We start from the raw sequence: 72,089 nt of genomic DNA on the forward strand, positions 1-72,089 counted from the left end.
ACTCGTAACGGTGTCCTATATGCCAGGTAATAAAATTCCTGCTGATGTATTATCCAAGATTGTATCAAGGGATCAACACTGTACCTATGTGCAGAAGTTGGGTTTGTACTGATATTGTACGAACACGCTGCCCAGTGATGTTCACAGAAAGGGGGAGGATGTTGGTTTCTGTTTTCCTTCACTGTGCAGCGAAAGGGCTTGTCACGAGACAGGTGTTTACATTCCACAGTCTGTACTGTACTGTTGGAGTTTCTCACGGGAAAGGGAGACTGGATGTGACGTACACTGGTTTCCTGTTTTTCACTGTGTTGTTTCTCTCCAAGCTGTCGAGGAGAGAGGATGCTTTTCTGCTCCGGCAGAGGCAAGATGTCTTTCTGTAATATAACTGCTTTGAACTGTAAATAAAGCAACCAAGAGTATGCAGCACGTACTCCTCATCCTTCCGCTAGGCACGGAACTCTGCTTTAACCAACACATATATCATTTCCCATAATGCTTTTGTCATCTTGCACGTTCACCACATATGACAGAATGTGCCTTCCTTCTCCTTACATTTCCAACATACATTTGAAGCATCTCTATACATCTTTGCTAGTTTTATCCGTGTTAAGTACCACCGGTACATTATTTTCATATAATTCTCCTTCAGCACACAGCATGCTGTAAATTTTAGGTTCTCCTTCCACAACTTTTCCCAAGATGAAAATTGAATATTATGCCCAATATCTTGTGTCTATTGTATCATTACTGATTTAACTTCTTCATCCTTAGTGTGCCACTCTAGCAACAACTTATACATTTTAGAAACAACTTCACATTATTTTCCAATAAACCTTTTTCAAACCTTGAAATTTCCTTACTAAATCTATTTTTCTTATCAATTTTAAACACATCATTTAATTGGTGCTATTGCAACCATTTTGTTACTAAATGTCTTATATCCTCAAATCTTTTCAACTTTAATTGCTGTTCTACTTCCAATAATAACTCTTTATAGGTTGCCCATTCACTTTTTACATTCGTCTTTTTCAAGGATATCGCTTCCAATGGGGAAAGCCACCATAGTGACTTCTGTTCTAACAGGTTTTTATATTTTCCCCATACACCATAAATTGATTTTCTCACCAAATGATTTAAAAACCATTTGTGCACTTTGGTCGTCTCATACCAAAAATATGCATGACATCCAAATCTGTTATCGTGACCCTCAAGGTCTAGAATATCTGTATTTTTAAAAAGTTATCCATCCCCGCAGCCAGCAGAGGCAGGATGCTTCATAATATACAGTCATACCTTGGATCCCAAACTCCTTGCAAGTTGAACGTTTTGGCTCCTGAATGTTGCAAACCTGAAAGTGAGTGTTCTGGTTTGCAAACCTTCTTTGGAACCTGAATGTCTGACGCGGCTTCCACGGCTTTTGGTTGGCTTCCGATTGGCCTTGGTTTCTGAATGTTTTGGAATTTGAACAGACTTCCAGAACCAATTCCGTTCAACTTCCGAGGTAGCACTGTAATTTCAAACACGGCAGTGAAAATCCACCACTTTCTTTAACACCTGTTAATAGTTTATACTTATTCCTTGGGTTTCCCCCCTGCCAGATAAATCTAGAAACATCTTTTTGCCATTGTTTGACATGTCCCGCTCCGCTGGCTATGGGTATTGTTTGAAATAAAAATAGCATTCTTGGCAATACATTCATTTTCATTATTAGAATTCTTCCCCATAGTGATAAATTCATCCTTCCCCAAACACCCATATTTTTCTTTATTTGTTTCCAGGTTCTTACATAATTATCCTTAAAGATACAGTCATACCTCGGGTTGAAGTATCTTCAGGATAAGTATTTTCGGGTTGTGCGCTGCAGTGACCCAGAAGTGGATGAATCTGCATGCCAAATTTTTGTCCAGAAATTCCCTTAACGTGGCTAACCAGTGCATGTAGATAAATAGGTACTGCTCCGGTGGGAAGGTAAACAGTGTTTCTCTGCGCTCTGGAATCCGTCACAGTGTTCCGTTGCACCAAAAGCAGTTTTGTCATGCTGGCCACAGGACCCAGAAAGCTGTCTGTAGACAAACACACTCATCCCTCGGCCCGAAGTGAGATGAGTGCCGCAACCCCATAGTCACCTTTGACTGGACTTAACCATCCAGGGGTCCTTTACCTTTTCTCTTTTTTTAACCTTTTATTATTGTAACATATTTATATGTTACTGAGCATTTCTGTAATGTTTTTGTTTTAGTTCTCCATTGTTGCTTCCGTTTTCTATACACCACTTAGAGATACTTTAAATATGTTAAATATTCAAATCACTGTTCTGCAAGCACTATTTGGGAAGCCTTTGCTTCTTGGTATATAAAAGGGCAGAGCTACAATGGCATTAGCCTTTGTCGGGGGGCAGAGCCGGACTTGGGGAGGTTACCTCCCCCCCCCCCTAATGTTTAGCTGGAATCTTCTTTCCTGTAGTTTGGATCCATTGCTCCGTGTCCGCTTCTCTGGAGCAGCAGAAAACAACCTTTCTCCCTCCTCTATGTGACATCCTTTTATATATTTGAACATGGCTATCATATCACCCCTTAACCTCCTCTTCTCCAGGCTAAACATGCCCAGCTCCCTTAGCCGTTCCTCATAAGGCATCGTTTCCAGGCCTTTGACCATTTTGGTTGCCCTCCTCTGGACACGTTCCAGTTTGTCAGTGTACTTCTTGAACTGTGGTGCCCAGAACTGGACACAGTACTCCAGGTGAGGTCTGACCAGAGCAGAATACAGTGGCACTATTACTTCCCTTGATCCAGATGCTATACTCCTATTGATGCAGCCCAGAATTGCCTTGGCTTTTTTAGCTGCTGCGTCACACTGTTGGCTCATGTCAAGTTTGTGGTCAACCAAGACTCCTAGATCCTTTTCACATGTACTGCTCTCAAGCCAGGTGTCACCCATCTTGTATTTGTGCCTCTCATTCCCCCCCCCCCCCAAGTGCAATACTTTACATTTCTCCCTGTTAAAATTCATCTTGTTTGTTTTGGCCCAGTTCTCTAATCTGTCATGGAGGGAGAGAAATAGGATCACTGACTTGCTCATAACATCCACATGCCACTTGGTTCTTCTGCTAAAGTTTAGGCATGTATGAGCTGAATGTGCAATCTGCCCCCTGCAGAAACACACACACACACAGCAGCCAATCGTTGCAGAATCACTTTTGCACCTGCACTTTGCATATTTCTATGCTTTGTGCGTGGGACGCGGGTGGCGCTGTGGGTTAAAGCCTCAGTGCCTAGGGCTTGCCGATCGAAAGGTCGGCAGTTCGAATCCCCGCGGCGGGGTGCGCTCCCGCTGTTCGGTCCCAGCGCCTGCCAACCTAGCAGTTCGAAAGCACGTCAAAGTGCAAGTAGATAAATAGGGACCGCTTACTAGCGGGAAGGTAAACGGCGTTTCCGTGTGCGGCTCTGGCTCGCCAGAGCAGCGATGTCACGCTGGCCACGTGACCCGGAATTGTCTTCGGACAGCGCTGGCCCTTGGCCTCTTTGAGTGAGATGGGCGCACAACCCTAGAGTCTGTCAAGACTGGCCCGTATGGGCAGGGGTACCTTTACCTTTACCTTTGGTGGAAAGGGGATGTGGGTGGCGCTGTGGGTTAAACCACTGAGCCTCTTGGGCTTGCCGATCAGAAGGTCGGCAGTTCAAATCCCTGCGATGGGGTGAGCTCCCGTTGCTCGGTCCCTGCTCCTGCCAACCTAGCAGTTCGAAAGCACACCAGTGCAAGTAGATAAATAGGTACCGCTCTGGCGGGAAGGTAAACGGCGTTTCCGTGTGCGGCTCTGGCTCGCCAGAGCAGCGATGTCACGCTGGCCACGTGACCCGGAAGTGTCTTCGGACAGCGCTGGCCCTTGGCCTCTTTGAGTGAGATGGGCACACAACCCTAGAGTCTGTCAAGACTGGCCCGTACGGGCAGGGGTACCTTTACCTTTATGCTTTGTGCAGAAATGCCAACCAATGTGTGGAGGTTGCATGCAGGGGGGGGGGGCTGCAGTCCTGCACTGATTATCCTCTGATTCATAATCAACACAGAGTCTGTATATCTTGGAGCTGCTGGAGCCCTGTATACTCCGGTTGCCGGTGCCTGAACATGATGGGCAGGGCAGCCTCTTCCCTGAAGAATCTTTAGAGCAACAACCGCAATCCTTTATCCATGAACACAACAGCTTGAGGCTCATTCCACAGCCGTGTTATCAGCATTCTTCAATTTCCTCCTGTGTCTGACTGTGGTATTGGCACAGATCCTGGTATTATCCATCTTTATTGTAATTCTCTCACTACATTTGATTGAAAATCTGCGTTAAGCCTTTGAGGCCCTGAAGGCCTCTTCTAATATTACTTTAAACGCCTAAACAAATGCTTGTGCCAAGTTTCATTCTTCGGTCTTGTCATTGAGAATATTTAAACCCTTATTCTAGCTGTAGTAATAAAAAAAGAGGCTAGCTACCAAAATGGCTTTGACTCCTTGTATCTAAGAGACCGCTGTATCCTTTATGTCCTCTTCAAAGCGGAGACCTGGGCAGCTTCCTCACTACCTCACCTGAGGACAAGAACAGAGCAGTCAGAATATGATAGGTGGATAAACATTTCCCTCTTTAGAAAGTGGCTTTTATTGCCACTGTCACAGATCCGCATGAAAACTGCTTCCAGGGCGTCATGGTGCCACTAGGCTTTCAGCAAACAGAATTTTGAGTGTCTTTTGAAACAATTCATGGAGACGAGGGAGGGCTGTGTGAATTCATTCATAATGTGGCAGTCTTCATCCCTGGCCAACAGAATTCTTTACCCCTGGAGCCAGCATCATACCAAAGCATTGTCCAAAAATGAAATAAATGTACCGCTTTAAAAAGCTAGCATGGAATTAAGCTGTGTGTGTTGCGGGGTGAGGACTCCTAGAGTTTTGCACAACTTTATTATTTATTATTATTATTCTGCTTGTTTGTTTGTTTGTTTGCTTGTGTGTGCATGTGTGAAGAATAGAATAGACACACTGTTCACTCTTTTCTATATTCTGTGCCAGAGTTACAGCTTCCTTCTACATCTAAAATTGCAATAATTGAATTAATTTTTCAATGTGCAATTTTACAGCGCGCAGGAAAATTCAACACATGTATTTTTAAACCATAAGTAAAGTTTGAATTTTCTGCAAATATCAAAGCTTTCCTCTTTACGGGGTGGGGGTGGGGGGTGAGACTTCAGTAATAGAAGAAGTTTGATGACTAGAAACCATAAACAGTGGTATTGGAGTACGAGAGCCCGGATTTCCCAGTGGTTGGTTTGGTTTTCTTTTCTTTTAATTGGAAGGTATCTACAGAAGAAAACGGAAAGATAAATAGAACCTTTCAGGCAAAGATATAAGTCAAAGTATGAAAGATTTAATCAAGTCCCAGAAGCATAAATAAATTGCTTATAAAGAAAGGATTTAATTTAGACGAACCTGGAAGCCTCTAAATAGGTGGCCTTGACTCCTTGTGGGCATCATGCGAATCTTTCTGTGTGGTGGCCAAAGTGTTGATAGGTTGTCACTCGGACACCTCCCCTGCAATTGGTGATCAGTAGCAGCTCTGTGACAACTGCAGCAGTTGCTCATGTGGAAAATTAATACCAGGACAGTGATGAATCTATTTCCATCGTTGTGATTTAGCAGCTTGATGAAAGGAAGGCAAGAAACAGGAACAGCATGTAATCATGGGTTGCCTACAGATTTTGTTGGCAGGTAAACTAATTCTGGGACGTGGGTGGCGCTGTGGGTAAAAGCCTCAGTGCCTAGGGCTTGCCAATTGAAAGGTCGGCGGTTCAAATCCCCATGGCGGGGTGCGCTCCCGTTGCTCGGTCCCAGCGCCTGCCAACCTAGCAGTTCGAAAGCACCCCCAGGGGCAAGTAGATAAATAGGGACCGCTTACTGGCGGGAAGGTAAACGGCGTTTCCGTGTGCTGCGCTGGTTCGCCAGATGCGGCTTTGTCACGCTGGCCACGTGACTCGGAAGTGTCTCCGGACAGCGCTGGCCCCCGGCCTCTTGAGTGAGATGGGCGCACAACCCTAGAGTCTATCAAGACTGGCCCGTACGGGCAGGGGTACCTTTACCTTTACCTTTAAACTAATTCTAATACAGGCATTGTTTCCAAGCCCTGGCCTGGGATACACATGTGAATTGACCCTCTTGCATGTGAGTTACCTGGGTCATGGCACTAAGCATAAGAGACAAAAGTGTGCAAGGAAAGTTCAGAGACTTAGGCTAAAATGTTATTTATGCCTTAACCAGGTACTGCATTTGAGACAGAATAACTGTTGATCTCTTAATTTCGTGGCTGCTGAAATTAAGAGACGCCTGCTTCTTGGGAGGAAAGCAATGGCAAACCTAGACAGCATTTTAAAAAGTAGAGACATCACCTTGCCAACAAAGGTCCGTATAGTAAAAACTATAGTCTTCCCAGTAGTGATGTATGGAAGTGAGAGCTGGACCATAAAGAAGGCTGCTCGCCGAAGAATTGACGCTTTTGAATTATGGTGCTGGAGGAGACTCTTGAGAGTCCCATGGACTGCAAGAAGATCAAACGCATCCATTCTTAAGGAAATCAGCCCTGAGTGCTCACTGGAAGGACAGATCGTGAAGCTGAGGCTCCAATACTTTGGCCACCTCATGAGAAGAGAAGACTCCCTGGAAAAGACCCTGATGTTGGGAAAGATGGAGGGCACAAGGAGAAGGGGACGGCAGAGGACGAGATGGTTGGATAGTGTTCTTGAAGCTACCAGCATGAATCTGGCCAAACTGCGGGTGGCAGTGGAAGACAGGAGTGCCTGGCGTGCTCTGGTCCATGGGGTCACGAAGAGTCGGACATGACTAAACGACTAAACAACAACAAACTGTTGATCTGTGGCTGAACCAGTCAGGTAACATGTGTTTCCAGAGTAGGGGATTCATCATTGATGTGTGACAAAACCAGGGAGGAATCCCAAGTCACTGTGGAAGCGCATACTTTCTCCAAGTTCAAACTGAGGACTTTGCATCTCCAGTTAGCAAAGCTGGGAAAGACCTCAGCAGAAAGCAGCTTCCATGTACTCAACAAAAGTTCCTAAAAAGCAGTAATTCTTCCTCCCATGAATGGTGAGTGTGACATATCTCCCCTTCCCCCATATCAGAAGTGATATCACAGGCACTTATTGGATGATCTATTGACATCAATATAAGGCATCGTATTTCTCTCCCTTGCCATTTTGAATGACTCGCCAATACATAAAAGCATATTTTTTAAAATTTGAAGTTATTTATTCTTTCGTTCCTGCACGCATTGCTTCCTTTGAGGCATCCCAAAGCAATGCAAGATATAAAGCAGTTTACATACACAGTGGTTATTTACAGTATATGAAAACAGCTAAAACAATTGCATATATAAAAGCAAAATTACACACACACCTAAAAACACTTTAAAACAACAGCAGCACATATATAAAATCAATTCCACTCCAAGAGAGATACCAACTAAGATAAAGATTTTAGAAGGCTTGTTAAACGAGGAACATCTTTAGCCTGCACTGAAAAGAAGGTCCCTGTCTGGTGAGCAACGGGAGGGACTTCCTAAGGGTAGGTTCCTCCATCCTAAAGGCCTGATTCCAACACGCAGAAATCCCATTCCTGCAGAAGGAACCTGCTGATAGAGCAGTATCTGCAAGACGTTCACTCCTGCAGAACACCGTGGTCATCAGTTGGGCATGTAGGGGAGGAGATGATATTTTAGGTATCCTGGTCTCAAGCTGTGTATACCAAATCCAGCTGGCAGCCAGTGGAATATACACCAAATATACACTGGCAGCCAATGCAGTTGTTTCAGTAGCAGGAAAATATGATGGTGATCTTCTGCCCCACTGAGCAGTCCAGCTCCCACATTCTGCACCAGCTGCCACATCTAGGGCAGCCTCAAGGGCGCATACAGGTATGCAAGCTGTACCAGCTCATGGGTGAAAGTGACCAGCCTATCCTGACTGTAACTCTATAAGCAGCCAAAGCTGTTACAAAGGCCTTCTGGCCACCAGAGGTCACTTCAGATGATGGGCCCAGGAGTAACCGCAGACTATTAACCTGATTCTTTAGGGGAAGTATCACCCTACCCCAAAAGGCAACGGACCCATCTGGACTTGGGAACCACTTAGGCACAGTGCCTCCATCTTGTCAGGATTCAGAGGCAGTTTACTGGAGTTCATCCAGCCCACCGCCAAGCCCAGGCCTCTCCTGATTCTGATGTTACAGGGAAATAGAGCCCTACCCTCCAAGTGACCCGATTTTCCAGGCACAGCCCTGGAATTACGAAAGCCATCCAGGTTTCCAATTTGATCCCAGAATGCCCCAATTGCCCATGTCAGTGCCACTGCCACCACGCTCAGGGAAGAGGATGAGCAAGTACTTGTCCCAAGTGACGGTGGCTTCAACTGTGAGGGAACACCCTGTTGCCTCTCCGGGGCCACCGCTGCCAGCCTCCTCCCTTGGGCAGCTTGTAGCAACTACTGGAGACTACTGGAGAGAGGGGAAGGGGGAGAAGAGGCTGAGGCCACCGGGGCCTGGCCCCACTTGACCCTGGGTGGGAAGAAAGGCATAGCAGAGTGGAGCGTGTTTTTTAAAAAAATTATGCTATGTGTGTCCGCGCCTAATTTGACCTTTCTCAAATTTAGTTATTCATAGAATCATAGAATCATAGAGTTGGAAGAGACCACAAGGGCCATCGAGTCCAACCCCCTGCCAAGCAGGAAACACCATCAGAGCACTCCTGACATATGGTTGTCAAGCCTCTGCTTAAAGGCCTCCAAAGAAGAAGACTCCACCACACTCCTTGGCAGCAAATTCCACTGTCGAACAGCTCTTACTGTCAGGAAGTTCTTCCTAATGTTTAGGTGGAATCTTCTTTCTTGTAGTTTGGATCCATTGCTCCGTGTCCGCTTCTCTGGAGCAGCAGAAAACAATCTTTCTCCCTCCTCTATATGACATCCTTTTATATCATATATATTGGTGTGGGGTTTTTTGGTTTTGTAAAATAAGATCCGGATTAAGAGGTTTTCTCAGGATGCTGTGTCCCACTTGCTCTTCTTCTGATAGGGGAGGGGACAACAAAATGGGGGTCGAGGAGGGTCAGTTGCAGGGGAGTGAGAAATGTTCCTAATTTCATCTAAGGAATGTTAGAGGGTATGGCAGTGGTTGAATTCATTCTCATAATATAAAAATGAGTGTATTACAACAATGCCTGTAGCACAATAGAGGAAAGCAGACTCGCCACAGCAGACAGGGCCTTTCATCTGGAATCAGCCTTATAGAAATGCAAATCAAAGACATAAAAATGAAAGTCGTCTATAATGGAGTTAAACAGGTGTGCAAATTGACCCTGTGCACTTATTCTCAGGTAAACGTGCATAGAATTGCAGCTTTAGGGCATGCCCAGAATATGCTGTGGGGGGTGTGCTGAGAGTTTACAAGCTGATCTTCAAGTTTTGAATGCAATAAAAGCGTTATTTCCCATCCCAAGGGGCGCCGTGATTTGTGACAAAGAGCTGCTAGCTCAGCTGAATGCACCCTTTGGGGAGAGAAAATGGATGGCCACGTCTAGTTCTTCCCCACACTGTGTAAATATCACTTTTGCAAAAGGAGAAAGCCTGCTGTAAGTATACATGTTTATGATAGCTAGATGGGATGGAGGTCATAGAATCATAGAATCATAGAGTTGGAAGAGACCACAAGGGCCATTGAGTCCAACCCCCTGCCAAGCAGGAAACAAGTCCTTTCCCTTGCCTCCAATATGCATATGGAAATAATCAGTGGGTTAGAGAAAAGGAATAAGCCAGCCTGGCCAATCTGGTGCTTCCAGGTGTTTTAGATGACAACTCCGCCAGATCCAGCCAAGTTGTCCTCCAAAACATCTGCAGGGCATTAGGCTGGCAAAGGCTGGCACAGTCAATTACGTTTTCTCAAATATAAAGTTGGCATATACGATCTGAGAAGCAGCATGTTTGAATGGATGTAGTGTTGCAGACAAAGCTAGAAAATTGGTCCCCTAAAAACCAGCCCAGCTCTAAAGTGTGGTGCTGATAATGCCAAGGTTGCAGGTTCGATCCCTGTATGGGACATCTGCGTATTCCTGCATTGCAGGGGGTTGGACTAGATGATCCTCAGGGTCCCTTCCAATTCTATGATCCTAAAGCTGCAATTCTGTGCACACTGACCTGAAAGTAAGGAAACCAAAGTGGACCTTCTTCTTAGGAAACATGTATAAATTCAGTTTAGAACTCATCAACAAGTAATTCTTCTTCCACCTCACAGTCCAGTCCAGAAGGCTATAAAGTTCAAGAACGACCCAAAAGACAGTGAAGAGTCTATTCCCATGCTTGCTTGCTTGCTCAGAAGTCGCCTTTGTTCAATGGGGCTACTTTGAAGCAACCATTTCCAGAGGGGTAGCCCTGTTTGCTGAAGCGAAATCATGTAAGCATCACTGGATTACAGCCTTAGTTTCACACTGCTTTGCTTATCTACCTTTCACTTCTTCACTTAAGTTAAGAAAAACAGTTGCAGCAACAGAGGTTCGCATTCCACAGATTCCTTCTCCTTACACATTCCTCCTGCTCAGGCCCACGCCTCTTTCCCTGCATGCAGTATTTCACCGCTGGAGGCTTTTCTCAGCAAATATATGGTACTTCTGATACTATCACCTGCCAAATTTCCTATGTCATGCAGCCTTGGAGATTATGACCCTTAAAAGGGATCTGGGCTCTTGTTACTGCAAAAAATTGTAGATCCGACTTTCTTTTCTTTAATGCGGAAACTGACAGACTGAGCTGTTCTGTGTGACACCGAAATGTAGAAATCAGAATTTAGGTCACTCATTCATTCATTCATTCATTCATTTGATTTACTGTATATACCGCCCTTCATCCAAGAATCACAGAGTGGGTTACAATGTAAGAACACAAAATTTGTAACATAATAGAATTTTTAAAAAGATTTTGCTGGACAAAAACAGATTTTGAGAAACAGGAGTTTTCTTTTTCTTTTCTTTTTTAGTCATCTTTACTGAATTAAAATACAAATATATATACATAAAAGGTAAAGGTAAAGACTGGCCATTAGGTCCAGTCGCGGATGACTCTGGGGTTGAGCACTCATCTCGCTTTACTGGCCGAGGGAGCCGGCGTACAGCTTCCGGGTCATGTGGCCCGCATGACTAAGCCGCTTCTGGCGAACCAGAGCAGCGCACGGAAACGCCGTTTACCTTCCCACCAGAGTGGTACCTATTTATCTACTTGCACTTTGATGTGCTTTCGAACTACTAGGTTGGCAGGAGCAGGGACCGAGCAACGGGAGCTCACCCCGTCGTGGGGATTCGAACCGCCGACCTTCTGATTGGCAAGTCCTAGGCTCTGTGGTTTAACCCACAGTGCCACCCGTGTCCCTCTATATATACATACATTGAGATAAAAAAGAAAAGATTCTTTCTATGATTCTATGATTTCTATGATTCTATGATTCAACTCTATGATTCTATGATTCTATGATTAAGGTGAAAAAAGAAAAAGGAAGAAAGAAAATATACCCCCAAAAAAGAATTTGCATTATTATACAATCATTCATTGAATTCCTAAATAAAAGACTTCCAGTTCTTCTTATTGTACTTTTATTGTTATTTACATTTAACGCACAGACTCCTATTACCCTGATTTGTTTTCATGTACTCTAGTAAATTAACATTTACACATTGTGTTTTACAAGGATCTGTTTAGTTCGGAAAGAAGATTGTTATTTGAACAATATGTTTTTAGGTAATCTTTGAATATTTTCAAAGTTAAGAGCGGTAGTCTCGTAATCTGGGGAACTGGGTTCGCTTCCCCGCTCCTCCTCATGCAGCTGCTGGGTGACCTTGGGCCAGTCACACTTCTCTGAAGTCTCTCAGCCCCACTCACCTCACAGAGTGTTTGTTCTTCTTCTTCTAGAAGGGAGGGTTGCCAACAACCCCAAGTTTCAGACCTCATCTAGTATTTTAGGATTTAGGAAAAGTAGTCACAGAATGTGTTCCCCTCTTGCATTGAAACTTGCCTCCTGTAATGAAGTCCTCTCTGCACCCACCCCACTGAAACGTAAAATGGTTGACAAATTGTGAAAATTAAATTTCCACAGCAAATTTTGTTTTTGACCAACTCCTACAATTTAAGAGCTCTATGGGTTATCATCTGAATGTATTTCTTGTTCAAATAATCACTTTAGGCTGCAACCCCAAAGGAATTTACTAGAGAGTAAATCCCATTCAACACTGTGGCACTTCTGAATAGATATGCATGGGCTTGCTCTGATAATCTCAGGCTTCTCCCCAAACGTCTCACTGATTTCAGAGGGATTTACTTTTATGTAAATCTGTATAGGAGTGTAAGTTTTTGCTAGATTCCTGCACTTAGATACACATGCAAGATTGCAGCCTTTGTTTGTATAAGCCTGCTATCTGCCCTCCTCCACTGTGAAGTTTTTGGATTGAATGTCCTACTTGTATCTTGACCTGTGAATTTGAGATGTGGAGATATTATTGTATAAAATGTGTAATTAAATACCTGTTTACATTACGGACTGAACATGTAGCATCCATCCCCTGAGGGACCTTGAGGAAATGAACTAGTGCATTTCATGAAGTTCTCCACGGTGGTAAGTAAATAACTCAAAGGATGTATCAAGGAGCGCTCCAAATGGCCCTGGTGAGCAAAAATACATTTCTGTCCTTTGATAAAGTGAAAGAATAAGAAGTGTCAGTAATAAAATGAAACTTGCAGGAACCAAATGTTTCCCCAAAGAACTGAGTGAAGCAGCTTTATTTGTTCTCTCTTGTTTGTACAAATATATGGCCTTCTCAAAGACATGCCTTGGGGGCATTTAAGAATAATTCTTCTCATATTCCTCATCTGCACTCATAAGAATGGTATTACTATTATTAAGTTGTAAAGTGTTAGCAATGTTATGTTCATGGGATAAAAGAGGGCATTAAATATGAGTTGCCCAGCAGGGGGGTGGCGGTTTTTGAAAGCTTGTGTTTATTTATTCCATTTGTTCCCCAAATTTATTGTTGTAAAATGATGGCAAAAAGCAGCTTAAAAAAAGAAGTAAAGCAAATCTCCCCCAAAGAAATCCACAAAGAGAGCAAATAAAAATGCAATCTGTCATGTGCTACAAACCCAGAATGATCAGACAAGAAGTCTGAGACTGTTGAAATAAAAAAAAAAATGTTGTAACCCATCATAAAATTAAAAAGTGGTGTTAAAAACCAGTTCAGTGGTGTGAGCACGACCACTAAGACAGGCTCCAGAAGGCTGAGTTTTCCTGATGGATGGCAAGTGGAGTACAGAATCCTCAAGAAGAACACAAAGCCTGTACAATGATGGCCAGGTTAATGTTACCTGAATGTCCTTACATGCCGGTCATCCAATTTAAATTGCATTATCAATGCACCATTTATCTGGAGAAAACAGTGATCCTTTACCAGAAAGCATTACAATAGAACAGTAGAACAGGCTTCCACATCTTCTAACCCATCTAGCCAAACACAGCCTAAATGGTTATGGCAGATTTATGAGAGAAGCCATGTCCTTACAACAGAAGAGTGAAACGTCAAAGGCCTGGAAACAATGCCTTATGAGGAACGGCTACGGGAGCTGGGCATGTTTAGCCTGGAGAAGAGGAGGTTAAGGGGTGATATGATAGCCATGTTCAAATATATAAAAGGATGTCACATAGAGGAGGGAGAAAGGTTGTTTTCTGCTGCTCCAGAGAAGCGGACACGGAGCAATGGATCCAAACTACAAGAAAGAAGATTCCACCTAAACATTAGGAAGAACTTCCTGACAGTAAGAGCTGTTTGACAGTGGAATTTGCTGCCAAGGAGTGTGGTGGAGTCTCCTTCTTTGGAGGTCTTTAAGCAGAGGCTTGACAACCATATGTCAGGAGTGCTCTGATGGTGTTTCCTGCTTGGCAGGGGGTTGGACTCGATGGCCTTTGTGGTCTCTTCCAACTCTATGATTCTATGATTCTATGTGACTGTTACCCCACGAGGGAGGAAAGGGGCCGGACTCAGTGGTCCCACCCAACTTTTGTGTCTTGGCTGGCCTGTCAGCCTCATCCACTTGTTGATGTGGAAAGGCAGAAATGGGGAGCCTCTTGCACAGGTAGGATCCTGACAGCATTGCAGAGCTCTAGTTGTGCAGGATTCTCAACCCTGTAGCCAATCCCCTCCAACCGGTAGGGCTCCTGTGCTCATGCACTTCAGATCTTTCTGACCTGCGCCAGTTTGTGGGGGGGGGCAGCCCCACTCTCTCCTCCTGCAATTGTAATCACATGAGGGGAGAGCAACCTCATGTTTCCTTTAATTGCTATAAGACTTCTTTTATGACTGTATATCATAAAGGGGGGGGGGGGCTGGATTCAATGTTACTTCCTGATTTACCACTTTCTGCTCTGAAATGTAGTCATCACAGAATAGCAGGTCTTAAATGGCTGTAGTGAATTGTATTACCAGTGCCAAGGTATTATTTACTCAAAGCCGGTTCCAATATTTATCTGAGGGGATGAGAAATCCAAACAGAAAATAAAACCCGGCACTGAGAATTTTCCAAATACCGCTCGAGGAAATTGCCGCTTGGTTCTGCTCTGTAATCAGCCACCGTAAACTGTCTGGATAGTGTTTCAGTTGTTGCATTTTGCATGTGAAGACCACACATATTAAAGATGAGGAGAAAACACATGTAGGGATCATACAAGTCTCAGGGCAAGTAAATTACTGTTAAGTGCAAATCCTTTGATTCTTGGATAGCCAGATGGCCAGCCATGTGTTTTCAATTATAAATCTAAACAGGAATAATAAAAGTGGGGTTTCCATAGCATTCCTTTTTCATTTGCTTGGAAATCCATTCTCAGCACTTCAAGATTTAATAATTGGTTCTTCTATCAACCTCTCCCTTTAAGTACATTGTGTATGTATGCATGTACGTATAGTAAAAGCTATGGTTTTCCCAGTAGTGATGTATGGAAGTGAAAGCTGGACCATAAAGAAGGCTGATCGCCGAAGAATTGAAGCTTTTGAATTATGGTGCTGGAGAAGACTCTGGAGAGTCCCATGGACTGCAAGAAGATCAAACCTATCCATTCTGAAGGAAATCAGCCCTGAGTGCTCACTGGAAGGACAGATCCTGAAGCTGAGGCTCCAATACTTTGGCCACCTCATGAAATGAGAAGACTCCCTGGAAAAGACCCTGATGTTGGGAAAGATGGAGGGCACAAGGAGAAGGGGACGACAGAGGACGAGATGGTGGGACAGTGTTCTCGAAGCTACAAATATGAGTTTGACCAAACTGCGGGAGGCAGTGGAAGACAGGAGTGCCTGGCGTGCTCTGGTCCAGGGGGTCACGAAGAGTCGGACACGACTAAATGACTAAACAACAACAACAATGCATGTACGTGGGGAGGGGGAGAGAGAGAGAGAATAGTGCCCTTTCCTGACCTGAACTGGCTAGTGCTTCAAAAAGGTTATCAAATATGGCAACATTCAAAGTGGTGTCATAACTGGGAAACAATTTCAAATCTGAATAGCTCTGGAGTTTTGTCATCTAATGCTTCAATTCTGCAAGCAATTAATGTGATTCAGTAAGCCTTCAACTTACACACATTTAACTTGTGCATATTCAGTTTTATGTGTGTGGCCCAAAAAAAAGAAAAAGAAAAAGGGGGGTGGAAATCAGGGGGGAGGGGCTCTGAAAAAGGGACTTCGGCAATCCCACCCGCCATTGAATCCAGTGTGCTTTGACTATACATGATTTTGGCTTTAGGCACAATCTTTGGACCGTAAACCCTGCAAAAGTTGTGGGCTCACTGTACTCAATGCTGAAACTAGAGTTGTGCAATAAAGAACATGTTTTTCATCTGGAGCAGAACAGTAGATTTCTGTCAGGCGGCAGAGGAGCCAACCCCTATGGCAGGCTGCCAGGAACAGACAAGACAAGGAAAAATCCTTACCATCTGCTTTTATTCAGTATTCACAGAAAGAGGCTTGGGAATGCAGCCTCTCAGAATAATGACGTTGTCCCTAGTGAATCTCTCCCACTTCTTCATGAGTCATCACTACGGGTGAAGTGAAGAAGTGAAACGTGCCCTCTGCCTTTGAGCTCTTTGCTCTCCTACTTTCAAGGCCCACCAGGTTCTGGGAGGGGGGTCTGGAATGCTTTCTAAAGACACTGAGTCCGTCAGCTATCACTCCCCTGGTGCTTCTTCCTCCTCCTCCTCTCCCATTATTTCCCAGCTTTTCCTCTCCTCTGCCTCTGACCTGTGACCTCCCTCAACCCCCTGTTGTAATTCTGAACTGTCTTCTTCTTCTCTGAAAGGGTCAGGCTGGAGAGGCAGTCTCCCCCATTCCTCCTCTGCCCAGTCCCTGACAATTTCTTTGGATATATAAAACAACTGGCTCTTTAAATACCAATCACTTTAGACACAATCCAAAAATTAGTCACTAATAAGTTGCAATGAAAGAAGATGCACTGCAATTTTATACTGTTTATCCAAAGGTTAGTCCTACTGAGTTCAGTGTAACTTTCTCCCTACCTGTGATAGGGTTGCGCTGCAATCTTAGTCACAAATGCGTTCCATTCCATTGCTTTCACATAAACTCAGTCTTGGCAAGCATTTTCTGGCTTGTGCCCAGAGCTATTTAACAATATTTTATGCAAAAGGAAGATGTATTTTCACAAGAATATGGAAAAAGTTTGTTATGATTTAACAGCGCACTGCTGGTACAAGTGGGAATAGAGCATGATGCAACTGACTGCTACACTCTTAATGATTTGGGGTTTGTTGAAATAATGATGGTTAAAAATGGAGGGATCGTAAGAAGCTGTGGTAAATTTCATGGTAATTTCTAGTTATGACAGTCAGATACTATGGAGGTTTTTTGTCCCTTCCTCCATTTATTTACATAGAAACACTGAACACTAATTAAGTTATCAGTAGCAGAAGTGTCTGGGGACACGGGTGGCGCTGTGGGTTAAACCACTGAGCCTAGGGCTTTCCGATCAGAAGGTCAGCGGTTCGAATCCCCGCGACAGGGTGAGCTCCCGTTGCTCGGTCCCTGCTCCTGCAAACCTAGCAGTTCAAAAGCACGTCAAAGTGCAAGTAGATAAATAGGTACCACTCCGGTGGGAAGGTAAACGGCGTTTCCATGCGCTGTTCTGGTTCGCCAGAAGTGACTTAGTCATGCTGGCCACATGACCCGGAAGCTGTACGCCGGCTCCCTTGGCAAGTAAAACGAGATGAGCGCCGCAACCCCAGAGTTGGCCACGACTGGACCTAATGGTCAGGGGTCCCTTTACTTTTACCTTTAACACATGCAAATCCTGAAGCTTGCAAGAGAGAAAACATTTTATAAAATATTTTTATTCATTCTGCCCTGATAGATCTATCCCAAGATTAGATTTGTGAGATTCTTAAAAGAGTTCAGCTATTAAAAATGGCTGTTGTGCTGTGGAGTCTATTCATGAACTAAGCAGGAGCGGCAATATTTTGAGAGAAAGGTGATCCATTATTATTTATTATTTATTATCAAGCTATAATAAGAAGAGTTTGGATTTGATATCCCGCCTTTCACTCCCTTTAAGGAGTCTCAAAGCGGCTAACATTCTCCTTTCCCTTCCTCCCCCACAACAAACACACTGTGAGGTGAGTGGGGCTGAGACGCTTCAAGGAAGTGTGACTGGCCCAAGGTCACCCAGCAGCTGCATGTGGAGGAGCGGAGACGCGAACCCGGTTACCCAGATTACAAGACTACCGCTCTCAACCACTACACCACACTGGCTCTCTGGGATGGAGGCAGGGCCATAACAAGGGGGTGGTGAATTGGGCCCTGGCCGGGGCGCAGGCAAGGGAGGGGCGCAAAATCGGCTTTAAAATATGTTGATAAATAAAAATATTGATTATTGCCTCATAAGAAAAGGTTTTAAATAGAGGGTTAATTGAATGGGTGGAGGGTTGGAGGAGAGGAGGAAAGAAGAGCTAATTTGTCCGTGGCTGGGGGGCGCAATCTGGATGGTTCTGCCAGGGGCACAAGATCACCCAGCTATGGCTCTGGATAGAGGATGCCACTTAAAATACTGTCTATTAATTTTAGTTAAAAACCTTAGAACCGCATTGCTGTCTCATAGGAACTAAAACAAATAAAAATGAAACTGGTTATGTTGCTCTAATTGAAGAAATGACTGCCTGATTTCACTAGGGGACAAATTTCAAATATACAAAGAAGCTTTAATGACTGCATAGGAAAAGAAATACTAGCTAAAACATAATTGAATATGAACCACGTTGGACAGGCCTACAGTACTATAGCATCAGGTAATTTAAGTTTAACCAAATTAATTCAAAAGACAGCCAAACTTTCAGAAATGTAATGGTCCCCTACTATGCACTTATATCCAATTGAATTTTTGGCATAGATATTCCCTGTGGCACACAAATTAAATTAATCCAAAGTGGAATAGACATAAATCAACATAGCACAGGGCAATGATAGAAAGCTGATAGGATTTGTCAAAGTGTGGAATTTCTTTCTTTGAAGACAGTATCTCAGTGAAATAAATCCAAAGGATTTCCCCCCCCCACAAAGAAAAACCTGTTCAACAGGTTCAACAAAACATTCTGTGAGGTTCCCTTGACACGATTGGTTTTTTCATTAGGTTTTACTCCTTTATCTCAGCACAATGGAAGAATGCTGTCATGGGCCCTCGGCTCAATTTTCCACAGTAGAATCTAGTGTCTAAGCCTTGAATCCTCACTACCCCAGAACACGGCCAGACATGTGTGGCACCTGAGGTGACCCATAAAAGGGGACCCACTCCCCGCCAGGAAAGAAACGGCTATATGAAGATCTACATCAGGAACAAGGGGGGAATAAAGATATACATTGGGATCTAATGCCCAGTAGATTCCGCAGCCCGAGACAGTTGCCTCACCTTGCCTCATGGGTGGGCCTGTCTATGAAGCATAGCTGCCAAGCTTCCCTTTTTTGTGGGAAATTCCCTTATTCCTGCGCCATTCCCACTACTATCCTGGATTGTTAGATATCCCGTAGACTGTCCCTGGGACAGGTGAGGCTGCTGATCCCTTATTTTTGAGGCTGCTGGTCCCTTATTTTCAAATCTGAAAGTTGACAGCTATGCTATGAAGCCATGTGAAAAGTAGCCACATGTAGCCATGCTCTGTCTGTAAGGAATTCTGGAGGCTTCCCCAGAGACAGGCAGAGGAAGCTAGAAAGGCAACTAACAAGAAATACTGAAAGCAATGTATGTGGCAAAAAGAGAGAGAGGAAACTCTGAATGAATGGGAGTTACAGATTTAGTGGTTAATTTTGGTAAGCAGATAATTGGGAGGAAAAGGAGCACAAAAACAAACCATGGAGAGGAATGCATGCGGTGCTTCCCAGTTGCTGGAAACCACAGGAAAGCAGTGCTCTCTGCTTTTGTCCTGCTTATAGGTTTTCCACAGGAATCTGGTTGGCCACTGGCCTCATCCAGGAGGCTTTCCATATGTTCCTTTGCTTCCCTTTGCATTGCCTGTGCTATCCTCCAGCTTTCTCTGCCTGTCTTCAGGACAGCCTTCAGAATTCTCAGCATTGACGTAGGAAATTGCAAGGTGTGGGAATGTTCTGGGGTGCAGGAGAGGATATATTGTGAGATTATATCCTAATCCAACTTGTGCTGACAAGTTCCCAAAATATCAGCAGAGTTTATGGACATTCCCCTTTAAGTTCACAACGGTAACGTGTGCACAGGTTTGCTAGAACCTCTATAATAATTACTCTGGTAATTTCCCCTTTGTTCCCTCTTAAAATTCAAGACACGACACAGTCTTCATAAACGTATAAAAGAGTTTACTCACGTTCTGTTCACAATATGATCCCAGAAGGCAGACAGCTTAAAAAGGTTACATACATTCAGAATCTATCTCGTAGCAAGATAGTCCTTATCTCCTCTCTTGGCTGGGAGCCAAGAGAGCATCCTTAGATGTTTCCTCATCGAAGGAAGATGGTAGAGAGAGAGTGGCTGCCTGCCCTGTGCTTTTATCATTTACCTGCACAGGTGAGGCCACACCCACCTCTGGTCATATGCAGAGGAAGTCCGTCCCCAGGAAGTTTACCTGCTTGCTAGACAGACATCCCTCCCCGTGTTCTAACATGTACACTCTAGGAATGTTGTCACTGACTGCTCCTGTGTTTTACATCCCACACAAGGTGTATCCCTGAGCTCTGACCAATTACAGTTTCCTATGGAGGTTTACCTGTCAATGGCAGCTTTCAAATTCAACAGCAAGTTTAAACCTGTAATTTGTGTCTTAGCCCTAACAAAATTTCCAGGTGCAGACATAAATAAATATTGGTTGAGTGGCAGTATAATTTAAATAACTACTCTGCAAATGCACTGGGCTTATCTCAGGAGATGAAGTCTGCATATTTGCAAGCAAATATTCCACAGCCATTGTCATTCAACTGCTGTGGAATTCCATGTGGTTTCACACCATAAAGTGTCCATCAAGAAGCATTTATGTCTAGTTCTCTGCTGGCTTTGTTTCCCTCCTGCAGAAACTGTACCAGTCTCTTACAAATCATGAGGCTGTTTTGTACCATCAAGTAAAAATATTTGGCAGCCTCTTTCTTCATATTTATAACTACTAATGCCTAATTTCCTCCAGTATGAATGGGCACAGTTCTAGGACAAATCAACTTCCATCTCCTCACTATATTATAGCATTGAAAATTTAGCTGGGGGAAGGTAGAAGAAAGCATTGAAAACATAAAAAAACTGGAAATTCCAAATGTTTATTTCTCTCCACCAGAATATCCATCTTGAGGTGTAATGGCCGCACCATTGGGACACTGCTGATTTTTTTAATGGCTTCACATGTACTGTTCAGTTTTAAGACATCAGTCAAAATGCCATGGCTCAGCCTATTTGCTCTCTCTATATATACAAATATTGATAAGGTTGTGAAGGCAGTCAACCGGTTTGTCCAACATCATACATTTTCATAAAATCATAGAATTTTAGAATTGGAAGGGACCCCAGGGGTCATCTAGTCCAACCCCCTGCAATGCAGGAATCTCAGCTAAAGCATCCCTGACAGATGGCCGTACAACCTCTGCTTAGAAACCTGCAAGGAAGGAGGGTCCACCACCTTCCAAGGGAGTCCCTTTTACTGTCAATGTTAGGGGACATTCGGCACAGAAACATTTGTGTATACCTTTAAGAAGTTTCTGGGATTAATTGGCTGCAGCTGGCCGTTGCTGTAAAAGAAAAAGCTGAGTTTTGTAGCCTGCTTGCAGGAATAACACCCACCAGAGTTTGAGTTTATTGTTTTGTAATAAAGTCTTCGTTTGAGTTTGGGTTTTTACACCTATGTCTTCTGGAGTCACTCTGTCCTCTGCCACCGGCTGGAAATCTCCCTCCAATAGGTTATGGGCCCAGTCCCCAGTCCTGAGTGGGCAGAGACAGAGCGCGAAAAGAACCCAGAGACTGGAAGCAACTCAGAATTTCTCAAGCAGCTGGCTGTGTGAAGGCATCGGCAGGGAGAGTCTGAGACCAGGAGCCGAACATTTCTTCAAGCCACGTGTGAGTAAGGACTGAGTGGAGAGCTGAAGGCTGGGTGGAGCCATGGCTGGACTTGGAGCTGGAGCTCAAGGGGGAGCTTCCTATTTTCCAGTAGAGAAACTGGGAGAGTCCAATTATATGTCATGGAGTTTATAGATGCAGGTGTTTTTAAAGAAAGAACAATGTTGGACTGTTATTGTTAACCCTCCTGTAAAAGAGGAGGATGAAGAAGTAGATGAAGCAGACCAAAGGCTGGAGGACAAAGCCTATGCCAATTTAATTTTGAGTTTAGAGAAGTCTCAGTTATCTCATGTGCGAGACCTTGAAACAGCAAGTGAGATTTGGCAAGCACTGAGAGTGATACACATTAGAGACACTGCTGGCAGCACCCACCAGAGTTTGAGTTTATTGTTTTGTAATAAAGTCTTCGTTTGAGTTTGGGTTTTTACACCTATGTCTTCTGGAGTCACTCTGTCCTCTGCCACCGGCTGGAAATCTCCCTCCAATAGTCAAACAGCTCTTACTGTCAGAAGTTCTTTCTGATGCTAAGTCAGAATCTCCTTTCTTATAACTTGAATCCATTTATTCAGGTCCTGGCCTCCAGAGCAGGAGAAAACAAGCTTGCTCCATTTTCCATGAGGCAGGCCTTCAGATATTTGAAGACGGCTCTCATATCATTCTTCTCTTTTCCAGGCTAAACATACCCAGCTCCTTCAACCATTCCTCATAAGGCTTGATTTCCAGATCCTTGATCTTCTTGGTTCCCCTCCTCTGCATCTGTTCCAGCTTGTCAACATCCTTCTTAAATTGTGGTGCCCAGAACTAGACACAGTATTCTAGGTGTGGTCTGATCAAGGAAGAATAGAGTGGTACTATTACTTCCCTTGATCAGGACACTATACTTCTGTTGACGCCGCCTAGATTAGCATTAGATTTATTATTATTATTATTATTGCTGCTCCATCACACTGTTGACTCATGTTAAGCTTGTGGTCTATGAAGACCCCTAGATCCTTTTCACATGTGCTACTAGTAAACCATCTTATATTTGTGTACCTGTTTCTTCCTGCCTAAGTGTGAAACCCTATTGACATTCATTTTGTTAGTTTGGGCCTAGTTCTCTAATCTGTCATCATGAATCCTGATTATGTCTTCTGCAGCATTAGCTACCCCTCCCAGATTTTGTCCTTCTATCTCAAGTAGAGTGTGTCTTCTGCATGAAGATCCATTCTGCACCAGGCTTAATCTAAGTGACACTTCCTACAATAGGCCGAAAACTGCTTTGCACTGTTTCCTGTACAACTAAGTTTTCAGTTTCTGAAGATTTTTCTGCTACTGTCATTGAGCTGTTTACATCTCTTAAAGTTTATTAAAGTATCAAAGTTTCTGACACCATTTCTTGGTGTCTCAAACGAAGCAACATCTATTTCTACACACTGGCTGGGTTTTAGTGGACTGGTTTTAGGGCTGAAGAAAAAACCCTGCTGAAACTTCCCCTGAGGGACTAAGAATGGGATTCAGCAGCGTGAGTTTCAAGGTGCCAGATTAGTGGAATACGGTCAAAGAAAATTAATTTGATATTCGGAAATGGATGAATGATGAGCAACGATGATATGAAGATGGGAAGTATGTATAGCTATCTTCACAAGAGCTACATGCTACCTGCTGTTTCCAGACACTGGCCATGGGCTCATAGGTCAGCAACCATCTCAATTTCTGGCTTTGTCTAATCACAGTTTTCCAGCACATTCAGTTTAGGCAGACTATTGTTGAAGAAACTCTGAGATAGAGGAGAGAACTGGTGCAGAAGAATAGAGAAGAGCACAGGTGCCGAGTTCTGCCCAAATTTGAGGGGGCTGGCATGCATCTGTGTAGTGAGGTGAGGTGAGAATAAAGGTAAAGGTACCCCTGCCCGTACAGGCCAGTCTTGCCAGACTCTAGGGTTGTGCGCTCATCTCAGTCTAGAGGCCGGGAGCCAGCGCTGTCTGAAGACACTTCCGGGTCACGTGGCCAGCGTGACAAGCTGCATCTGGCAAGCCAGCGCAGCACACGGAACGCCGTTTACCCTCCTGCGGTCCCTATTTATCTACTTGCACCCGGGGGTGCTTTCGAACTGCTAGGTTGGCAGGCGCTGGGACCTAGCAACGGGAGCGCACCCCGCCGCGGGGATTCGAACCGCCGACCATGCAATCGGCAAGTCCTAGTCGCTGAGGTTTTACCCACAGCACCACCGTGAGAATATTCTCGAGAATGAGAATATTCCCTGCTAGAAAATTCTCTGGAGAATATTCTCCACAGACTGTAAATGTTCTAACGTAAGAACCAGTTTTACAACCCGCATTTTAAAAATCTAGTAAATAATAAGTCAAGCTGTGATACAGTCTGACATCATGCGGTGGGTGGAGGCCCGAGGGAAACCATCAGGGAGCGCTCTGGCCTTGAGCCTCTACCTGGCACAAGGATAGAAGCGCCTCCCTTATGGATCCTTCTAACGGGATACCACACCATCAAGGGGGGGGGGGAGGCTCCCAGTTACCCTTCTGCCAAAGACTAGGGACTTACCCAATGCCATATGCACCAGAAGTTGTGACAATTGCTATGAGGAAGGCCAAACCCTCAGAAGGGCCCAATTTGTCTGATGGGAGAAATTTCTCCCTGGCCCTGAATACCATAAGAACCATAGCAAGGTCAATCCAGGAACAGCACAGTTGCAAAGCAGAACACTATATAATGAATTATGGGAGGGTGGGAGAGAGATCTGAAGCCAACCTGGCTGAGATCAGGCTGAGACCAACCTGGCTTTTTCTCCTCAGGAAGTGGACTTGAGTGAGGACTCCAGGAGTCTGACTCAGCCCCCCCCCCATGGCAATGCCCCCAAGTCCACCCATGATTGGTCAAAGATTGCAAGCAGGTGAATTTGAATCCTGGGGCCAGTGGGAGAGCCTATAGTGTTTCCCAATGACCACCGGAGCCACACCATGGGACAGAGGATGGCAGTGGAGGTGGTACCAGACCTCAAACACCGGGTTGCTTTTTTTCATGCTTTCTGTGTAACTGTGAAGCTGGAGTTCATGTGTTTCAGACATGCAGAACACAAAGAGAGGGCACAGAGGTAACTCCTTCTTCATATCTCTTACTTGTTTGCAATGTGCAAATCCACTCACAAAGTACAGTGGTGCCTCGCAAGACGAAAAGAATCCGTTCCGCGAGTCTTTTCGTCTTGCGGTTTTTTCGTCTTGCTAAGCAAGCCCATTAGCGGATTAGCGCTATTAGCGCTATTGGCAGTTTAAGGGCTATTAACACCTATTAAAGGCTTAAGGGATTAGCGGTTTTGCTGCTAAAATGCTTTTAGCAGCTTAGCGCTTCAGAAAAAGGGGTTTTGAAGCGGGAAAAAAACCTCAAAATTTTTCGTCAATTTTTGTCTTGCGAAGCAAGCCCATAGGGAAATTCGTCTTGCGAAGCGCCTCTGCAAACGGAAAACCCTTTCGTCTTGCGGGTTTTCCGTCTTGCGAGGCATTCGTCTTGCGGGGCACCACTGTACTATTTCAATTAGCAATCCTGCAGCAAGCTAACCAACAAACAGTCCAGTCATTCCAAGAGCTTCACCCTTGCTAGCAGCATAGGAATACAGTCATACCTCAGAAGTCAAATGGAATCTGTTTTGGAAGTCCGTTCGACTTCCAAAATGTTCAGAAACCAGGGTGCGACTTCTGATTTGCTGCAGGAAGCTCCCACAGCCAATCGGAAGCTGTAGAAGCCGCGTCAGACATTCAGGTTCCAAAGAATGTTTGCAAACCGAAACCCACTCACTTCTGGGTTTGCGGCGTTCAGCAGCCAAAACCTTTGAGTCGCAAGGCATTCAAATTCCGAGGTACAACTGTACATCTCTAAGCACAACAGTCATTCCATGTGTGAAAACTGTTGCTATCTTTTAGCTAAGTGCATCAACTTTGCTGAATCACCAGGACTTAGTGGAGCTGTTGGACAAATCTTATAAAGAAGCCAGCTTTTTATTGTATCATATTGTAATTAAAACAGTTTTTAGGACACCTCCACCCCCAGCATCCCCAAATGTGGCAATCAATATCACTTATCTGATACTGTAGTGTTTTCTCCTCGGGCAAAAGAATTTCAATAAGGATGGATTTGTCTAGCTGCCACAAACCACTACATGCCATCAGCTTGTCTTGACTGACCTGATTCTTTGAGTTAGGATGGCATTGCCTGACCAAGGTCAACAGTGCTGCTACCTGGGGCTAAAGGATCCCCATATTGATCAAAGGGTAAGGTAAAGGTAAAGGGACCCCTGACCATTAGGTCCAGTCGTGGCCGACTCTGGGGTTGCGGCGATCATCTCGCTTTATTGGCTGAGGGAGCCGGGGTACAGCTTCCGGGTCATGTGGCCAGCATGACTAAGCCGCTTCTGGCAAACCAGAGCAGCGCACGGAAACGCCGTTTACCCTCCCACCGGAGCAGTACCTATTTATCTACTTGCACTTTGATGTGCTTTCGAACTGCTAGGTTGGCAGGAGCAAGGACCAAGCAACAGCAGCTCACCCCGTCTCGGGGATTCAAACCGCCGACCTTCTGATAGGCAAGTCCTAGTCTCTGCGTCCCTCACCAAAGGGTAAGTTGACTTTAATTAGTAAAGTATGTTCTAGACAGATGTGTTAAAAATAGGGCTAGAAATGCACTCTGTGCATATGCAGATGTACAATGTTATTTGCTGACATATTTAAGGTGGAGGCCTGATAGTCAAAACAGGTCTTATCACTGGACCCCCTCTGGGCCTTGGCTCAGATTTAATCACAGCAATTTGTATAGTGTCTGTTTCATCCAAGCATGTGAAGCCTCTCTGAGCCTCTCTCACCTCTTCCAGCCTTTAATCAGGGTTAAGAATCCTGAGCACACCTGCTGATAGCAAGCAGATGCTGATTCTGCCTGTAGCTCAACATTTTAGGCTTCTAGGCTGGTGAATGAGACTCTTATCAAGCAGCAAACAGATTTAGAAAGGCAGTCACTTGGAAGCATCAATTCTGCAAACTTCTGGGGTCACTGACTACCGTTTCTTTTAAGCTCCACTAATAAGTACATCAAGAACCCAAAGTTTTTGCTTCAGTAAGTTGGTTGGAACATTAGGATTTATACCTTTTTCCCCATTTGTGAATTGGTTAATCAGGCAAGTTGCCATTTCTTTGTTCCAGAAGAGAATACTCTTCATTCATTGTGCAATTTAATGGTGAAAACACCGGTATCATGGCAGTTTACCTCATACTGAGTTTCTGCATTTTTCTTATGTATGATGACTCCTTCATTTGACAGATGCTTTACTCTATTAAATTAATGATTATGATTATAAAAAGCAATCTTGGGCATTATTGGTGCCTCTTTGCAGTCTTGAAATTGCTGTAAAATAATTTTGACCATAATATTCTAATTGCATGTGAGTTGGTTCTTTTGTAAATAAATAACACAAAAGAAACAGATTAATCTAAGTTATTGCATAAGCCAGTACAATGGGACTTTCACCTCCTCTCCTCCACCACATACTATCCAGATCTGCTCAGGAGGGTCAGGATATCCCCCGCCAGAACAGTGCGTGGGGAGATGGTTCGCTCTGGTAAGCGGAGATTCTTGCACTGGTGGAATGATCACCTGCGTGTGACGATGTTCCTGTCCCCACCCACTTGTGGACCGGCCTAAGATACTGGAAGAAAGTGCTGACACACGTCCTGTGCTGAGAATCCTGATCCAGTAAATACAACCCACATCTGGAAGCTGACCTTCACATCTGGATTCCCTTCAAACTGTGCCCTATACGCAGAAAGGAATGCTGAACATATTCAAGCATCCAATCCTGTCTGGGCCAGGAGAAAATGCAGACGCTACTGCTCTTGGTTTTTTCTAAGAATGTGCATTTTATTTAATTTTTTCCATTTAATTCATGTGGGACTACTTGCCAGGAAAGAGCATAATATTTGACTTTATGACGCATGAGGCTACCGTGTAAATATTTGTCTGTTCCTTCCTTATTTCCCATTCACATCCAGCTCTTTCTAGGCTCAGGGCAGCTTACATTTTAAAGGCATATTATCCCACTTCCTTCATGGAGTTCCCACCTTCTGAATCTGCTAACCTGCTTCTCCTTAATCCTCCTGTAAATTTAAGATTTTGCCATTTTAAACACTAAACAAATGCACTTCCCATAATATTAATCTCATAGAAAACCCCAAACTCCCCCCCCCCAATATTTACAGAAATATTGCAAAATTAATGAATGTTAGAAGAATACTGGAATGAAGTGATATGGTTTTAGCAGAAATGTTATTAAGAATTATGCAAAACTGATTGTTAATGGGTTAAAGTGGAAAATTTAAAATTAGATCGTGTTAAGATAAATTATAGAACAAAAAAATTGAGAAAGAGGGAAAGGATTTGCTGAATTAGCTAATTTGAACTAGAATACAAAAAAGGGAGGTGAGAGGAAGTCGAGGAAACAAGCAAATGAAAGATAAAGATATGAAATTTGGATGTGTGTTTAAATGTTTTTTCTTGTTTTGTTGTACTGTTGTTGTTTTTCTATTCTTGATGTATTGTTTGTTAACTTTTTATTGCGTGTTTTTTTTCTTATACTTTTTTTTTCTGTAACTATAAAACTTCTAATAAATATTATTTAAAAAGAAAAAAGAAAACCCCAAACTTTTTCCTTTTTAAAAACTGCCTTTTCGCGATCATTCTCAGTACTTCTCTGAATTCAACTATCTTAATCCATTGTATATCCAATCAGAAATTTGGCAGCAAACGCTTCTCTGTCATGGAGATACAGTGGTGTGAAAAGCTTCATCTGCTGAATTTATTCTTCCAGCCCTGCCCAAAAAGGTTGCTAGTAGCCATGGACGGGCTATCAGTGTGTTGGTGCTGCTGGTGGTAAAGCCAGTTCCAGATGACAGGAACTGTGGGAAATGGCCTTTGCCAAGAAATTATTGTGGCTGGGAGTCCTGGAAGAGCCTGCCTTGCAGGCCTTTTCCCACCAGGCCTGGGAGGGCAGGGCCTGTTAGGATATTTCCGTTCCACCTTAAAAGGGAGCAGGCTTTGTGAGTCACAGAGTCTGCGTATTTCCTGTTCACAGGAAGTTTATGTTGTGTCTTTGCTTTTGTTTCTCTCTCTGTGCCTGAGACACTGAAGCAGGCAGTCATGTTTTCTTTGTTCTGATCAACGCTGAATAAACTTGTAAATAATGCTCTCCTGAGTGCATCTTTCGCTGTGCATTATCTGCTGACAGAGCGTGCATCAGCTCTGGAATGTGGCAAGCTATTTCTGGAGCTCGTGTCGCTAATTGCTGATACTACGTTTCTACGGGAGATCGATGGACGTCCGGAGACGACGTGGAGTCATGATGGACTTTGTCTCCATGGCAGTATCCCAACAGGGCCCTCACTAACTCCAGGTTTTCTTCTGCTCCAGAGGGTAGGACCCAAACCGATGCCTTCAAGTTACAAGAAAGGAGATTCCGACTAAACATCAGGAGGAACTTTCTGATGGTAACAGCTGTTCATCGGTGGAATGGTCTCCCTCTGGAGGTGGTGGACTCTCCTTCCTTGGAGGTTTTTAAGCAGAGGTTGGATGACCACCTGTCAGGGATGCTTTTGTTGAGATGTTTGCATTGCAGGTGGTTGGACGAGATGACCCTTGGGATCCCTTCCAACTCTACAATTCTAATGTGGCTAGTCTGTAGGGATTGCAGCTATTTGATGTATGTCAAACCCAGATCAGGCTTGACCTCTGGTATCCCTCCAGCAGATGGGCTGGAGGAGTTGGTGACTACACAATGTCAAGCCAAAACTCACTCACATTTGTAATCAGTAAAGTTGTGGCCTAATTTTAACTCAACAGTGTTGTCTGTGTCTATGTTTACTGTTACAGCCAATGGGGGCAGGTACACGGCCCCTGGGCATGTAATGGAATGAGCATTACTTTGCCTCCTTGTGAAGATGCCATTTAGCATTAGACATACTTAAGTGTTATGCAGGTTATCACTATCCCACTGACCGGTCAAGGGGGTCATGTGTTGTGAGTGCCACCTCTTTAGAAAGCTCCCAAGAAAAGATTCCTCTTCTATCTTCACCATCCCAAGATGAGCACTAAGGGATCCATCATCATATATAATCATGTGTAACTCAAGTGTCTAAATTTTTAATATTTTAATGTTCCATTATTTTAATGTTGTACTTTACTTTTGTTTTAAGTTGTAATCATTCATCTTGTTTTTATTATTGCTTGTAAGCCGCTCTGAGCCCGGCCTTGGCTGGGGAGGGCGGGGTATAAATAAAAAATTATTATTATTATTATTATTAAATACCAGTCCTTACATAAATCAGCACCATCCATACACAAGAGGAAGGTATCAATAGACTTGGTGGAACCCAAAGGTTTGGAGAAGTACCAAAACACATATATTTTACCAAAATAAATCACCAAAACCTGGAGAAAAGCTTGCATAAAGATTTTTGGAATCTGAGTAACATACTTTAATTATCCAGATTCAAAGATACCTTGCACAGACCATTTGAAAAAGTCTGTTGCCACAAGGCTCTTGAAACATGTAGCACAGCAGAAGGAGTCTCAAATCCCTGGATTTGAAAATCCAGATTCTCCAAGCAGAATTGGACCAAAGAAGGTCAGCAAGAGACAGGGCTTCTGAAATACCAGTTTGATATGGGAAAGGCATGACTGACGCTAGACACATGAACCTCCAATTAGTAAGTAACTAGAAAATAGCAAGTTTCTGGGTGGATTTTTTGGACAGACTATACAAAAGAAACGCAACATACTGTACATTGTAGTAAGCCAAGACCACTTTTCAGGATTTTAAGCATTGCAAAATGTAGGGTTGCCATATTTCAAAAAGGAAGACCCCAAAATTATTGAATTTTTTTTTTTTTTAGGAAACCACCAAAATTATTGAGCTTTTTAAAATTGAAAGCTACAGTAATTTTTGAGTTTTGGAGCTTTTTAATGCATTTTCGGCACGATATAACCACCACTGACAGTTTTTCAGGACATTTGCCTGATTTCTGAAAAATAACCCAGGACACCATTTTCGGAGGCAAATTTCAGGACATGTCCTGGAAAATCAGGACGTATGGCAGCCCGAGTAAAATGGCAGCTCCTCAAAATGGCCCGTGTCAGTCAAATGCTTCACTTAGGAAACACCCAAATACACCAGACCAGGCCAGAGTTACTGCCCAAAGTATGCATGCTGGTGTTGCGTCTTTCCAGGATATTTCTAGTATCATTTGCTGATCATTGTGCTATTCAAAATACCTGCCAATCAAATCCAAGTGACCCAAAACAAGAATACGGAATTGCTGGGAAATGCAACAAAAGTTTCTGCCAAGCTGCGGCTCTTACACCTTGATCATCACAATAGTGATTTACTCTTGTGAAGAAGCAAAAAAAACCCAAGAACTGCAGTTTTCATCCTTGTCTCTGGAACTAAATTGATTAAGGTCATTTCCTAGGTAGGCACGAACTCTTCTTTAACAATTTAAGAAAGGGAAAGGAACAAAGGAAAAGAGAGGGAGAGATGTCATTATTGCACAAACATTAAATCTGCTTGGATAGCTCAGAATATAAGTTGGCAAGGCAACATAACTTGGTTTGAACAATAAACCTGTTATGTCAGTAGTTCTGCTATGTATGAAAGAAACCAGTTTCAATATATCATGCTGAATTTACTTCCTTTCAGCCTTTCATGGCCAAGTATTTGATGTTAATCCTTTCAGTGCTGCAATCGATACGGTGACCTTACTTAAAGGTTTCCTGACCTTTGGTGTTAACAGTGTTGTGCTGTTAAAGTGTAATTTAATTCTTTCTCTTTATTCTGAAAATAGTACAGTAGAGAGCATCGATGTGTTTTTGTGGTGTGTAAAGTAAAAGAAAACTTATCAGTCATCAGGTTGTGCTTCAAACTACTGGATAGAAGACGGCTGAGTGGGGGGAAACATGTACAGGTCAGGGGGCAAATTCCCAGCTGCTTTGTATCATCGTTGCTCCATTGATTGGCTGTTTTCTGTTGAAAACTATACACTCAGCTCAGGGTTTAACCTATTGAATATTTAAAAACTCTCTTTGCTAGAATGTGTTCACACGGCAATCAGTCAATAACTCACAACACCAGGCAAAGACTTGTACATGTGAAATGGGCTTCACATCTACTTCGGTATTGCAAACAGGCCTGTTGTATCAGCTGACGTCACTGAAAACACAACACCTTTCAATGGAGTCAGCTCACAATTTTGGAAGTTGGTCACTAACTCTTCAAGCGATGAAATGTGGAATGTTGCCCAATATGCATATGAATCAGTCCTAGGACAATGGTAAACAACAGAATTTCAAGCTCTATTCAGATAAAACCACTCCCTTTTCCTGGGGGGTGGAGTTGTGGGAGAGCACCCGGGACCTCCCCGTGACTCCCAGCCATGTCTGGCGGCCATCTTAGGTGAGGCACGTGGCTCTGCCCCTTGTGCCTCTCTGGAGGCCATTTTGGGTGAGGCACGTAGCATAACAAACATTAGTAAATAATAGGAGGGGCAGTTTTTGCCTAAGCGCCTGTGCCATTAATTGGCAGCATACATTTTATGTTATTTCACCCTCGTTGCTTTATTTTCTTCTTTACGGCCCAGTATCTTTGGTTGCACATGGTGCTGGGGCTTCCAGAATAAGTCAAGAGTCTCCTGGATCACAAGGCGTGGCATGAAATGGGAAGAGTTTATGCCAATTGTGATGGCCAGAGCTATCTAGCATGGCCCACTTTGATTGTTGAACGTGGAGAGAACAATTTGGTTCTAAGGAAGGGCATTGTCCTAACCTGGAACTTCAAAGAGGACTGTGATAAGCTGGCTGCCTTGTACCCAGATTCGACTTTAATCTGGTCACAGCTATTGGAGAGCCATTGTTGGCATGACTGCCCCCACCTGGCGGCAATAAACGGCCAAGAAAATTGTATGGTGGCAAGGAGGTGCAACTATTGAACAGTCAGGTGACACAGTACCCCACCAATACTTTTGACAGGAGTCCTTGTTTTGCAATGATGGCGTTCAGCTTTCCGATAGGGGAAATGATATTTGGTTGGCCAATATCGCTAAGGGCATTAGGGATTGGTTGCAGGTGTGAGGGTGTTGGCAGCAAGCCTTTGGGGCTCAAGTGGTGATTAGGCATTGGGTAAGTCTTGTTCACGGGATCCGGGGACGTGGTTCCTCTCCCGAAGCCTAGGCGTGGGCTAGGCCCATGGCACGACCCCATCGGGAACCCTGGGGGTGCTCCTAATTGTTGTATATCATAGGGCTCCCCCACCGGTGGTTGACCCTTCAGAGACTTCCTGCAGATGGGCAGGAGTCAGGCTATAGTCTGGTTTCACCCAATGCCTAATCCAAACCGCTCACATCTGTAACCAATAAAGTTGTGGCCTTATTTATCCCACTAACTCAAAATATTTGTGTCTGTGTGTTTATTACCTAAGGGGAACTGGAGACCCCAGGGCCTCGCCATACAACTGCATGCAGAGTGAATGCATGAAGAAGTACGCAAGATTGCATTCTTTGTCCCCAGCCACCGTGAAAGTCAGAATGGACAGCTGTATGCATATAGGCTCTGTACACACAACCGAGGAAACTGTGTTTTGCAGGGTTCTTGATCGCACACCTAGAGCCTAGGTACCTATCTGTTCAGGTTCTATTCACTCCTTTAGTTGGACAGGTTGGGTGCTTTTCTTTCCTCATGTTTGTTCTTAACATCCTTAATCATTTGTCAAATATTAACAGCTAAGTCTGCAGGGAGATGTTTTCACATGCTGCTGTGTGTACCAGGCATTCCTTCCCTGTGAAAAGCATTGAGAAACTGAGCCAGGAAGGAAGGAAGGAAACAGGCAGACAGGTAGCCTTTAAGCAGGTTTTCAGGAGCTGGGTTGCAGATCTAGGTTTGGTGTTATTTTAATTGTATGATATAAAATATTATCTGGTTTTTGTTACCCAGCCTGAATTCACCAGTTAGAAATCTAATGAATAAAAGCCTTCATAATATTTTTCGTCTTAAGTTTCTTGCCTTCCTTGATGTTATCAGTTTTCTCATGACTTCAAACCCTGTGATGAGCATTTCTGCACAGAAATCAGACATTTGGGAAAACTCCAGAATTAAATTTGAATGAAAATGCCCGAAAGTAAGGATCTTAAGAGCAGTCCAGGATGTAGCTTGAAATGGAGAGGGTGAAAGCCATAGAGATTAAGAACAGATGGATAGTAGAAGAAAGGGAGGAAATTCAGCTCAGGAGAGATGAGCACCTCCGGGCTGCTCATCTCCATACCATGGGACCCCAGTCACTGAAATTGCTTTGGTTTACTACTCCAATTACTATTATTAGGCGGATTTTCAGCATTGTAAAATGACACAGGCCTTGTGCAGTTTGTACCTTCAATATGCTCCACTGGCAAGTTTTAAAGATGGGGGGGGGGACCTGGGGCTCAGCTCTAATCTCTCCTTGTCCCCCCTTAGCTCAAGCTCTTCTTAAAGCCCCAGAGAGCTGCCTGGCCCAAATGCTAAACGGAGCCCATTCAGAATGGATGGCAGCTAACTGTGATAGTAAAAGTGTGATGCACATTAGCAATGTCTTCTGCCTAGCACATTGTTCACAGCTGATTTATTTCTTACTTCTGAGAAAATTTAAATGGTTTTTATGCCCAGTGAACTCATCACAAGATGGTATCTAAAGTCAGCAATATTCCATCCAGGAATTGATGGGCAGAAGAGTAACACGCCTGTAAATCTCTGGAACCTTTCACAGTAGGTTATCTAGATGATCGCCAAGGAAATTTTATTAGTAACCACGTGGCAACATCTGAAGATAATTTATGGCTGATAAAGCTAAGAAGGCTGTATTTGTAAAATAGGACTGCATTGCACATTATCAAAAAAAAGAAGATGAATTTTCAATGGAGTATCATCTCTACATTTGGTGTATGAGGAATCATGATGCTTTGGAATGCTGCAATAAAAAGGTTTCAACAAAAAGGAATGACAGCGTTGGTTTTCATACGTTTTCAACCCAGTTGCTTGGTGACCAGTTTCTAGTAACCAACATTTTGTTTGGACTTTTGTGCAAATCTTAGAAAACAGATTTTAATTAGACTCCCATGCAATTATGTTTGGATATCCAGATGTGTCTACACAGATCAACTTACATTAATTTATACTTTTTTGACTTTAAAGGGCATATGCATCTAACAGTCAAATTAATGTTAAAATTTAAGTCCACAGTCCTGTTGATAGATTATGGACCGGATTCAACTAAGCTGTTCCACTGGTGGGAACTAGTGCAAAAGTTCTCACTAGTGCAATGGGGGTCCCCCTCCCTGCTCCCCAGATATGCCCCCTCCCTCCAATCTGCTCTCAGGGATTGCGAGGACCCCCAGAATAGCATGTGGAGCAAGAAGAGGCAAGGTCTTTCCATCAGTCAAGCAGGAATGCTTGCATTGCCAGAATAATCTTTTTACCACTATGCTGAATTTCACAAGCTAAACTGAAGCTTGTGTAGAGGATTACAGCCATAACCTCCGAACTCTATGTTTTGGAATTCAACAAACCAGTTAATTAAGCATAGTTTGTCAAGTTCAAATGATGTAGCAAAGTGGGATTAATCTAGAATCATGGGATCATAGAATCATAGAGTTGGAAGAGACCACAAGGGCCATCAAGTCCAACCCCCTGCCAAGCAGGAAACACCATCAGAGCACTCCTGACATATGGTTGTCAAGCCTCTGCTTAAAGACCTCCAAAGAAGGAGACTCCACCACACTCCTTGGCAGCAAATTCCACTGTCGAACAGCTCTTACTGTCAGGAAGTTCTTCCTAATGTTTAGGTGGAATCTTCTTTCTTGTAGTTTGGATCCATTGCTCCGTGTCTGCTTCTCTGAAGCAGCATAAAACAACTTTTCTCCCTCCTCCATGTGACATCCTTTTATATATTTGAACATGGCTATCATATCACCCTTTAACCTCCTCTTCTCCAGGCTAAGCATCTAAAATGGAAGCAAAATGTTCCAAACTTCTCTTTGCAGCTGAATCCAAAGTTGAGGAGCACATGAGTTTGAGGCTCACCAGGTCTCATTCTCATAGCACTAAACATTTAGCATTATGTCTGAACCAGTCTAATCACACGGCTAGCATTCCCTGTAAGCATGAACTTCACCAAAATATTGTGGTCACCTATGAGAAAGCGGGGTATATGCACAAAGCCACATTTCAGAGATCCCTGAAACATAACAAAGATCCCAGACTTTGCACTGTATAGATCCCTTAATATTTACAAATCTAGTTCATTGTAGTTGCTTAAAGCTGCTACTAGTGATCGTTTCCTAAAAGTGTGAATAAAATCTCTTCTGTTTTTACTCTCTGGCCATGGAGAATTTTTAAGAGCAGTAGTCACCAGATGGCACTACTATACTGTAGGCTGATTCAGTGTTACACTGGAGTAGGGTATCCAAAATCAGTGGGACTGTATACAGTCATCTCTGAGCTATCTAGGTGTATAAGATTAAAAGCCTTTGTCATGCAAGTTTTATTGTTAAAGATTGAGCACATCCGTGAGTGAGATCTTTGCAGCCAGTAAAATAATTTGTTCCCCATGTTAACCCCTGCTCAGTTTTTGTAGGAATATTCCTGAGGCATTCAAATATTGCAGTCGAGTGATGGCTGCAAGTACACCTGCTAGTTTAAAAGGATAAACACTGCCAATTGGAATATGGATTTGGGAGCGGATGGAATAAATAATGGCCCTCTTTTGGGTGAGAGACAGCTTCTCCCCTGCTGTGCCATATTCATTGGCACAGCTACAGGGGAGGTGCCCAGCCACTTCCATTGCTTGCTAAGGCACTATAAACAAATACACATGGCGATGACTCCTTTCCCACCCGCCCTGCATGCATTCAGAGGAGCCTCCAATGTCTGAAGGCTAACTTCCTTAAGAAACAGCATGGTCCATCCATGATGTCCTTGATATGAGTTCTATATCAGACCATACCTCTGTGAAACAGATCTCATTAAATCAGACCAGCATGATTACAGCCACAAAGGAGTGATGAGGAGCAGTACCTTGGTCTTCTCCAATGGAATGGTTCCCGACTGAGCCTAGTAGACTGGAAGTGACCAGAAGTGTGAGAGGAAGAAAGACTGGAAGACTCCCAACCAAGTGAGAAAGTCAACCTGTTGGTTACTTGATTTGTGATACTTACTTCATGTGGTTGCTGTCCTTATGGTACGGTTTGATTGTAATCATTCAGTGAAGAGAAACCTCTGACTTCTGCAGTGTATAAACTCTGTGGCTTAGTGAATGCCACAGCATGTCAAACTACAAAACAAAGCATTAGCATTCAAAATACAATGTTTGGAGCATCAACATGCGGATGCAAAAACAGCAAGTAAAAAGGACAAGTAATTTGGAGTTTACAAATTACAGAGAGGCAGCCATGTTAATCTGTTGCAGCAAAAAGAGAACAAAAAATTGTGGCAGCTTAAGGACTAACATATTCGTTAGTCGAAAGAAAATAAAAAAAATTATTCCAGTAACACCTTAAGGACCAACTAAGTTTGTTATTGGTATGAGTATTGAGTATGAGTATTGGTATGGTATGACTTAGTTGGTCTCTAAGGTGCTACTGGAAGGAATTATTTACTTTTGTTTCGACTATGGCAGACCAAGACGGCTACCTACCTATAGTTGTTAGTTACAGATCAACACTTTAAAGAGTCTTGAGGCAGGTCCAGCAGGAAGGAAGGAAGGAAGGAAGGAAGGAAGGAAGGAAGGAAGGAAGGAAGGAACGGATTCTTTCCCTTGGTTTCCTGCACTGACCATAGTGCAAACCATGGAGGGGGAGGCTGTCAGAGATAGATAAGGTCCTTTTACAGTGGTGCCTCGCAAGACGAAAAGAATCCGTTCCGTGAGTCTCTTCGTCTAGCGGTTTTTTCGTCTTGCGAAGCAACCCCATTAGCGGATTAGCAGATTAGCGGTTTAGCGGCTATTAGCGGCTATTAAAGGTTTAAGGGATTAGCGGATTAGCTGCTAAAAGGCTATTAGCAGCTTAGTGCCTTAGAAAAAGGGGGTGGGGAGCGAAAAAAAATCGCAGGAACTCGCAAGACATTTTCTTCTTGCGAAGCAAGCCCATAGGAAATTCGTTTTGCGAAGCACCTCCAAAACGGAAAACCCTTTCATCTAGCGGGTTTTCCGTCTTGCGAGGCATTCGTCTTGCGGGACACCACTGTATTTCCAAAAGATACCTCTGGGAATCTCACGGGGAATCTCACAATCCCTCAGAAGAGAGCCTGCCTTGTCTACTGCTACCATGGTGCAGATGCTATTGGGAGGTAGATGCCATTGTCCCCCTCTAAAAAGAGTATCTGATTATTCTTCCTTTGCAGAAAGAAACGTAAAAATCATAAAGTAAGTGTAAAATAAATAAATGAAATGCTACTCCTGCTTCGTTTTCAAATATATTTATTTTTTCAAAAAATAATTTACAAATAAGGAGATGGGACACTGAATGAAATAAGTGTGTGAGGGTTTTGAAACACATCTTTACACAATAATCACATGGTATAATGAGCATTATATTTTTTTAAAAAAATCTAGATTACAACTATATTGCCACAAAAAAATTGCCAAGGCCATCTTAGAAGAGAAGAACATATATTTTTCATTTAACAATTGTTATAAGTACTACTCTTACAACAGTAAACTGAATGGAATTCTAACATTAAAAGGACAGCATTCTATATTTGATGACAAGAAGCTTCAAACGCATGATTAAATATATTTGATTTTCCAGTATAATTGCAAAAGCAAGAAAATAGAGGTCTGCTTTCTTTAAATACACACTGTAAAAATGTATACAGTGAAGTCAAGGTAGCTAGGGAAGGGGCCTATCTGCTCCCCAACTGGGATATAATAAAATAAGGAACATCTTTACCACAAGACAGCTTTGTTTACTGTATATTTCCCTCCCACTCCCAATAGCATAACTGAACAGTGTGGACTAGCTAATGGCAGAAATAAGACAAGAAAACATTTAAAATGCAGTATTTTGGTGGTACATGATTTGTTCCGAAAAAAGCACAGTCATGTTTGTATTTGTATTATATTAGGTCAAATTTATTGTCCAGCTAAAGACAGAGCACAGAAAAAGTCTCTTGTGGAGCTGTGATCATTTAGCATTTTGTTCCAGAGCAGAGTACTCCATTTCTGATACCTTGGAAGTATCGATTAGTTTGGTGAGGCCTGTTTTGGCAGAGTACTTAAAGATGAAAGCTTTCATGAGCTCATACTTGTAGTTTCGGTTGATGAAGCTGTAGAGCATGGGGTTGACGCAGCAGTGAACCAGAGACAAGCACTGAGTGACATGAAGAGCCGCAAAGAGGAAGCTCTCCATGTGGCAGCTGAAGGGAAGGAAATGGAAGGTCACCAACAAGTCAAGCAAGACCACGACATGGTACGGCAGCCAGCAGACCAGAAACACAATGACATAGGAGAAAATTATTTTCCCGTTGCTCTTCCTCTCTTGGTCACTAGAGGCAGATATGGCTCTTGCCAGGAGACAATAGAAAATGGCAATGATGGGGAAAGGAATGACAAAGCCTAGAATGACAGAGCTCAGTTCCATGCTAGCCAGCCACTCCTTAGCGTTCTCCTCCGGGTAGACAGGGCGGCAATAGGTCTCATTGTTGGAGGAAACGGTCTTCAGGTAGTGGGTATCTGGGATAGACACAAAGAAAGCAAAAAGCCAGACAAAGATGCAGATGCAGCGGCGGATCCTCTTCTTTTTAACACTGCTGGAGGTTGTGAAGCAGGCCACTGAGAGATATCGATCCACGCTCATGCATGCCAGGAAGAAGATGCTCCCATACAGATTGATGGAAAACACGAGGTGAGTGATCTTGCAAGTGATCTCTCCCATGTGCCACTGGCTGTGCTGAACAAGGGAGACCACCCAGACTGGAAGGGTGATGATCACACACAGGTCGGCAATGGCTAGATTGAAGATATAGAGATGAGTTTCGTAGCCAGTTGTTTTGGCTTGGAAGTTCATCCAGACAACCACAAAGTTGGCCACTAAGCCTATCATAAATATAAAGATATAAAAAATGGAGAGGGTGTAAAGCAGGGCATTTCTGTTGAGCATAGCTGGGCATGATAAGGAGTCCACAGTGATGCAGTCTCCACTGCCACAAGTCAAGTTGGTTTCAGTGAAATTCTCCCCTTCCACATGTTCAAATAGGGTTGGCAAATCAATGGTATTCATAGCTGGTCGCTCTGGGATGGAGGCAGCCTAAGGCAAAACAAAGCAGCAAGAAGAGAAAGGATAAGCATCTTGGTTAACAAAAACAGCCATTTTTAAACAAATGCCTTCATCCCAAATAACCTTACCACCAGTCCAGAGACAATTTGTGCACTGAATGTTTTGGTTAAGTGGCATCTTACACGACACCCTTCAGATTTTAAACAAACTACCACCATTGCCATAAAAATATTCAGAAAACAGTAGAAAGGAAACATTGGCATTTGTACACTTTTTCTTTAAGTGATAGTTCTGCTGCACTGCAGTCTCTGGCTGTAAGATATCAGGGTTAAATAACTGCTGGGTGTCTGTTATCCATAACTTAAATCATACAGCTCTCAATATAATCAATGTATCCTATCTGCTTACCCTAGTAGTTTCAATACTACAATTCTAGGCTAAAAGGTTAGCCTGCAATACTCAGGCTTCCCACTAGAATAAACCCATCAAAGTATTTGAAAATTGCTGGCAAACACTGTCATCCCTTGCCTTAAAGGTAAAGGGACCCCTGACCATTAGGTCCAGTCATGGCCGACTCTGGGGTTGTGGCGCTCATCTTGCTTTACTGGCCGAGGGAGCCAGCGTACAGCTTCCGGGTCATGTAGCCAGCATGACTAAGCTGCTTCTGGCGAACCAGAGCAGCACACGGAAACGCTGTTTACCTTCCTGTCGGAGAGGTAACTATTTATCTACTTGCACTTTGACGTGCTTTCGAACTGCTAGGTTGGCAGGAGAAGGGAACCGAGCAATGGGATTCGAACCGCCAACCTTCTGATTGGCAAGTCCTAGGCTCTGTGGTTTAACCCACAGCGCCACCTGCATCCCATCCCTTGCTTTAGAAAGCACTAAATTCAAATCTTGCTGGATGGGGCCATCAGTTTATAGTGTTCAAGGCATTTACAATTTTAGTGGGATTTTTGATGAGGCTGCATAAAATTGAGAACTGTAGTGCAATGTTTGCCCAGTAAATCCCTAAACATTTTTTTTCTAAATAACCTTGGAGAAAGACGGCAGTCTTTACATTAAGTCAAGTAGCGGTTTGGGATGCCATTAAGGGTGGCAAGACTGATGACAGACAGATCTGATCCATGACATTTTCACTGGAAAGTTCTTCTGCATGAGTTGTGTACACATGAAGAGGAGCTGGGCAAGACCACAGGTGTTCATTAGTGGAAGAAGAGGTGCCATTTATATTTCATTGTATGAGGCACCATCGTGCCTTGGGTTGGCCCTAAGCAATTTGAAAAGGCGAAGGTTACTGCTTCAGAATTTGATATCTACCTACCGCAACAGCCATTTGATTTTCCACACCCTTTACAACATTTATTATGAGGTGATGGTGGCAGCAATTATTTAATGTTAATCTTGGGTTCTCTTGGCACAGACTGAATGGTTTGGCAAAATGCTTTTTTACAGTATTAGGATGTTCCTTTCCACACAAAGAAGTTGTGAGAGCGAAGGATAAGAAGGACCGCCTTATCTGGATACAAGTACAAATTTAGAGAACCCAGTTATGTGACTGTTCTCACTACTTGCCCAAGGTAAAATACACTAGTCAGAAGGACAATGCCTGGAGGTTCTTTCCCCACAGATTATAGTCAAAAACTACTGAAAAACGATTGATAAACTGCTGATAAAATTATTCAAATTTATGTAGCGCTTTCAAAAACTATTTGTGCTGGTGATTATTAGAACATTCTGCAGCAACTATATTCATAGACCAATTGCACACTTTGTGAAAAAGTACTCACACTTGCTTCTCCCAAATTTGCAGGCAGTTAATTTCACTGGATGACCCTGTGCAATAGTGTTTTGATGAAGACCAGGTTGGTTTTTATATAGTTGGTCTTCCTTTCCATATCATTTATCAATGATAAAACTTTTTTTTTACTTTGATTGCTTTTCTGACATTTATATCCCACCATTCCTCCATGATGCAGCTAGCGGACTCACAGCTGTCCATGGAGGCGCAGGTCAATTCTGTATCCAGGGCAGCTGTCTACCAACTCCACCTGGTACGCAGGCTGAGACCCTCCCTACCTGCGGACTGTCTTGCCAGAGTGGTGCATGCTCTAGTTATCTCCTGCTTGGACTACTGCAATGCGCTCTACGTGGGGCTCCCTTTGAAGGTGACCCAGAAACCACAACTAATCCAGAATGCGGCAGCTAGACTGGTGACTGGGAGCGGCCACCGAGACCACATAACCGGTGGGTCTACATTGGCTCCCAGTATGTTTCCAAGCACAATTCAAAGCGTTGGTGTTGACCTTTAAAGCCCTAAACGGCCTCGGTCCAGTATATCTGAAGGAGCGTCTCCACCCCCATCGTTCTACCCGGACACTGAGGTCCAGCTCCGAGGGCCTTCTGGCGGTTCCCTCACTGCGAGAAGCCAAGTTACAGGGAACCAGGCAGAGGGCCTTCTCGGTAGTGGCACCCACCCTGTGGAACGCCCTGCCACCAGATGTCAAAGAGAAGAATAACTACCAGACTTTTAGAAGACATCTGAAGGCAGCCCTGTTTAGGGAAGCTTTTAATGTTTAACAGACCACTGTATTTTAATACTTTGTTGGAAGCCGCCCAGTGTGGCTGGGGAAACCCAGCCAGATGGGCGGGGTATAAATAATCAATTCTATTCTATTCTATTCTATTCTATTCTATTCTATTCTATTCTATTCTATTCCACATCCAAGCAGGTGCAGCCTTTATTTGTCTCAGAGGCCTCAGGCTTCCCACTCCTCCTTGATGCCAGTATGGAGCTTATATAAATCTTCCTCCACAATTGGGGGGGGGGGTTGAGAAAAAGCCGGGGGGGGCAGGTTCTCCACCCCTCCTGCCCTGTATGGCGAGTGATACACCACTTGCACTGCAGTCTTAAGCCTGCCTTTGTGAGAAAGGCAGACTTTACCCCACAACACACTGTTTTTAGCTAGACTCCACTTGCTGAAATATAAGTTTTAATACTGCACATAGTCTTCTAAATATGGGTATATTGTACGTAGATTGTCATGATGCAGTGGTGTGGCTTGCTCATTTTTTCTAGAAAAATGTGCATAAACTTTATGGATTAGGCAGAAATTCAATAGGTGAAGCTTTTTCACAGAACAGAGGGACAGTGGAGGTATTTTATGCAGTCAGAAGTGGAAAGGATTACTGTGAAGGCTGGAAGTATATGAGAAAGTGAGGAACAGGGAAGTACCACTGAGAGCTAAATATGTAAAGAAAGAAAAAGACTTACAATTGAGACTTCTCCAGAATGCTTGGCATTTCTTTCAGCTTTTTAAGCATTTAGAATAAAACTAACTGAATCTCACTGCTATAAATATATTGGAACTGAAAGATCTGAAGCAGCAGTTATTACGAGAATCAGTCAGGATGAGAAACGGCTAAAAGCCTTCAGAAACTGCTTTTTTCTGATTTAACAATGGTTTTATCTTTGAGCAACTCCAGCAGGTTGTCTTATCCCCTTGTAATCATTTACATTGGCTCAGAAGAGTTCTGAAAATTTAAACTCATGGCACTGAAACCAGAATCCAGCCCTTCTCCTTCATTCATCTCAGATCTCCTTTTGTGGCCAGTCTCTGTGCTGCTATCAGACGGTGGTGGCAACAGACCTACCAAAGCCTAAAGAGAGACGCTAGTACAGTGGTGCCCTCTGGGTGGCGCTGTGCCAACATGAGAGCAAGCGCCTCATGACCCCCCCAAGCTCAAAGACAGAAGGCGACCATTTCTTCACACCAGATCTCACTGCATTCCAGGCACGTGTGCCCAGACACAGAGGCTAAGATGTACAGTTGGGTGCCTTTCTGGCCTTGTGGCACAATCACACTTTTGAGCCTAGTTTGAGTGGGGGTGGTAAGACTATCTCCAGCCAGGTGTATTTCAGTTCCTCAGGTAGGTGGACATGCCACCGCCCCCTCTCCACCCAGCAACTTTCCACACTGGCAGCAGTTTCATCAAACAAACTGCTCTCCAAACTCAGGATACTTTAATGTATTATGGGATGCATGAGTCGCTGAGGAGCGCATGTTATTCTAGGATCTGGAATGTGCCTACACACAGAGAGAGATGCTGTGATTTGTGCTCCTTAGAGCTTTTCAAAAGAATGCCTGCCACTTGCGTATCAGAAGGCAGAAACGTTTAGTAATGTTGCCGGGCACTTCAGAGCTTGGGTGGGGAATCTTAGGCCTGGGCCTGAATGTGGCCTTCCAGGCCTCTCAGTATGGTCCCTGGGGCTGTTACCAGGCCACACAACCCATGGCTATGCCCCCTTCAGATGCCCTGCTCCGTAGCTCACTCTGTGCTTCTGCGCAACTGGAATGGGCTCTTGGACTCTGGGTTGCCTGGAACGGTGGGGGCGATGTGAGATGGAGTGTGCATGCTGGGGGTGTTTATAGAAACCACTAACATTTCTTGTACAAGGTAAGAATAATACCTGTCACTCTACTCACCACTGTGGCCCCCAGAAGGCTGCCCATGAAGGAACATGGCCCTTAGGCTGTAAAAGGTCCCCCACCCCAGACATGGAGATATGGAAGTCAAAGGACTGGTTGAAAATGACCGCATTTGTTTCTTCCCTTTGAAAACATACACAACCCAACCACACCTTTAAGAGTTAGATTATGCATTTCCAATACAGTCGTGCCTTGGTTGTCGAAGGCCCTGGAACTCGGACGTTTTGGCTCCCTAACGCCGCAAACCCAGAAGTGATTGTTCTGGATTGCAGATGTTCTTTTGGAACCCGAATGTCCGACAGGGCTTCCATGGCTTTTGACTGGCTGCAGGAGCTTCCTACAGCCAATCAGAAGTCGCGATTTGGTTTTCAAACATTTTGGAAGTTGAACGGACTTCTGGAATGGATTCCATTCGACTTCCAAGGTACGACTGTACTTATTTCATGCAAAGTTGTCTACACCCGCTACCCCAGTTTGGATGGTTGCCAGGCCCAACTTTTACAGAACTTGCCTATTGAACTAGTAACCTGCTCCCTTCTCTGCTTTCTCTGGCCTGTGGGGCAGCGTTAATTTGATTTAGCAAGCAGTTACATGTGGAAGCCAAGAAAGTACTTATCTGGCAGCCTCCTTTTATGAACATCTCGGAGCTCCCTCTTCCCCATTAAACATCACCCTCGTAATGGAAAGTCTGGCAAGATGGCCAAGGCGTGCTTCTGCAGACCGACCAAAGACCAAATGAAATCAGCAACACTGGATAAAGCATCCTCCTCATAGCATCAGGAAGGACTGAATCTGCAGCCATCAAGAGACTGCTTTGGGAATGCATGCTGTGGACAACTGAAGCAAAAGAGAAGTCTTCTGAACCGAGGAGGGCAGTGAAAAATTGTGGGCAGCTCAGATGTGGTTATGTAGGAGGTACAAAACCATGACCAGCTGCTTCCTTTTACTCCCTGCCACAATTCAGTTAGTTATAATGAGAAACGGCCCTCATATTGTCAAGGTAAGGCATGGAGCTGGAAACTCAACCCTCTCCTCCTAGGGGTAGAACCACGGCTGCCTTCCATCCCCCTAAGAAGGAAGCGGCTAATAGGAGCTGTGCCTTGTCGATCTCAAGATTGGAGTATTGGAGTGCCCTCTATGTGGTATGGCTTGTGAAGAGAGTTTGAAAACTGCACCTGGTCCAGAATATGGCAGCATCACCCAAGTTACCCACGTCACAATGGTGGACGCATGTTACATCTGCCCTTAAAATACTACACTGGCTACCGGTCAGGTTGCAGGCTCACTTAGAAGCAATATGGTCTGCTTTGCTTTTTAAAACCTTTCAGGTTCTAATTCAGCCTTTCTCAACCTTGGGACCCCAGATGTTGTTGGACAACAACTCCCATAATCCCTATCTGGCAAGACCATTGGTCAGGGGTGATGAGAGTTGTAGTCCAACAGTATCGGGGAACCCAAGGTTCAGAAAGGCTTCTCTGAATTGTCAGGATCAAGGTGTCTGAATGAACACCTTCTCTTCTATCTCCCCCCAATTGGCAAGGAACACCCCACTCAGAATGCCCTGGTCATCTAGTGAAAAGCCCAGGATATCCTTTGTGGTGGCTTTCTCCCCTTCTAAAAAGGCCAAACCAGTCAATTCCCTTTCATCTTTTGAAAAATCCTGGGGTGTGAGGCTGCTGAACTGAAGTTGTTTTTATTAATCTGCTGGTTGGACAAATCTATGGATTAATAGTGTTTATACAGACGTTGAATTTTAAGATGCAATTTAAATGCCCAGCCCAACTGCTTCACTAATTCCAGGGTGAATAAGGTGCAGCATCTGTTTATTTCCAAAACACCAACAAATCTATGCCCCACAATTGTCCATTCCAAGTTCTTTCTCTTCCTCTTCCTCTCTTCTGCTCCTCCACAAGCTGCTGTAGTATTGGATAAGTGAGAGAACGGGACTAACTCAGAAAGGGACTAACTCTGCACAGATTTGCTCTTTTTGTCTTATCTTTATGTAAGTGTTTTGAATCTTTCACTGTAAGCTGACCTGATAAGGCAAGTTTTAATACAAAAAGTAAAAATAAAGAGAAGCTGGGTTCTCCAATGTCCTTCCTGAGGACCAAACTAGAAACACGATGGTAGCAAATCTGTTGTTTTAAACCCAGAGCTCCCACCATCAGGAAGAAGCTATATTTTAGCAGCAAAGGGGTTGCATGCGTGGAGAGGAGGGTAGTCCTCCTCACATACAAGGTCTGTCCTCCAAACATCACCTTCTCCACTGCTGAGATCTAGTACGGAAAGTGTACTCAGTTAGGGGGAAAGGCAAATTTAATCACTGGTTCTATACCTTCTTCCATTGTGCTTAGCCTACCTCCAGCGAAACCTGTTTATCTGAGCATAAAGCTCATAGATCTACCATATCATACCTAGTTTGACCCTAACACAATCTGATTTATTTATTCTTTACTGAGATTTTTCACAAGACAGACAAACATCCACACGTCAACGAGGCTCAGGACCCTGGACAGATGCCACAGAGCTCATCCAACTTCACAACAAAGACTCACCCACTTCTCTTTGATTTCAGGTAATCCCTTGTTTGTTCATGTCACCAACCCCTGCAATATATTTTAATCCCACTCTTATTGTTGTCAAATGGTGTTTAACAAGATATTAATACAGAGCGTATGTGTGTTTGCGTGTGTGCCTGCAAGTGTTAAAACTGTATGCTTTTTCAGAGAAAGGAACACTGTTTGCCTTGGCAAAGCAAGATTGGTTTTAGTACAACTACTCAGAATATACTGCCCTCTACTGAAAAAATATATATAGATCAGAAATTCTGGTACAACCTCTCCAAGATTTGCAGGTTTCTTTCGTTTTAAAAACAATCAACAGACATAGCACCATGTGCAGAGGCAGATCTGGGGGTTGGCCAGCTTGGCCACCACCAAAGGCACAGGCCCGGCAGGGAAGGGGACACAAAAACCAAGCCCTCTGGCTTGGAGTGGCTAGGAGCCTGCCCCACTGGCTGCCTAGTCCCTGGCTGCCCTGCCACTGCTCTGGGTGGCTTTGATAGGCACACAGGCATTTCTGGGTGGCTCGGTGGAGGAATCTGGTCACTGGCATGGGCCATCGAGCAGCCCTCCAGGGCTCCCTCCCAAGAGAGAGGCAATGAAAAGCAACACTTTAGAGTTTATTGTCCATGGTCTCTCCTGGCTTCAGAGGTGCCAGTACATCTCCTTGCCAAGGGCACAAGGGATGTGGGGGGAGCACAAATACACCTCCTTGCCAGTGGTGCAAGGGAGCTTAGGTACATCTCTGACAAGTGTGCAAAAGGCTTCTCAGAATTTTGCATTTTATTTGTGGGCAGAAACATTGGGGTATATTTCATGGCATTTATCCAGGGAAACATAAATTCTTAAACAGTTGCTTGAGTGTGAGACTCACCATTAGCAGCGGCAGTAAAACGTCTTCTTTTATTTTCTTCCCTCCCAACTGGGGGTGTTGTTGTTTTGGGTACTGCTGCTCTTGCAACTGGCAACAGCAGCAGCAACCATGGGGGCAACGTGGCCTCCATTTTGCATCCTCCACAATGTCCCAGATCAAGCATGAAGGGGGTGGCACACAAATAAATGGAGAATATTCAGAGGAAAAGCAGGTTGGTGAGAAAATGAAATGTCTCTGTATAAAACATTTGCCTAGGAATTTCTGGGTCATTTTGGCCCAGTTCTAGATACAGTGGTACCTCTGTTTACAAACGCTTCCGGTTACGCACGCTTCAGATTCTGAACACCGCTATCCCGGAAGTAGTTGCTCCTGGTTGCAAACTTTGCCCTGGGATGCAAGCAGAAGTCGCGCAGCGGGAGGCGCCATTAGCGAAAGCGCGCCTCAGGATAAGAACAGTTTCAACTTAAGAATGGACCTCTGGAACGAATTAAGTTTGTAACCAGATGTACCACTGATCAGTAAACAAACATGTGGCTATCAGGGAATCAGGGCCATCTTCCTCATATTTCTGAGGAGGCCTCACACAAACAATTTGGTTAAAATACATGTTTCCCAAGGGAATAAAAAGAGTGCGAATTTTGTCATGAAACTACCCACATTACCTGCCTGCACCACCCATGTCACTTAGTTCTCTACATCCCTGTTCATCACTGCTTGTTCGCCTGCAAGTGGCTAACTGCTCTGCTGCCCCTGATTTGGACATCTAATGGCATGTCCATGGGGCAGAGATGTGATATTTCTATGCATTCAACTCGTGTTGATACTAAAAAAAATTAAGTTATACCAACAAGAAAATCTTACTAGCAAGGGGAAAAAACCATGTCATTTACAACCACACGACTCAGAGAAGCTGGAACTCATTAGAGCAGAGTTTCCCAAACTTGGGTCTCCAGCTGTTTTTGGACTACAATTCCCATCATCCCTAGCTAGCAGGACCATCGGTCAGGGATCATGGGAACTGTAGTCCAAAAACAGCTGGAGACCCAAGTTTGGGAAACCCTGCTTTAGAGCTATAATCAATTCCTCCCCCTCCCCCCAAAATAAAATAAATTTCTAATCCTCATTGTTAAGTTTTTAAAAAAGAAAGTTTATTACTATCCTACCCTTTCACCAGGAAGCTAAAGAAGGGAATCCTTAAGTTACCCAGATGGACTGAACGGGTCCAAACCTGCCTCTTCTTAGCTTCAACAAGGTTGCTGCATTACATGACTTTTAGACTGTAGCCCTGGGACTTCTATACCTTGGGAGGGCTTTCAGTTACTACCCTTTCTTCCCATCTCTTCTCCTCTGACATTCAGTGCAAAAACAATGCGAGCAACTTACACAATTGGATTGCAGTGCTCAACTTGTGTAAATGAAGGAAATCAACACATTTATTTAGCCTATTCATCAAAGGGGTTCATCATATCTATTTTAAATTGTCTAGATGTATCTTACCCATTACTTTCACTCCTAATACTAACTAGCTAGTAAAATAATTTATTTGCTTTAAAGAATTAAGTTACTACTAATACTCTACAATCTGTAAGGACAGGGGTGAGTGGAAAAGAAGTTTCAATCCTGCTTAAACTAGAAAATAAAATCTAGTTTTACTTGCTTATATGCAGGATTCAGGCATGTTTGCTTTGACTTGCCTTAATCAGCTTACTGCAGCTGACAGTACTGGCTTATCACCACAATGGAAATAGAAACTGAAAAAGGAATCTCCTGACTGAGTCAAGCACATTAAAAGTAACTTGGTTTAATGTTGTGGAATCAACAGCTCATTACACTTTAACTGTCCCACTAAAAGCATCACATTCCAACTAATGCAATGAGAATTTCCGTGTGAATTTTAAGCAAATGTTTTCAAAAAGGAGCTCAGATTGATCAAGGGTAGTGCTAGATCAACACGGTGAAATCAACAATTGGGTGAGTTCCTATTCCCTAGCAAAAGCCATGCCCCTCCTCCCTGCAATGGGATAGAATAACAGCCCATGAAAGAAAAGGATTTAAGCTGATTGTAGGCTTTGTGGCCCCCTGCCAGTGCTCACCCCAGAATAGCAAGGGAGCCTAGCCCAGTGTGCCAGCTGAAACGTAAAACAAAGCAATCTTGACTGTTTGTTAATGAATGGCTCTGAGGTCCTAACGCATGCCAGTCAGAAGTCTCCCAGGACAGGCCTGAGAAACTGCACTGCCCAGTCTACTTTTATTCTGCAGCCACCTCAATGTGTGGCAAGACCCCATGATGCTATTTAGATGCTTGCATGCCAACAATGCTCAGCCGCAGCCAGAAAAGTGATATGCTCAAATCGCCACGGGGATTAGCTGTTGATATTGAAGATCAGGGACAGCCATATTCAAAGACAATTGCAGTAGAAGACCCGTCCGGCTATTGTCTGGGATTGTTCCAGTAAGCAGAGCTGGGGGTCCTCTGGCCAGGGAGACCAGAGCTATTCTGCCCCTTACTCTCGATTTAGAAGGGCAGCGAGAAGGGCAGGCTGGGGGGTAACTGTCCTATGGCTGCACTTAAAGGAACTGCAGGTGGGTTGGATGACAGAGAAATCAGGTTTCTGAAACAGTCCACATCTGGAATCATAGCAGGAAAACAAAGATCTATACGGTCTTCCCTGTTATTCATTCATCCTCTTCATACATAAAAAACCAAGTCCTCCCAGGCACTTGATTTCCCAGCTCGCCCTTTCCTTTTCCTTTGCCCAAGAAAGAATTTGATTCTGTGAGAGGATGTTTGCTGCCGTAACCAAATCGCACAGACAAATAGCTCCCCTTGTCCCCTTTGCCTTCAAGAAGCAAAGCGTGATGGAGTTAAAGCACACTCCTTTGTTACTGCATAGCTGCAAATTTACTTTTAACATGACCTTTGACATTTTGGAATTAATATGCAGAACCCAATTCTGCAAACTTCAAATCATTCTGCCCATTATGGATAATCAGGTGGTGAAATTCAGACTGCAGGATGGGTTCTTATTTTGAAAGTTTCCCATGTAAAAAACGTCCTACCTTGTACATCAAGGGCTGGGGCTGGGCAAACCTTTATCCCTCTTTTCTAAACAAAGTGTTTTTTTAAGAGAGGGAGCTTTAAAAAATACAGAACTACACTTGCCATCCGAAGAGACACAGCCCAGAATTCTGCCATGTCAGCCTATCATCTCATTCTGCATAAGGAGTAGAATACTGACACACACACACACACACCTGATTCCACAGCAACATTTATTATGGAATATTAAAACAAAGACAGAATTTCATATTTTATTGGCATAACTTCTGTTGGTCTAAAAATCTGAAATCCTTAGTCTATCCACTGTTGAAGGGCTTTTAAAATATCAAATAATATTTTCAGAGCGGCTTGATGTTCTTTGTCTACAATTGTTAAAAGCAAAACTGTGGAAGTATTTCTAAGAAGCCACCTGACTGCCATCCCAACCCAGAACTACCAAGTCCAGTCCGTCCAAGTGTAAGAACAAGATCTGAACAATTGGATTAAGGGAATTAAAAGCAGCTCAGTGTGAGGTCAAACACATCACTCACTTTTATTAAGCATGCCTGAAAAACAGTAGTCCAATGCCCTAAAGAATCACCTCAAACAGACATGATAAAGGAGCTGTAGAAAAAATTGCATCAGAGTCTTATTTGTGTTGTTAAGGCTGGGTGCAAACATATGCAGTGTATCTGAAAAACAGACATGAAAGTTGCTCTGTATCTTCTCAACCATCCACAGAACGTCTTAGCTAAATATTCTGAAGTTCTCATTTCCTTTAGCTCCTCTTCCACAAGCTCACAAAGGTGTCCTGCCAACAGCTCCCCAACTTGGATTCTGTGACTGAGATCAAGCAAACCAACAGGGCATGAACCCAACTTAATACCATTTTACACCTTCAAAACTAGGCAGGCAATATTAGATGGCATGCGATATCGGAAGACATTTATAGGCAATGCTGCTACCTATTAATAAAGTCAATGAAAATAAGAGCACGGCTCCTTTCTTTCTGGTGTGGTGTCTGCTGAAGTATATCAGCTTGTTCAAAGAAAAATGATTCCTTGTGGAAAGTGTCTTTGTGGTACACTTCGCTTCTTCCCCCATCAAACCACGTGACTCTTGCTACCTAACGTCTGCTCTGCTTAGTCAAAAGTTGACAGAAAAAGAACATTTAACATTTCACTCTTTGTAGCTTATTTAATAAAACAGTGGCAAACACACAGAAACATCTGAAATGTGCAAGGCAAGGGAGGAGTCCCTTTCTCTTTTTAAAGAAAACTTGTTCCTGGAACCCTTTGGCAATGAATCAGACCTTCTGCTGGTGGAAAATTCAGGGAAGAGAAAGACAGGCCTCTTTGCACAACTCTTTGTCACTTTCCCCTGCAAGTCTGAGACTCAACGGCAACATTTAAACTTACAAACAAACAAAAAGTTGCCATAGCCTTGAATGAAACTTTAAAATATTCTTGGGAATGCCCACTAATACTTTCAGAGGATCATAAAACTTTTAATGAGGCACTCTGGCTTTTTTCTTTTAACCCTCATTATCCTGCTTTTAGCAACTAAACAGAGTAACTTTACAACTCCTCATTACTGCTGAAAGTTACAGGGTGGCTGTTTACTGCCCATCCCCTGAATGCTTGTCAGTGAAGGAGACTGCCTGACCCCAACAAATGACAACAACAACACAAAAGCAGCTCTTCTTTCTCTAGGGGTGTTTAGCTTCCTATTGAAACAGGGATACGCATACAAAAGAGCAGGTGACAAGTTCTCTCGCTTTTCAAAGCGTGGCTTTGTGAAACTTCTGCAATGTGATCCTAGAATCATTGACTCACAGAATTGTAGAGTTGGAAGTGACCCCCAGGGGTCATCTAGTCCAACCCCCTGCAGTGCAGGAATCTCAGCTAAAGCAACCATGACAGATGGCCCTCCAACCTCTGCTAAAATACTTCCAAGGAAGGAGAGCCCACCAACTCCTTGGGTGAGTCTGTTCCACTGACAAACAGCTCTTACTATCAGAAATTTTGTCCTGATGTTTAGTCGGAATCTCCTTTCTTGTAACTTGAAGTCGTTGGTTTGAGTCCTGCCATCCTAAGCATGTTTGCTTAGGGTAAATGAGACTTACTTCTCTAATGCGTGTGCTTAGGAGTGCAGTCCTCATACAGATTCCTGTGATGTGGCCAAAGCATTTACCCTTGATGTAAATCTCCTTTGTTAACTGGCCTGACTAGCACTGAGGATCAAAAGCACTGACTGTTGCCCGCAGCCCATTTCTGCTGAGAGTCCCTTGACATGTGCAATGTCATCCCAAAACACCACAGTGCATTTGATGTGCACACCCCCAGGGACATGTGGTCAGCATTGTAGCTCTGCAGGCTGATGCCATGCACGCTTCCTCAGAAGTAAGCCCCTGTGCATGGTAGTGCCACCTGGGTCCCTATCAATAGGGCTACAGGCTGCAATTCCAGGCACTTCATTATCATTTCTGATCTGCCCCACTGACCCACCCCAAATCATGCATTTAGCGCTGGGTTTGGAAAGGGATGTGCAGCCCAAGTGCTGCAACTCGCTTGGCGATCAGGCTGCCCCAAGGAGGAAACTCTCCCGAAGGAAGATGCCCGCCCCGGGACGCCATCCATCCGCTCTGGCGGCGCCGATGCCCGGAGAGGAGCGCCGCGGGAAGCAGCGCGGCTCGGCTGGCCCGGCGCTCCGCTTCTCGCCCTCCCCGGCCACGCGCCCTTCGGGGGCCAGAGCCGCGCTCGGCTCCGCAGACGGAGAAGCGACCTCGCTCGCCGCCGCCGCCGCGCACAAAGACATTCCGGGCCGATGGCCGGCGCCGAACAAAGAAGCCTGGCGGCGGGACGCGCCCGGGCAAGCCGCCCTCCCTTCCCTTCCCTTCCCTACCTCGCCGTCTCCGCGCGCCTCGCTCGTCCTCTCGGGGCGCCGCTTGCCAGGCACTGCGCTCTCGGGCCGCCGGCCGCGCCGCTTATATCGGGGCTGGGCCGGGGCGCGCGCGGCGGGAAGGCGCCTCTAGGGGGCAGCTCGGCCCACGGGCCGCCCCACAGCCCCGAGGGGGCCGGCTCGCTCCGCGCCCGCCCCGCCCCGCGCCCGCCCTCCCTCCGCCGAGCTGCGCGCCGGCCGAGAGCACCTGCATCCTGCGAGACGCGCGCAACACAAAAGGGAGCAGCGCGGCTCTCGGCGCGATCCTTGCAAGAGGGGGAGGCGCCCCGCGCATTCTTCTTGGTCACTGGAGGGAAAGCGGCGCGTCTGCAAATCCTAAATCCTCCTGCCCTGAGGAGGATCCCGCTCCTTTCAACTCCGCGGGTCTGCTTTCCCCATCCAAGGGCAGCCTTAGGATCACGTTTCGCAACGTGCGCTTGTCCGGAAGGCTGCGATTTTCATTTGCGAGTCGTTCTCAGTAAGCGGCAAATGCTGAACTTGGAGCGCGCAGCTACTTCGCCAAAGCGGCGTGGAAACTCTTCGCGGCTCCGGAACATTTCACTTGCTTCAAAGCACTTCGCGTACTTTAGCTCGGTCGACAAACTGGTCAAGTAGATCATTATTATTGCTCCCGCCACGTTACAGAGGCAGAGCATTGTACCGAAGGTGAGTCCATGGCAGAAATAAGATTCTAACAGATCAATATCTGACATGATATTATAAAAGAGTGACAAATCAGTGCTCTTGGAGGGCCTTAATCATAGCTGTCAACTTTTCCCTTTTCTTGCAAGGAATCCTATTCGGAATAAGGGAATTTCCCTTTAAAAAAGGGAAACGTTGACAGCTATGTCCTTAACCACGTGCCATTTCTCCCATTTTTATTGCCATCCAGTCTGCTGTTACTATCATTTATTTTTATTATTTTATTTCATTTGTTATCTTGCCCAAGGCAATCCAAAGTGACTTATAGCCAAGCAGCTATTTGGTTCACTTGAATGGATGTGTGTACATTCCCCACATGAAACAAATAGCAGGTAGCTGTGGGGTGTTAAATCCGGAAAACTGCATGTCTGAATGCCCCACCCGCACCCCTGCTCCAAATTACGGCATTGATCCATGAGTGCCAGTGGCGCCAGGGGCCAATTCGGACTGGGGGCCCAACAGTAGGGGGAGCCAAGGAAAATGGCAGCCACACACAAGGAGGCCGTCAGATGGGCTGAGGGCAGAAGGGTGGGGCAGTGCCCCCTTTGCTCTAACAGACAAACCTCCACGGCTGCTTTGATCTTTAGGAAACTAAACTAACACGTTTCCTTGGGCACTTAGCAGCTATAGCACACCAGCTCTCAAGGTGTGTCAAGGGTCTGATGAGGTGGGGGGATGAATGCTCTCCCAACACCACCAGAAATTGGCTTGGAATGCGGGTGGTGCTGTGGGTTAAACCACAGAGCCTAGGACTTGCTGATCAGAAGGTCGGAGGTTCGAATCCCCTTGAAGGGGTGAGCTCCTGTTGCTCAGTCCCTGCTCCTGCCAACCTAGCAGTTTGAAAGCACGTCAAAGTACAAGTAGATAAATAGGTACCGCTCCGGCGGGAAGGTAAACGGCGTTTCCGTGCACTGCTCTGGTTCGCCAGAAGCGGCTTAGTCATGCTGGCCAAAAGGCCCGGAAGCTGTATGCTGGCAAGATGAGCGCCGCAACCACAGAGTCGGCCACAACTGGACCTAATGATCAGGGCTCCCTTTACCTTTAACGCAATCAAACACATAGGTGAAGATCCAGCTGCCACCCTCTGATACTAACTAATAATAAATATTCTTTTTCCAGTAATTAGAAAGCGGAAAGTCTGCCAGAGAAGTGCTGGAGGACAAAGGTGCAAAGGAGAACCGAAGGAAGACAGATTCTTTGCCTCTGTCTTCATTGTGAAAGATATATGGAGAGATGCTCATATGCCACAACCTGCAGCCTTGCTTCCTGGCAATGTAGCTGAGACACCAAACGGCAAATAAATGTGACAAAGGATAAAGCCTGAGCTGTGTTTCCGGTAAATGGAAAGCAAACGTGACAAAGGCCACAATGGTTACAACACATGCAGAAGGGCAGCGAGACTTGCAGTTGATGAGTCAGCCATGGCTTCTGTGAAGGGAAGCATCGGCTCCACGACACCAGCCTTTCAGAATGACAACAAACACTCTGGTCCAGTGGGCAGGGATTCCTGAATGTGAAGCATAAACAAATAAACCAGAAAGCAGATGGCAGGCATAAATCTTATTATAAAACAGCACAAAGCAGTTGCTTCAGGCAGCAGATTTCCAAGCAGGAGGGCAACCAGCCTCAAATCTCTTTTTCTGTTCCATTAAAAATGAAAACAAAACGAAATTCCATTCAAGAATAGGGGCAGCCACAATTCTGACATTTTGATTTGGGCTTGAAAATGGCTTATTTCCTGCAATAAAAGGAAATAAACTGCAGGATCCCCCAGGATCTCTGCATGACATTATGGACTATTCTACATTAATGTACCTGTTGAGCACCATAAGTGAAAACTGTTGAAAACTGCTGCTGAGCATTCAGCAGATCATATACCGGTAAATGAACAATCAGGTGGAGGGTCATGAAGGACAAATATAATTCTTCTTTTTAAAAGAAAAAGGGAAAAAGAAAAGCTGTAGCAAAAGAGCTTAAGCAGGATATGATTTCATAAGCAGAACAACTCACACACCCATTTTTCCCCAAAAGTAGGTGGTTGGTCATCACAGGAACAGAAATGACCTGTGTATTTGTTCTGGTCTTCTGGAGGTGTAGTTTGATATGTGACATGCTTTCACCAACCTAAAAGGAAATAATAAACCTTTTGACATGCAGGCACACTAAAACAAAAAAACCCAGCTCAGATATCCGAAATAAAAATTGAAAAGCACCATATAGCAGACAGTGGAGTGTTTAATGAGTAATGCACACAAGCAGCCCAGAAGCACAAAGGTGTACAGCTGTGCACACCCCAGGCCTTTAAAGCACATGGGAAGCACAGTTTCCCCCTCCCAATTATTCTGGGCATGGTAGTTCATTAATGGCGGCTGTGGATTGTAACTCTGAGAGGTAAGCCAGTTGCCATACACATAAAGCTGAATGCACACAAGTTGCAGGCACAGGAGCTGTGGGCTTGCTCTGTTCCAAATGAGGAGAACTGTGCACAGGTCCTTCAAAAATGCAGAAACAATACAATCCCCATGAAAATGAGTGACGTCACGCATGGCACGTATATAATAAACTCCTGACAACCCGTTCTTGTAGGGGGGAAGCAGCTCAAACCCAGTTAACACCACGTAGTGTACAGTGTTTCCCAAACTTTAGTCCCCAGCTGTTGTTGGACTACAACTCCAATCATCCCTGACCACTGGTCCTGCTAGCTAGGGATGCTGGGAGTTGTAGTCCAACAAGAGCTGGGCCCCTAAGTTTGAGAAACACTGACTGCATGGGGAAGAAACAGGTATCAAGAATGAGCACAGAAGGGTTTTAGTCCTAACTACAGAGGCCTACAGGGACACGGGTGGCGCTGTGGGTTAAACCACAGAGCGTAGGACTTGCCGATCAGAAGGTCGACAGTTCGGATCCCCGCAACAGGGTGAGCTCCCGTTGCTCGGTCCCTGCTCCTGCCAACCTAGCAGTTCGAAAGCACGTCAAACTGCAAGTAGATAAATAGGTCCCGCTCTGGCAGGAAAGTAAACGGCATTTCCGTGCGCTGCTCTGGTTCTCCAGAAGCGGCTTAGTCATGCTGGCCACATGACCCGGAAGCTGTACGCCGGCTCCCTCGGCCAATAAAGTGAGATGAGCGCCGCAACCCCAGAGTTGGTCACGACTGGACCTAATGGTCAGGGGTCCCTTTACCTTTACAGAGGCCTGCATCACCTGGAGACAAGGACCACTTGACCTTGCTCCTTATTTTGACCACTATTTTTTTATCCCACCCTATGATGTCATATGGAGAGACTTATGGTTCTCACCCAGCATTCGGTACCAAAGTTATGAATCTGCCCAAAGACCAAAAGCATCCCTGCAAGAGAGTTTGTGTATTTGCAGATTCCGTATCAGCACCTTGGATCATTTAGCTCCATTTGTAGTCTCAGGATCAGTAAATAACACACTGATAGCTGGCTTATTTAAAACAAGGATGGTTTCTTGTAATCTTTAACTAACGTCTTCAAAAGATATACACAGTTCTAAGTTCTCTGCCCTGTTATATGGCAAATCTTTGACACCACATTCTTTTGTGCTAGGAATATAGACAATCCCAGATATGAAAAGTTATCAGACCTTCAAATTCACAAGAGGTTTGTATAAATCATGAAATTTGAAAGTACAGAAATCTTTTACTTGCCTTTAGTATTTTGAACATTTTGAATATACCATATTCAAACTTATTTTTTAGGCTCACAAATGAAGTTGGTCACAGTGTACGCATTTAAGTGAAGGGCTGAATCCAGTTTGTTCAAACCTACCTGTGGAAAATGAGATTGCCACATATTCAGCTCAGAAATTTTGTTATTTATTGGTCACTGTTTAATTAGCATATTTAATGCAAGTGTTTGTTGTCATGGCAACAACCACATGTGTTCACAATTCCCATTTGTGGTCATGAGGAAGCTGTAGCTCCTATTGGGCAAATATATTTTTGTTATTTATTATTATTTTTAGGATAATTTTCAGTTATGTTAGATCTTTTCACAAATATACAGGGTTTCTGCTTCAGTGGATAACTCAGAAAGATACTGATTCTGTATATTGTCTGAGTTCCACATTTGGTTGGCATACAGATTGAGAATTAATGCTGAAATATAATTATTTGCTCAAAGAAATTCCATGCCTAAAGTGGAATATGAACAGATCTAGCACTCATTCTTGGAAACATAAGACTTACTGCAATCCTAGAAATACTTACCTGGGGTAAATCCTATTTCATTTAATATAGATGTCCCTAAAATTGTGCTGTTACTCAAAATTAATACTAAGCATCTTTGATCTGACATGAAGATTCTGTAAGGTGCTGGAAACTGGAATCTGTTCTATCTACATTGAACTTGACTCTTGTTCTGTAAGGTCAAAATGCATCTATATCTCACCATTCAGCCTCTAAAATGCATTCTCCTTTGAATGAATGTGCACACAAATCTTTTCACAACTCCAGTGAAGTTCCTCCATAGACAGAAAGACTCTTCATAAAATGGAGCCTCTTTCACATAGAGAAAAGGAAAGAAATATTTCTTTCAAGGGAGGGAGGGAGAGGGGGGCAAAAGGCTTAACTATTTTCCCTTGGCACCAAAATCTGAAAAGATTCTACAATGGAGGATAACAAACACACCTGTACTCCTAGACCAAATGACAGAAAAGCAACATGGGGGTAAAAAGAATTGCCAGTTCAGGGCTCTAGTGGCTGTTAGGGAACTAAAAGCAAAGCATTTAGAACATCCCACTTAACAACAAGGAATGTTGCAATGTACCAACTTATAAAAACGTCAAGATGCACACACTTTCTGCTGTACAATTAAATCCAAAGCACACTTCAATTACTCAACAATTTCCTCCCTAGGGAAAATACCAGCTAAACAGTAATTCACTTTAGTGACAATATAAATTGTGAGATGCACGTCAAGCACACCTACACAGTGAAGCTTTTGAAACAGCACTGACAGCTATAAAACACCCAACCAGTACGTGTGGATGGCATGCACCAAACACTTTTGAATAAATCAATTCTGTCCCACTAACATGGTTAACTTTTTGGAGGATGTGGGAGTAAGAACCAGTGGCGTAGCGTGTGTGGGAATGTTCTGGGGTGCAGGAGAGGATATATTGTGAGATTATAACCTAATCCAATTTGTGCTAACAAGTTCCCAAAATATCAGCAGAGTTTATAGACATTCCCCTTTAAGTTCGCAACGGTAACGCTTGCACAGGTTCGCTAGAACCTCTATAATAATTACTCTGGTAATTTCCCCTTTTGTTCCCTCTTAAAATACAAGACACGACACAGTCTTTATAAAAGTATAAAAGAGTTTACTCACGTTCTGTTCACAATATGATCCCAGAAGGCAGACAGGCTTAAAAGGTAAAATACACTCGGAATCTATCTTGTAGCAAGATAGTCCTTATCTCCTCTCTTGGCTGAGAGCCAAGAGAGCATCCTTAGATGTTTCCTCATCGAAGGAAGATGGCAGAGAGAGAGAGATGGCTGCCTGCCCTGTGCTTTTATCATTTACCTGCACAGGTGAGGCCACACCCACCTCTGGTCACATGCGGAGGAAGTCCGTCCCCAGGAAGTTTACCTGCTTGCTGGACAGACATCCCTCCCCATGTTCTAACATGTACACTCTAGGAATGTTGTCATTGACTGCTCCTGTGTTTACATCCCACAGCGTGGGGGGTGCAGGGGGGCCAGCCGCACAGGGCGCAACATCGGGGGGGGCACTCGCACTCGTAGCTCTCTGCCCCTACCTGGCTCACTCACTCTCTCTCACTGCAGTGCTGGCTGTGTGAATCCGAGCCGCCAGGTCGCCGCCCACTGTGGAGGGGAGGGTGCCAGGCGTGCGGTGTGGTGCGGAGAGAGAGCAAGGGACTATCTGGGGGAGGGACAGTGCAGTGGGGGGGTGCAAATTACTTGCCTTGCCCCGGGTTAGGGGGCACAAATTACTTGCCTTGCCCCGGGTGCTGACAACCCACGCTACGCCACTGGTAAGAACAGAAATACCTTGGTTTGAAAATTTATTTTGCATATTTTAACAAACTCATTTTTAATAACAAATAAGCATTGTGAATAAGCATTAATTTAAATCATGCCTGCCAGCTGTGGTTAGCCTTGGGTTCTTGAACATGCTGAAGCTCTAAATAAATATCACATAAATGTTAGGCTTCTTATATAGGCCTGGGGTGATTATTCAGTTCAGTCCTTTGCTCAAGAGGTGTTTTTTTGTTTTGTTTTGTTTTTTACTGAATGTTCACTGAATAGAACATTCAGATAGATGCTCCAGCATAACCGGGAAGTGGGAAAACTCCACTTCCAAAACTCCAAAACTGTGTGGGACAATCCATCCTGAAAAGTTTATATACAGTACAGTAGTACCTCAGGTTAAGAACTTAATTCGTTCCGGAGGTCCATTCTTAACCTGAAACTGTTCTTAATCGGAGACAGCACTTGAGCTAATGGGGCCTCCCGCTGCTGCCGCGCCACCAGAGCACGATTTCTGTTCTCATCCTGAAGCAAAGTTCTTAACCCGAGGTACTATTTCTGGGTTAGCGGAGTCTATAATCTGAAGCGTCTGTAACCTGAAGCGTCTGTAACCCGAGGTACCACTGTATATGAATTTTAGAGTAGGAAAGAACCCAGTGATCTTAAAAATCTCAGTTATGACCAAACAAACATACAACAGGATAATGGGAGGTGCTGCAAAAATGTTAATTTTACAGGGGCCTTGAGAGTGAGGTGTTGCTGCCAAAGACCATGCTTCAAATCCTAGTTTAGATATAGTGATGAATTAGTAAAGTCACAGGCCAGAGAGGGGTAATCCATGTATGGGGGGGGATGTATTTCTGCATATGCATCACCCCAATATATGCAAAAGAGGTTGCTGGCACCCCCAGTAACACACAGAAGGGAAGGAGCACAGCCATGCACTGACTGCAGAAGGTCCCATGCTCCAAGTTACAGGGAAACAGGCCAAGTTACAGGGAACCAGGCAGAGGGCCTTCTCGGTAGTGGCGCCCGCCCTGTGGAACGCCCTCCCATCAGATGTCAAAGAGAACAACAACTACCTGACATTCAGAAGACATCTGAAGGCAGCCTTGTTTAGGGAAGTTTTTAATATGTGACATTTTAGTGTATTTTTCATCTTTGTTGGAAGCTGCCCAGAGTGGCTGGGGAAACCCAGCCAGATGGGCGGGGTACAAATTATTATTATTATTATTATTATTATTATTATTATCCGTAATATCTCCAGGCAGGGGAAAGACCTGGGAAGCCACTGCCAGTCAATGGCCAGCCATCATGGTATAAGGCAGCTTCCTGTGGAAGTACAGCAGCTTTAAGATACCCCTTCACTCCCAGCTTCCTTCAGTGATGCTGGAATCAGAAATGCAAGCGAGATCCATGGCTCCTCATCCCACAGAGAAAGGCACACTGGCACACTTACGGAGTATGTGGATGACAATCTCAAGACCTTAGCCCTACTCTCACACCCATCACTGCCCACCTCCACTAGTTCCAAAAAGGACCTTTCTTACATTGCTGTCTTCAGTTTGATTAAAAAAAACTACTCCTGAATCTAAGACTGAATTAAACAGAAGTATATATAGGTAAGGTAAAGGGACCCCTGACCATTAGGTCCAGTTGTGGCCGACTCTGGGGTTGCGGCCCTCATCTCGCTTTACAGGCCGAGGGAGCCGGCGTACAGCTTCCGGGTCATGTGGCCAGCATCACTAAGCCGCTTCTGGCGAACCAGAGCAGCGCACGGAAACGCCGTTTACCTTCCCGCCGGAGGGGTACCTATTTATCTACTTGCACTTTGATGTGCTTTCAAACTGCTAGGTTGGCAGGAACAGGGACTGAGCAACAGGAGCTCACCGCATCATAGGGATTCGAACTGCTGACCTTCTGATCGGCAAGTCCTAGGCTCTGTGGTTTAACCCACAGCGCCACCCACGTCCCTGAAGTATGTATACATACGTTCTATTGTAAAAGTATTAGACCAGGAGGAGGGAGTAACTGATACCAAACTTTTAAATTAAGCATGAAATTCAAAGATTAAAAGGACACATTTGAAATGAGTGCAGAAATTTGAAATTTGCTTCCAAGTGAAGATGCATAAAGGGCAAGTCTCCAAGCCTGTGCACATTTATTTGACAGCCTACCTGATTTAACTCAGGGGCACTTAACTTCAGATCAAACATGCATAGAATTAGTCTCATAAACACAAGATCAAACTGAATATCCAGCTCCTTTGTCCGTCAAGAATAGCTTCTTGCTGTTTTATATTGGAATGTTCTATCCCAAATCACTACTATTCTCTCTTGCATCATTCAGGTTTCTCTTCAGTCTGTATTAAAGGAGGGGAAATGAATGGAAGAGTATGGGTTTATTGTCATTCTAGTGAAAATGTTTGATGACTAATAGTGCTAGATTTTATCTAAGCTAATGCCTGCTGTACTGTGTTTCTATTCTGCAGGGCGTTACAGTACAAGATGGCCAGAGGAATTTAACTCTTGCCCCCAAGCAGGTCTAAGTCAAGTTAAGAACCCTATCCCACAAATGTCAGGCAATCCAAAGTGAGTGCTCTTCTACTGTGTCCTTTATGCCAGTGGATTTCCTTTTCAGATGGAAAGGAGGTAATGAAAATGGAAGGAAACCATGGAGCACATTGCCTGGCTTTTGTTGGTTTCTTCCAAACCCTTACAAACCTGATTGAAGGCTGCTGGAAACCTTTAGGTGAGTTTTATTCAGACAATGTTTACCTTAGACTGTCTCTCTCCAATGTCCTACAGTGGTGGCCACTGGCACACCCAACCTCCCTGAACAAAGCTGTGTCAGCCAGAGCACACAATTCTTCATCACCCTTTAAAATGACCTATGGAGCTTCTAGCATTTTCTTGCTTTTTTATTTAGTCACACTTCACATTTCTAAGCTAGGTAATCTTTTGGGTAAAAGGATTCACCACACCAGAATAAGAGTTTGAGCTTCTGCAGGATTAATATCAATGAGAACGAAACACACGGATGCAGAAGCACTGCTAAGAACAGTGGGAACTGAGCTGAGATGTGGGGTGTAATCCATTGGAATAGTCAAGTACAACACTCTTTGTTTCCCTAGAATGGTCCCAGGCAGAAGGATGTTATTCCAGTCAGTGTAACTTCCTGTTCCACTGGTCTGGAGCGTCCTCTACCTGCATGTGATCTGAGAGATGAGACGAGTCACACAACCATTTTCTCTCACTTGATCTCTCTCTCGCGCTGATCTCTTGCTTGCTGCTCTCCTGAAGCCATTTTGTTCTGTCTGCTGGCTCTCAGCCAGCAGCACATGATCTCAATCTCCGTACAAGATGAACTCACAGATTGTTATGTAACTACTAAGTACAGTAAAGCTGGCCTTTCAGGGATCAAATCGTGAAGTCAAATGTGAGTAAACTTCTTGTTACTTTTAAGGAAAGACTCTTGTGTCTTTATTCTTTTAAGAGGGATAAAAGGGGACACCAGGAATAATCCATCTGGGCAAACCAGATTGGATTACTTAACTGAAGAGATTCAAACGAATCTGCAAACTAGCTTCCTGCTATTTTGAGGGGAATCTGCTCTGCTATATATACAGTGGTACCTCAGGTTAAGTACTTAATTTGTTCCGGAGGTCTGTTCTTAACCTGAAACTGTTCTTAACATGAAGCACCACTTTAGCTAATGGGGCCTCCCGCTGCCGCCGTGCCGCCGGAGCATGATTTCTGTTCTCATCCTGAAGCAAAGTTCTTAACCTGAGGCACTATTTCTGGGTTAGCAGAGTATGTAACCTGAAGTGTATGTAACCCGAGGTACCACTGTACTATATACATACTAGCGTGAGTGAATGAAGGATAATACTTATTCAATATATCCTTTCCTACTATCCTTAACCTTCCCACATGAGAGTCCTGCTGTCACCTATAGTCTAGAGTTGACAAAAGTGTGTGCTAAAAGTGTGTGCTAAAATAAGACCAGTGGCTTGACAAGTTGCTCTAAAGCAGGTGGGGGCCAATCTAGACATACCAATCACACAATCAGCAATTAACAGTGCAAACAAAGGAACTAGCAGGTGGGAGGCAGAGAGGCTTTTCTCCTGCTCTTTGCTGTGGTCCCGATCCAGATCAAGGTCCTCAAGCCTGCTGTGTACATTGGAAGAGACACTTCCGTTAATGCCAGTGGAAACTGTCCTTCCAATCTAAACTGGAAATGTAGACGTCCAGATCTGCACCTGCTATTTGCATTTTTTTAAAAAATGTGCACATTTCATAACTGTAGATGCTATCAGGTCTCATGATGAGCTGGGTGGACCAATTCAGAAATATTCAAAAATATAAGATGATATTTTAGTTCCTTCCATGAAATGCTTTGATGTTGCTGGTCCTTGGCATTTCTTTCCAGAAGGGCAAAATGAGATAAATGGGCAAACCTTTTTTCTGAAGTGCTAAAACCCAAAACCTTCAGCGTAATTAGAAATCTTTCCCATGTAACTAATTATTGTAGATGACCCCACTTTGTAATCCACACCACCCCCCCATCTAAGCCTTTGCCCTCTAAATAAAAGTGTAACTTATGGATGTCATTGGTACTTTCATAATTTGCTGTCACTGACATAATTTACTTGAAAAGGCAATGGGCTGTGACAGCACAGGATGAAGGAGGATACTGAGCAAGCATGAAATTCTGTCATCAGCAGTTATTGCACTTAGCTAAGAAAATCTTTAGAGTAACCAGTTTATAATCTAATCATTATTTCTAAAAGGTTTCACTGCCATTCAAAATTGCCTTGGAAAGGGGCCCCAATTATCGAACTGTCATTTTGAGTAGAACTAGAAAGTATTAGGGCTTCAAGGGAGCCCTGGATTACTGGATCCAAATGCCCAGTCCTAGATTATGCCAGAATCATGCCTGTCTAAGGGTGCATAATAGAACATTTCACAAGGCAAAAAAAACACACGACAAAAACAGAATTTCAGCAATGCAACATATTGTCATCCTTAGCATGGGTGTGTAAATGTGTGTGTTGTTTAGACAACAGCAAACAACATTTACCAAGTTATCTTGACGTATAGAACTGGAGCAAATTGCGGTGTGGAATAAGGACTTCCCCCTCTGCCTCCTGAAGCTTTCTGCCTCAGTCACATGAGCAAAATCTTCTTCCTTAATCGCAAATGACCAAAGGAATGTTAATAACCTTATATTACTTTCTTTTAAATGTTTAGACAAGCCAGAGTGTGAGAAGCAGCCCTTGAGCCACTGAGGCTGGCATTGGTGAAGAGAAAATTGAGACTGCTGTGCCACAATTTGCCAGGATTATAGTTTTGTCAAACTCACTCAAGGAAGTTGTATCAGAGGGACAGCGTATTGTTTCTGTTGCTGATAACTGACTTGAATGTGTTTTTAATTATAATAACCTTTTCCCAATCGCTTTGAAAGCTTCTCAGGGCTATAAGTGGAATAAATAAAGTGGAATAAATAAATAATAAGCAGTGTTATGGGTATTTGGCCAAACAATTAGCAAAAAAGCAGTGCTTATCTGTGGCCTTCTGCCCCCATTTACAGAATCATAGAATTGTAGAGTTGGAAGGAACCATGAGAGTCATCTAGCCCAACCTCTGTCAATGCAGGAATCTGTTGCCCAACCTGGGGCCACGACCCTGAGATGAAGAGTCTTGTGCTTTGGGAGAGTGATCTTGGGAGCTCTGATCTGGTACCTGCCTTGCCTGGCTCTGGGCTTCGGCTGGAAAAAGCTTTGCCTTGTCCTGGGAAGCCAGTTACACCCATTTTGGATCTAGGCTGCCTTTGTTTCCCCTTGCTCCAAGGTGATCTCAGCAGCCCACAAGGAAAGACTCTCACCCCTCTTGCTCTCACCAGCTTGTCCAGTTTCCAGCCTCTCTCTTCCTGCTGTACACTGAAGCATTAAAGGTAAAGGGACCCCTGACCGTTAAGTCCAGTCGTGGACGACTCTGAAGTTGTGGCGCTCATCTCATTTTATTGGCCGAGGGAGCCGGCCAGCTGTGGCGTACATGTGGCCAACATGACTAAGCCGCTTCTGGCGAACCAGAGCAGTGCATGGAAATACCGTTTACCTTCCTGCCGGAGCGGTACCTATTTATCTACTTGTACTTTGACGTGCTTTCGAACTGCTAGGTGGGCAGGAGCAGGGACTGAGCAACGGGAGCTCACCCCGTCACAGGGATTCAAACCACCAACCTTCTGATCAGCAAGTCCTAGGCTCTGTGGTTTAACCCACAGCACCACCCACATCCCTGGACTGAAGCATTACTGTACTTCAAATGCCTGACACTTGAGGAGGGACCAGCGCCTTGTGGTAGAGCATCCGTTATGCCTGCAAAAGGTCCCAGGATCAGTCCCTGGCATCTCAAGGTAGGGCTTGGAAAGACTCCTGCCAGGGCAGATCTACCATGAAACACATGAAGCTTCAGCCTCAGGGCCCCAATCCTGGAGGGGCCCCAGAAGCAACGTTACTCCACATTCCGTAAAAAAATTAAGGTGTAGTAAGAAGACCCAATTTGAGTGGCACAACTCAAATTGATTGATTTTTTGTTGTTGTTGTTGTATATATTTTGGTGACAATTCTTACACCAAAGTAATTGAGTTACATGGGGGAGGGGGCTGAGGTTTACCTAAGGCAATCTGGTCAGTTCAGGGCAGAGATGAGAGTTAAATCAGTCATTTTGTGATCCATACCTCTGGCTTTTAGTTGCGACACTGACACCAACTCTCAAATCACCCAGACTGTCTTCACTAAGTCCCTATTTCTGTAAAATACTAAAGTTTATAGCAGGAAACCTTTGCACTTTTAAAAATGAAAATACATTTGTAAAATACTTCCTGTGCATGTGTATATGCCCAACTGTGTAAACTCCAAGACCCTAAAAAGGGGTGATAATATGGGGAGGTTCTGTCTCGCTTGATGTTGTTGTTGTTGTTTTATTTAATGTAGACAATACATTGTTAGTTCATTACAATGTTAACCACATTGCAGGAGTTTACATCCCATGAAGGAGTCTTGGAATATGCTTATGGTTCAGAATTAGGTCAAAGAGTTGAGATGACCTTAAAAACAAACCCAGGTGAGCTAAGTCAATGACCCCATTGACTACTGTTTGAAACATGATGAAGCTATAGATCAAGATTAGTTAAGCCCAGTGCAAATAAAAATCCAAAGAGAGCACAAGAACAACATTCATGTACTAAAAGAAAAAAGAACCTTGAACCTTTGAGCAGAACTTGGCTCAAAGGTGCCAAGCATCTTTTACAAATAGCAAATGCTTTTTTAAAAGTTTAACCAGTACTGATGCATCAAACAGCTTAGCAATTAGTTTAGACGGCATTGGTCCGCATGCATATAAAAGGCCTCTCATTGCACTCTCAAGGCAGATGTGGTTTGTACACACATTGAATGAGGGAACTGGGCAGGCTTTCAGCATAATGTGGGTGCGTGTTAAGATTTAAGCAACCAGTTATCATTTTGTAATTGTAGTCAAAGGAAATTAAAACCTGAAATATTTAGAAATGAGTGGAATTTGACTTGTATTAGAAATGCTACTTTGATAACCTGATACCTTACAGAGTTCTACATTGAAAAGGCCCAATATTTTCTCCAGTGATTTTAGACTAAGAAGCTGATTTACTAGTTTCTAAAGGTCACACGTCACTCTGTTAATTGCTTAATACACATATCAATATCAATCAAGTAGCAAAAGGTCAAAGGCCAAAATGTCACTGTAACACTGACTCTCACTGGAAAACTCTGGGCTCGGGTGTTCTGATGCTGGATTCCCCTCTTGAATACAACCCTCATTCAGTACAGGGATGGAGAGCAAAGCCTCTGGTGTCGAATAGAATATACAAGGTGACACACAGAGGTGGAAAATGGCAGAAGTAAGTTATGCTGAATCCAATGGGATTTCCTCCCAGTTAAGTCTGTATAGGGCTGCTCTGTTAGTTACTCAGGTCCTTAGCTGTTCAGCTCTTTAAAAGTTAAAGCCAGCAGTTGCAATTGAGCCCAGGCAGCAACGTGATGGCAATATTGTGTACCAGTTGTGTCTTCTAAAACAGTGGCAGGGAACCTATGGACCTCCAATTTGCTGCCCTACAACTCCTATCCTTGGTTGGAGTTGAAGTCTAGCAATATGAGGAGGACCACAATTTCTTCAGCCATTTTCTAAAGGCAACCATATGCATAATTTGTTCTAGGAATACAGCATGGATTACTATGGTGATGCCCAGCTTACCCAGAATAGAGTGTAGCGGGTGATCCTGCTGAAGCCAGTAAAAGCTTGCTGCCACTATCCTCAGCCTCACCTGAGGCTCTAGCCATAATGCTGGACCAAGGAATTTCCCCCAAGCCAGGCTACTTAACAGATTACCTGCCCGCCAAGTGCTACTGGCTGGGAGATACCACCAAGCGCTACTGGGGAGATATCATCTGTGGGTTGTTTGCAGTGCTGGAGTGGGCTATCTGTACAGTGGCGTAGCGTGGGTTGTCAGCACCCGGGGCAAGGCAAGTAATTTACGCCCCCCCCCCCCACTGCACTGTCCCTCCCCCAGATAGTCCCTCGCGCTCTCTCTGCACCGCACCGCACGCCTGGCACCCTCCCCTCCACAGTGGGCGGCGACCTGGCGGCTCGGATCGGATTCGCACAGCCAGCACTGCAGTGAGAGAGAGTGAGTGAGCCAGGTAGGGGCAGAGAGCTGCGAGTGCGAGCGCCCCCCCCCCCAGATGTTGCGCCCGGTGCGGCCGGCCCTCCCTGCACCCCCCACGCTACACCACTGTATCTGTAAGGCTTTTGAGAAAGACGTGCTAGCAACCTGCTTTTCCTACTTTGTCCTCAGCTTAGACTGTTTAGGCCCATGTGATCCCTTCTTGTGGCAATTCTTACACCAAGGTAATTGAGTAACAGTTCCTCTGGAAACAAGACTACAATCCCAACACCATTTATCTGGAACTAAGCCCCAGACTTCCTTCTGAGTAGACATGGTTAGGATTGTGCCGTAAATTACCATGTTATATGAGAAACCGGACAGAAGCTTATTCGTGTGGGTGGATTTTTATTATATGCTAGAAGCCAAATACTTGCAAAGGAATGTTTCAAAGAAGACAGAAGCTGTCTGAGGAGTGAATAAGTGTCCATATTTTCAGAGAGATGGACATTCCTTAAAAGGTGCATTTGAAATGGTATTTGAAATACCCTGAATGCCTATTTTGTGCAAAGCAGTTGATAGACTATTAAGGTGAGAATGACATGAACAATTTAACAACGCTAGTAGCTACGAAAATTAATCTTAGCTGTAAAAAACAGCAACTATCACCGAAGCCAACAGAGTTTGGGTAGTTCTTCATCATGTATCCCATCAAGGGGATTGGGAGAGCGGGCTTTTTGTCATCATCTGTGTTAATCTTAGTCGCCTGTGTATTAGCTGCTGTAATGGTTCTAGGGGTTGCTCGTGTGTAAATCGGCGCCACACCTGGGTGGGTTGCCTGAGTGAACCCTTTTTGTCTGGACAGCCACTCGCCCGTGGCTGTCTCAATCACTTGCAGAATCCGTCAGTGGGCGTTTCTTGAACTTCTTCCAGCATAAAAGTTCTTTGACGCCTAGTCTTCACCTACTCTCCCTGCGCGGAAGCCTTCTGCGCAGGGAGGGTGTGGGCATTGGAGGACCCGTGCTCTCTCCGCTGGTCCCCGGCGAGGAGTCTTGGAGCCACCTCGCCAATTCCCCCATCTGCCCCCCTCCTCCACTGGTGCTACGCTGATTTCCTTCCCCAGAAGATGTGCTGCTTCTCTCCCTCCCGGGACGCTCTCCAGAATCCCTCTGGCTTTTGCTCTCTCCCTCCGGCACTGATGGCAGTTCCCTGACAGCTGCCTTGCATAATAACAGTACGAAATGGGACCACAACAGAAGACAAGGTGAACAAAAAAAGCACTTCCTAATGAGTTTTGGTTCTCTTAATCAGGAGAGTTTATTCAGCAGTTAGCTAGACAAGAAAATCATTGTCTTGCAATCAAACAAATGAAGAGTAGGAATGGAAGGGGCTGTCAGTTTTGGCTTTCTCGGTTTCTCATTCTTAAAATTCAGTTTAATTTTTGCAGCAATTTGAATTTTTTTCTTTTAAAAAAATCTTCAGCATTTTAGTATGAATTTATCACAATAAACACATTTTATATGCAGTTTTGACTAATGTACACATTTTTTGCAAGCAATTCCCCCTATTACAGTGCATTTATGTGTGTTATTTTTACTAATATATTCGTTTTTATCCACATTTCCCCTATTAAACATATTTTTTGTAAACACTGTTTACAAGGAACAAGGAAGAGTGATTGCAGTACAGATTGTAGTGCAAAGTGTAAAATTATTTTAGTCGGAATTATTTTAATGGGTCATTTAAATTGGGTGTTTTCACTTGAAATAGACAGAACACTAAAGACACTAAAGAATGGAGACTTCCAACAAGGTTTTTTTTTACATGGTAGAGAATTTAAATTTGATAGATATATGTAGAACCAGAAACCCATTAAATAGGGAGTTCACTTTTTTCACACGTGCATGAAAGCGCAATAATTGAGGCAATATGGATTTCTAAAGAATTGGAATTAAGAGTTTAAAAGGTAGAAATAAGGCCAAGAACAATATCAGATCATAATCCTTTAATCTTAGAATTGCAAAATGAAAAACATTTTACTCTTAGATGGAGACTGAATAAAGACTTGTTAGAAGATCAGAATTTGCTAGAAAAAGCAGAGAAAACATTAGGGGATTATTTTGAGCTAAATCTAAATAAAGGAACAAGTCTTAAGATGGTCTGGGATGCTAGTAAAGCAGTGATGAGTGGTTTCTTTATCAAACAAAATGCATACCAAAAGAAATTGAAAGAACAGAGTAAAAGGGAAATTTTAGATGCCCCGATAAAAAAGGAAAAAGAGTTAACATGCAAACCAAAGAAAGAGAGTACAAGGCAAGCTATTAAGTTATTACAAACACAATATTCAATGATCATTAGCAAAGAAGTAGAGTGGAAAATTTTTTAAAAAATGAAACAAAAATATTTTGAGTATGCCAATAAACCAGGGAAGCCTGTTGGCATGGCAATTAAATAAAAATGAGATGAAAAATACTATTAATAAAATTAAAGTCAAAGGAAAACTTATAGACAACCCAAAAGAGATCAGGAAAGAATTTGTCAAATATTTTACAGATTTATATAGGACAGGAGCAGAAAAAAGATTGAAATAGAGGAATATCTGCGAATAAGTAAACTACCAAAAATCACAGATGAGAAATTAGTAATTCTAAATGCCCCAAAACACCAACAGAAGTATTGGAAGCAATAAATCAGGCAGAAATAGGGAAATCACCAGGACCAGATGGATTGTCAGCTAAATACTATAAAAAATTAAACAGACAACTA

At 44.0% G+C, this 72,089-nt stretch overlaps 1 protein-coding gene and 2 long non-coding RNA genes across 4 annotated transcripts; 1 reads left to right on the top strand and 2 right to left on the bottom strand.

Moving 5' to 3' along the window:
- Window positions 1-4,037: 4,037 nt before the first annotated feature.
- Window positions 4,038-10,543, bottom strand: LOC310684177. The gene is made up of 3 exons (XR_014514708.1): window positions 10,236-10,543; window positions 5,470-5,679; window positions 4,038-4,572 (listed from the first exon to the last, which is right to left on the bottom strand). It is a non-coding gene; the product is annotated as an uncharacterized lncRNA (long non-coding RNA).
- Window positions 10,544-38,185: 27,642 nt separating this feature from the next.
- On the bottom strand, window positions 38,186-53,986 carry ACKR3 (atypical chemokine receptor 3). Of its 2 annotated transcripts, none has more exons than XM_083402496.1 (2): window positions 53,870-53,986; window positions 38,186-40,030 (listed from the first exon to the last, which is right to left on the bottom strand). In XM_083402496.1, the coding sequence occupies exon 2, from the start codon at window positions 40,001-40,003 to the stop codon at window positions 38,909-38,911; it is 1,095 nt and encodes a 364-aa protein (XP_083258622.1). In that variant the 5' UTR covers window positions 40,004-40,030; window positions 53,870-53,986; the 3' UTR covers window positions 38,186-38,908. The 2 variants fall into 2 exon arrangements, with proteins under 2 accessions (XP_083258622.1, XP_083258623.1); XM_083402497.1 differs by lacking the exon at window positions 53,870-53,986 and adding an exon at window positions 41,061-41,265.
- Window positions 53,987-54,163: 177 nt separating this feature from the next.
- LOC310659653 lies at window positions 54,164-56,399 on the top strand. The gene is made up of 2 exons (XR_014502908.1): window positions 54,164-54,571; window positions 55,727-56,399. It is a non-coding gene; the product is annotated as an uncharacterized lncRNA (long non-coding RNA).
- Window positions 56,400-72,089: the final 15,690 nt, after the last annotated feature.

This window comes from Podarcis tiliguerta (genome assembly GCF_965153285.1).
Source record: "Podarcis tiliguerta genome assembly, chromosome: 1".
In the NCBI taxonomy this organism is placed as follows: Eukaryota; Metazoa; Chordata; class Lepidosauria; order Squamata; family Lacertidae; genus Podarcis; species Podarcis tiliguerta.

What these genes read in the sequence shown, in the direction of transcription:
- ACKR3 (XM_083402496.1), bottom strand. Translation starts at nt 40,003, where the DNA reads ATGAATACCATTGATTTGCCAACCCTATTTGAACATGTGGAAGGGGAG.